At 39.9% G+C, this 72089-nt stretch overlaps 4 protein-coding genes across 18 annotated transcripts; 2 read left to right on the top strand and 2 right to left on the bottom strand.

Moving 5' to 3' along the window:
- Positions 1–18483: 18483 nt before the first annotated feature.
- On the bottom strand, positions 18484–19252 carry LOC143305335 (uncharacterized). Its single transcript, XM_076688407.1, has 2 exons — positions 19192–19252; positions 18484–19124 (listed from the first exon to the last, which is right to left on the bottom strand). Exons 1-2 carry the CDS (start codon positions 19250–19252, stop codon positions 18484–18486), a joined length of 702 nt encoding a protein of 233 aa, XP_076544522.1.
- Positions 19253–29125: 9873 nt separating this feature from the next.
- On the top strand, positions 29126–34618 carry LOC117609811 (FHIP family protein AGAP011705). 2 transcript variants are annotated; one of them, XM_076688260.1, is made up of 12 exons: positions 29126–29402; positions 29494–29730; positions 29806–30017; positions 30108–30359; positions 30437–30587; positions 30745–30990; positions 31597–31644; positions 31961–32128; positions 32201–33475; positions 33559–33757; positions 33978–34131; positions 34233–34618. In XM_076688260.1, exons 2-12 carry the CDS (start codon positions 29581–29583, stop codon positions 34393–34395), a joined length of 3018 nt encoding a protein of 1005 aa, XP_076544375.1. In that variant the 5' UTR covers positions 29126–29402; positions 29494–29580; the 3' UTR covers positions 34396–34618. The 2 variants fall into 2 exon arrangements, with proteins under 2 accessions (XP_076544375.1, XP_034192401.1); XM_034336510.2 differs by lacking the exon at positions 31597–31644 and having other exon boundaries at positions 29126–29730.
- Positions 34619–37801: 3183 nt separating this feature from the next.
- On the top strand, positions 37802–40502 carry Rilpl (Rab interacting lysosomal protein like). 5 transcript variants are annotated; one of them, XM_034336524.2, is made up of 7 exons: positions 37802–37972; positions 38420–38764; positions 38855–38996; positions 39101–39219; positions 39397–39767; positions 39845–39943; positions 40007–40502. In XM_034336524.2, the coding sequence occupies exons 2-7, from the start codon at positions 38453–38455 to the stop codon at positions 40128–40130; spliced, it is 1167 nt and encodes a 388-aa protein (XP_034192415.1). In that variant the 5' UTR covers positions 37802–37972; positions 38420–38452; the 3' UTR covers positions 40131–40502. The 5 variants fall into 5 exon arrangements, with proteins under 5 accessions (XP_034192415.1, XP_034192418.1, XP_034192413.1 ...); XM_034336527.2 differs by having other exon boundaries at positions 37803–37972; positions 38855–38975; positions 40007–40501; XM_034336522.2 differs by having other exon boundaries at positions 37804–37972; positions 39092–39219; positions 40007–40494.
- Positions 40503–41030: 528 nt separating this feature from the next.
- pasha (microprocessor complex subunit partner of drosha) lies at positions 41031–47040 on the bottom strand. Of its 10 annotated transcripts, XM_034336512.2 has the most exons (8): positions 46906–47040; positions 46490–46829; positions 45166–45595; positions 44815–44898; positions 44350–44734; positions 43999–44276; positions 43460–43896; positions 41031–43379 (listed from the first exon to the last, which is right to left on the bottom strand). In XM_034336512.2, exons 3-8 carry the CDS (start codon positions 45548–45550, stop codon positions 43047–43049), a joined length of 1902 nt encoding a protein of 633 aa, XP_034192403.1. In that variant the 5' UTR covers positions 45551–45595; positions 46490–46829; positions 46906–47040; the 3' UTR covers positions 41031–43046. The 10 variants fall into 10 exon arrangements, with proteins under 10 accessions (XP_034192403.1, XP_034192402.1, XP_034192404.1 ...); XM_034336511.2 differs by having other exon boundaries at positions 46490–47038; XM_034336513.2 differs by having other exon boundaries at positions 45166–45586; positions 46490–47038.
- Between the last annotated feature and the right edge of the window lie 25049 nt (positions 47041–72089).

Below are 72089 nucleotides of genomic sequence, written 5' to 3'. Positions count from 1 at the left end.
AATGGCCAGGCAGGAGGTCGACCTTGCGGAGATCGGCATCACCAATCTCCGGCCCAGGCGCACAGCCACCGGAGGGCTGGTTTGGCGAGTCGCCTTCAAACCGTGTTCCGGGGGTCAGAGGAGATAAGAATCGCGTGCCCCGTGAAGATGGCGGAGATCCGCCTTGTGGGGTTGGACGATTCGGTCACCCGTGAGGAAGTGGCAGCGGCGGCTGCACCGCGGCGGAGGTAAAGGTGGGGGAAATTCGCGCCCCACCCCGCGGCCTGGGCAGGGTTTGGGTGAGGTGCCCTCTCACCTCGGCCAACAAGGCGGTCGGTGCGGGGAGACTGAGGGCCGGCTGGTCCTCACCACGGGTCGAGGCTCTGGCGGCTCCGTGTTACCGCTGCCTGGAGGCTGGTCATGTCAGGCAGTGATGTTCCCGTGGAGTCGATCGTTCGGATCGCTGTTTTAACTGCGGCGGTCCGGACCATCGAGCCAGCGGCTGCACGGCCCCTCCGCGGTGCCCCCTCTGTCACTACACACTACTCAGGGCGGCCCGCGGGGCACAGGATGGGGACCAGAGGATGCACTTCGGTCTCCCGAAGAAGGGAGGGGAAAAGTCGGCGGCGACGACGGTGCACGCGAAGCAGCGCCCGGCGGGATCGTCCACTGGGGTAGCGGGCCCCAGCAACGCGGGAGCAACTGTGGAGGCAGCTGTAGATACGGCACACAAGGCACCGTTTCTAGGGTCCGTTTCTGCAGGCCAACATCAACCACTCGGCCGGGGCACAGGACCTTTTGGTCCAAACCCTAGCTGAGTGGCGGATTGAAGTAGTGGTGGGGGCGGAGCCGTACCGTGTCCTGGACCTGCCTAACTGGTTCGGCGATACGGGGGCTCCGACGCCATCGTCCTGGGGGGCCTGCACGTTCCCCCGCCCAACGATGTCTTGGCACGGGGGCGGGGTTTAGTGGCAGTAGATTGGGGAGGGAGAGTTGCGGTGGTGGGCGTGTACGCGCCGCCCAACTGGTCCCTGGCGCGGTTCGAGAAGCTCCTGGACCGGGTGGGGAGCGTCGTCGTCAGCTTCCACACCCGGCCGGCGTTGGTCCCCGGGGGTTTCAACTTCAAGGTCGGGGCCTGGGGGTCCCCGAGGTCCGAAGCGAGGGGAAGGGCGAAGCTGCTCTGGGCGGCGGGCACGGGGCTCCGGCTTCTGAACCGGGGCTTCGCCAGCACCTGCGTTCAGGCTTAGGGGGAGTCCATTGTGGATCTAAGCTGGGCATCCCCTGTGGCCGAGCGCTGGGTACGGGGCTGGAGGATGGTGGCGGGGGAGACGCTGAGCGACCATCGCCACATCAGGTTCGATGTCTCCCTCCCCGCCCCCCGCCGGCCGGCGCGCGGCTCGCCACCGCGTTGCTGAGTGCTGTGGATGCTGGACAGGGACGCAGCCCGCGCCGTGGCCTGGCCACCTTTTCGGGTCGGGGCGGTAGCGGACGTTAAAGGGGAGGCCAAGTGGCTCCGGGGGGCTATGATCGCTATATGGAAGGGCCTCCCTTGCCAGTAAGGCCTGGGTTGGAGAGGCGAAAAGGTGGTTGCGGCGTCTTTGGATTCTCCAGGGACCAGGCTGCGTGGCGGTCTGGTGCGGGTAGCGAACCCGGAGTGCCCTGGCAATTATACCGTAACCTAGTAATCCATGTTTCGCTGGAACGGAGGGCTTGCCTTCATTGGCCGACCCGCGAGGATGACAACCTTTATAAAAAATCTCTAGCCCCAAGCTGCGGTGCGCGGTAAGGAGGGCGTGCCTGGAGTAAGCACCGGGCATGGCTGATGGGTGCATCAGTCTTTAGCGGCTAACCCCGGGGTACCTGGCGACCCCCCGGGTTAACTAGCCTCACCCAGGTAAGGCGGCTCTGCCCGGGTGGACCCACGAACCGACCCACTCGTGGGACATACTATGGACGCTACTACAAACAAAAACAAGCTGGACTGGATATAACGGAAACAACCATGGTTGAGAATCAGGACGTGAGACGGGCAGTTAGCGAGGTGGACCTGGTGCTGCCCAGTACTAGTGGAGTGACGGATGCGCGCCGCCTATCCGTGCAACTCTCTAGGGTGGATGCGGAATGGCCTTCCCTGAGGTCGGGGCGAAGAAGGGCCGGGTTTTCTCCGGCGGCATCAGATGCCGCTGCAGTTCGAGACAGCGAGGACTCCGACGAGTCAGCCGCTTCGGCTGCGTCTTCGGAGAGGCGGCCGGCGAAGAGGAGGGGCCGTTCGCCGACCACCGACGTATACTCGCAGCTCGCCGTGGCGAAGCAAGGCTCCTGGAGGTACAACGCCAGGAGCTGGAACTCGTAGAGGAGAAGAGGCACTTTGCCGAGGATCCTCCCGAGCCGAGTTGGAGCAGCAGGTCTCTCCCCGACCCTGAGGACCTGGCGGAGGAGTTCAAGCATGCCCCCACGGTTGACCTGGCCGCCCAGGCCCTAGAATTCCTTCGGGATGTGGAGAGGGTAGCGGGCGTTTCCAAGGGCCTCAAGAGAACGTTTATGAGGAAATTAAGGATGGCTGCACGATATCTAAAGGCCATCCATACGCAGACAGCGGTTAGGGATGCCCCTGCCAGGCCAGAGAATGATATGGAGGAGCTCCGCCGCCAGCTGAAGCTCCGGGAGGAACAGCCGGCGGCCCAGACAACCCAGATCAGCATCCTCCAGCAAAGCCTGGCGGAGGTCACATACCGGGTCGCGGTCATGGAGAAGACGGTGATTGGCGGCCCGAAGAGGTCCGCGAAGCCCGACTCGCCATTGTCCAGTGAAGGGGCGGGCAGCAAGAGAAGAAAGGATGACGCGGACTTACTCACATCTGAAGGTCCTTCCGTTGTGGGCGAGGTGGCGGTGTGCCCGGCACCGACTGTGGCTGCACTTACAGGAAAAGAGAGGGTGGTTTCTTGAGAAGGGCCTGGCGGGACTCAGGGCGGAATTTCAGGCCGCCATAGCGGCGGTTTAGCCCCTGCCGAAGAGGGCGGAACAGCCCAAGCGGGTAGCTACGGCTGCGGTCACCCCCGCCCCGTCGAGAAAGGAGGCGGAAAGGTGGGTCCGCAACAAAACCCCGCCTACCAGGGAGCCGCAACCGGGGCCCTCCTCCGCGCCGGCGTCATTCGTGGAGAAGAGAATGGCTCGGATTCTGGAGGAACACCGCCGAACTGCGGATGACACATGGGTCACGGTGGTCGGCCGCGGTGCGAAAGCGGCCGAAAAGAAAGCGGTAGTGGCCAAGGCCCCGCCCGCACAGGGCACCAGGAAGGTGAGCCAGAAGAAGAGGGTCGCACCGCAAGGCAAGGGGAGGGCGGCTCAACCGGTCAAGCCAAAGCCATCCCGCCCCCCCTAAACTTCTGCGGTAACGATCAACCTCGCTCCCGAGGTCAAGATATGATATGCCGAGTCTATGCTTATGGCTCGGGAGAGGGTGAAGCTGGAGGATCTGGGCATCACCTCGCTGATGCCCCGAAGGATCCGGACTGGAGGACTGGTCTTAGAGATACCCGGGAAGGATCGGACGGAAAAGGTGGCCAAGTTGGCCGACACCCTCCGCCAGGTGGGACGGATGTGAGAGTTGCCCGTCCCACAAAAATGGGCGAGGTTAGGGTGACCGGTCTCCCCGAGGACAGACGCGAGAGGCAGGACGGTCGTAAATTGGGCGGCGGGACTAGGACTCCACCTGCTCAATGTGGGGTCCGTTAGAACCTGCGTGCGTGCCCAGGGGGAGTCTATAGTCGATCTGTCTTTCGCGACTCCCCTGGGCGCGCGTATGGTACAGAGATGGAGAGTGGTGGAGGAGGCGGTCACACTTAGTGACCATCTATACATCCGCCTCGATCTCTCCACCACCGCTAGCCGCCCGTATGGACCACCACCGCTACGGTGGGCGATGAGGAGGATGGACGAGGACGCGCTGATGGCTGCAGCTCTCACTTTGGCCTGGGTGCCAACTCCTGCCGGGCCGATCGGGGACATTGGGGAGGAGGTAGGATGGTTCCGGGGACCCATGAAGGCGATGTGTGACGCCGCCATTCCCCGGGCCAAGAACCTCCCCAGGCGGGCCGTCTACTGGTGGACGGGGGAAATTGATGATCTGAGGCGAGATTGTCTCGCAGCACGTCGCCAGTGGCAAAGGGCCCGTAGAAGAAGGACGTTTCACGACCCGGCGAGGGAGGAGGATCTGTATGGGCCGTACAGAGTTTTGGAAACTGCCCTGCAGACAGCCATCGGGGAGTCTAAATCCCGGGCATGGGACGAGCTCCTAGGCTCTCTCCAGGAGGACAAAACGGTGGTGGGCAAGCTTAGGCCCTGGGCGCCCCCGGTCACGGAGAGCTTCGACCCGCAGTTTTTGGGGCGGGTAGTCGACACTTTGTCTCCACGAGAAAGGGGACACACCCACCCCCCGCCGGACCACGAGGCGGCGGTTTAGTCCGACGAAACGCATGGAGGTCCGAAACACTGCCCCGGGCCCCGTCGGCGTCCCAGGCCGTGCCTGGGTGAAGGCTCTGCGCGTCCTCGGTCCGCGACTGGGACGCCTCTTCAGCGCCTGCCTGAAAGAAGGAGTGTTTCCACAACAGTGGAAGACAGAGCGGCTAGTCCTCATCCGGAAGGATGGGCGACCCGCTGACCGTCCCTCGGCCTACCGGCCCATCGTGCTGTTGGATGAGGTGGGGAAGTTGTTCGAGCTGATCCTAATGTCCCGCCTCGTCCAGCACTTGTCCCATGAAGGTCCCGACTTGGCCGAGTCGCAACATAGCTTTAGGCGGGGGCGCAGCACAATTGACGCAATCCAGTCGATGCGCTCCCGCTGCGACTCGACGACGTCCCGGGACGGGGTGGCGTTGGGCGTTAGTCTGGACATCCACAACGCCTTCAACACCCTGCTCCACGGGACGATAAGGGAGGCGATGATACGCCACAAGGCGCCCCTCTACATGAGGAGGATCATTGGCGACTACCTCCGGGATAGGAAGATAGTGTAGAGGGCCTGGGATGGCTAGTTGCACGAGAGGGACGTGGACTGTGGCGCGCCCCGGGGTTCTGCGTAAAGTTCCACAACTTGGGACCTGGGATACGACCCGGTCTTGCAGGTTGAGCTTCTGACCGGTGTGAGCCTCACGTGCTTCGCAGATGATACACACGTGTTGGCCGTCGGTCGGGGTTGAAGAGGAGTAGCCGCCTCGCCGAGACTGGCGTGGCTGCCGTTGCCGCGGCTGGGGCTTTAGCTAGCGCCCCACAAAAGCGAGCGATATGGTTTTACTCGCCTCGGCGTGGGGTTACGCCATCGCCCCAGTCTTGGGTCCGCGTGGGTGGTACGAGTGACCAGATGGGTGAGGGCTTTAAGTATCTGAGCCTCCACCTGGACAGCCACTGGTGCCTCGAAAGACATTTCGGCCGTGTGGCACCCCGATTAGAAGGGGTAGCTAACGCCCTTGGGCGAGTTCTGCCCAATATCGGGGGGCCCTGCGAGAAGGATCGCCGCCTCTACACGGGGATCGTGCGGAGTATCGCCCTGTATGGATCGCCCATATGGGCTGAGGCCACGATGGCGTCTCGCCGCAGCCAAGTTGTGCTGCGGCGAGTTGAGAGGAGGATGTCCATCAGGATCGTGAGGGAATACCGCACGGACTCCCACGCGGCGGCGATGACTCTGGCGGGGATCGTATCGTTCAAGTACGGGACGGAGGCCTGCGCCACGATTTTCTGGCGCTTGCGCGGCCTCCGCCAGGCAGGATAAGACCCGCCAGAGCCGACGACCAAAAGAGAATGAAGGCGCCAGGCCTGGCAAGATGCCCTGGACCGGTAGCGTCGCGAGATCATCGCGGGGCGGGGCGGGACTCCGCGCAACACACATTGGAGCACTGTCCAGTGTTTGCGCGGGCCTGTTAGGCCCTGCACTGTGAGATTGGCTTTGATCTCTCGTTGTAGTAGAGAGATCAGCTGTAGTAGAAAACCTGCTTGCCGGCGAGAATCAATGGCGGACGGTGATCTCGTTCTGTAAGGAGGTCATCGCCCTGGAGGAGGAAACGCCGTATATATTATTATCATACAATGTTTCTTTTATTACCGAGTAACGTAAAATGTGTTACAAACCTAACCCAAAAATCTTGAAAAGCTTTCGATATCATATATCCGGTGGTTTAAGTAAGCGCCTGTGGTTAAAAAAAGTAACATTCTCTCTTGAGGAGAAAAAATTCTGAAATACAAAGCAAGTATATTTTGTGTAAAACCGTATTGTTTACAATACTTACTTGTGAGTTCTGGATGGGATTCTTTTATGACGACAAGGCTTGAACATGGACAAGTTCTAAATATTCAAAAATAATTGTTACCAAAAAAAAAATCCGACTTCGAAATGCATTAAAAGTATAAAATAATTTCTATTTCATTTTTACCAGTATTCCACAGCTATTAATAAAATCTACTTAATCGTTCAACGGGAATCAACATACCTATTGCGAATTAACTATACTGCGAGGGACATTTTTAATAACGTGTGTGAGTCCCCTCTACAGCTTGATTCTTACTTTACGATCATATAATTTTTTTCTTTGAAAAATAATAGAAATTTCATTGTATCGTGTATCTTTACCATGTCATCATCGCTTATCAGTTATCATACGTCATATATTTCTGTACACCATTTATATGATCGGAAAGTAAGAAGCAAGCTGTAGAGGAGAATAACACACGTTATTAAAAATCTCTCTAGACCTAGTGAGTTGCGCGAGTTAAGTATGGTCTCTCGTGAACTGCAGTATAGTGTATTTTTAATTTTGCGCTGCCTCCGAAAAGGTTGAAATGTACTTACCAGGGACATTACTCAATCGACACACGCTGATTTTGATGCCCTTTGAGTATGATATAGAACTCAAAAAAATATTTTACTCGTATTTTTTTTTATCGGCAATCGTCCATGCTAAAGGGGTGAAAAAAATGACAAAAATAGATTATTTTTCAATATATTTTTTAAATAAATAAATTACTCAAAAAGGTGGCTACATAGAAAAATTTGCTGTTCAAAAACACACAAATTCCATATTGAATTTTTCGCCTACACCTAATAGTTCCTGAGATATTCAAGAAAATATGTGTTGCAACCCCAACTTTGAGGGCTATTTTCGCCCCTTCAGCATGGACGATTGCCGATAAAAAAAAATACGTGTCAAATATTTTTTTGAGTTCTATATCATACTCTATATCATATCAAAATCGGCGTGTGTCAATTGGGTAATGTCCCTTGTTAGTATCCTATTTAACGATTAAGTAGATATTATTAATAGCTATGGAATATTGGTATAAATGAAATAGAAATTATTTGACACTTTTTAGTACATTTCGAAGTCGGATTTGTTTTTTGTTACAAATTATTTTATAAATAATACACAGGACATGTAATTACAAATATTCAAAATGTTCCCTAAATTATTGATATATATAAATGAATATTTAATATACGAAAAGATGTTTTAAATGTTACTCTTGAAGAAATAAAGAAAATTTAAATATGTTGTAAAACTCGGATATACTTCCGAAAGGCCCCCCCCCCCACACACTAGGACAACCAAACTTCGGATTTATAGTAATTGAGGAACGAGAAATCGAATAAGACAAAGACCATGTGGTTCTTCGAGCCTCGGCGTGGGATAGCCCCTCCGGCCCAGCTCTGCCTCGAGACCGACGGGTGCCGGATCGAGATCGGCCGGGGCCTTCGATACCTCGGCCTGCATCTCAACAGCCACTGGCGGTTCGATGCTCACTTCGACCGCCTGGCTCCCCGATTGGATAGAGTGGCGGCCACTCTTGACCGCCTTTTGCACAACCTCGGGGGGTCCGGCGTGAGGGTTCGCCGCCTATACGCGGGAATCGTCCGGTCCGTAGCCCTATACGGGGCTCCGATATGGGCCGGCGATCTGGCAGCTAGCAGGCGCAGCTGCACTCTGCTGCAGCGGGTGGAGCGCCGGCTGGCCGTCAGGATCGTGCGGGGGTACTGCACGATCTCCTATACGGCGGCAATGGTCCTGACGGGTCTGATCCCGCTCCGGTATCAGGCGGAGGTCGAATCCAATACTTACTGGTATTCGCGAGCCCTCCGTCAGGCCGGGGAGGATCCGGCGGGGCCGACGGTCGAGAAGCATCGGAGCCAGTCCCGGCTGGTCGCGGCGGAAAGGTGGCATAGCTCCCTAGCAGAGGGGGCTGCCACCGGAAATCGCGCCGTCGGGGCGGTTCTGCCGGTGGTATCGGAGTGGCGGGACCGCGGCTACGGTAGCCTGTCGTTCCGAGTCACGCAGGTGCTCTCCTGACATGGGTGTTTCGGGGAGTTCCTGTGCCGGAGACAGAGGGAGTGGACCCCCCAGTGCTGGCATTGCGGGGCGGAGTGTCCTGTGTTTGCGGTGGCCCGGCACGCCCTGACGGTGGAGATCGGGGAGGATCTCTCGCCGGCAAGCGTCGCACAGTGGGACAAAACTGCTTTTGGCGATTAAAATTCTGTAACTTCGGTTCTATTGGAAATATTTTAATGAAATTTTGGGAAGTTTTTGCCTACATTATGATACTTCAGTTGTATTAATATAAATCATATTGAACTACAGGGTGTCAAGATATTCACGTATAAACTGTAACGCGTTCAATATCCTTCACTTGTTAGACATAGTTTATGTTATTCAACAAAAATTTGACTTAAAACTGTTAATAATTATAATGAAAACGGATATAATAATTAAACAATGACAAGACATGTGTTATTATACTATATTTATTTATATTTATAATGATCTATACCAAATCATTCGTGAAAATAGTTTCGACAATTATGAAAATTTATTATGGCATATTACAAGGCCGAAATAAAGTTTTAGATGACGAATATACACGTTGAATGCAGTTAACTGGATAATAATCGTATCTGGTACTGCTTATCCATCATCGTGCGCTGCGGCCAAGATTGGTGTAATTTATTTCAATCGCCATTTTTTTGAGCAGTGGCAGGTTGGGGCAGCCGTTTTTTTCTGATTCTGATAGAGGAAGGTTCACTCTTTACTACAGTAATAATCACACCCTGCACAAGTGTGCACATTTTTTTTAAATCAAACGCAAAGTTGACACTTTAGTTAAATGTATTTCGTTTCAATCAGATCCTATTATTTAAAAAGTTGTTAACATTTTAACTTACTTTATGCACTGAATAGAATCTATACCAATCAAGTAAACTTTATAATTCATTTGAATTTTATCTTTCCGGGTAAAATTCATTAGAATCTTACATTAAAGTTACGGGTAATATCATCAGTGTTTCGTTCTGACGAATTTCTACTGACTTTAAGTGCGGACCACGGCAAAACGGAAGCAAATATGAAAAAAGGGATTACACTACGTTAAACTACAGTTTATTCTCTATCGATATACGCAAATAGTTTTTTAATTCTCGAATTCACGAAAATCGACTTTTGATCGCCGAAAGCCGTTTTGTCCCACAGTGCGTCGTGAGGCAGATACTTGCCGGCGAGACGGAGTGGAGGACGGTTACCTCCTATTGCGAGGAGGTCATCGCGCTCAAGGAGAGGACGCGGGCGTCGGCCGCGACGCCGATGGAACCCGCTGCCGTAAGGGATACGGGGAGGCGATGGCGGCGATCGCTGTTTGCCCCCCTGGTGCGACGGATGCCGGATGGGGTAGTGGAGCGGGAGGGCCTGCGTGCCCTCCCGCTTCTGGGGAGGAATTTTTTGCGGGGGTGGTTTTTGTGGGGTTGGGAGGGGTCGCGGTGTACCCTCCCATCCTGGACGAAAGAAGCCCGGACCCCGGTCGGACCCGGGGGCAGGCGGGTGGGGAACCCGTTCCCAATCGGGGGCCCCTCTCCGTCCGTCACTGGGTGGGCGGGTGACTCCGGGCGGAGGGTGGCCGTCCCTCCCACGTGGGGAGCAGCGCTGGCCCCAGCGGGGAGTACAGCGGAGCCGATGTAGTCCCCCTGGAGGGTTGCCGGCCACGGCTCACCGCAGCCCACAGGGGGATGACTCGGCGGGCCGCAGGCGCCCCGCCAGGGCGCCATTCCACGCGGACCCGTGGTGTAGCCGGCACCGGAAGCCGGCGGAGCGGAAGGTGGCGCCCGGTCTTTCTCGCGGGCGGGCGGGGGTTTGCTCCTCCTCGTAGCCTGTGAGGAGATCGAGGCGCGGGGACTGCAGGCGTTTCGAGCTGGGGGGCCCGGCCGCTATTGCACGCAGTTTCCCCCGCGATGAAGCCGGCACCGGGTGCGACCCCCGGTGTCGGTTGGGGGAGTTCTGACTCACCCGATGAAGGGCGCTTTTAGCGCGCGGCGGGGGAGGTTCCGGAGTTATATCACACGGGTCCCGGAGCCTCTCCTGAACGCCAGAGGAGGTCGCCGTGGGGTTTTAATCAGTAGGAATCTGACACTCCTCTGCCTCCCTCCCCGAGGGGTAGGCGGGGGGTCTTATGTAAGATTTCCTTACGTTAAAAAAAAAAGATGGAGTAGCCTCTGAGAATCAATTTATGACGTCATTTGTGATAATTATCTCTAGTTACGACTAGTTTACAGGCTAACTATTAGGTACCTGTATCTCTGAAACGGTTAGAGATCCAGCTCTGTAATTGGTCTCAGTCGATTTCTCGTCCCTCAATTACTATAAATCCGAAGTTTGGTTATCCTGAGGTGGGGTGGCCTTTCGGAAGTTTGCCCTAAAACTCTTTCACTGGCGCATCGACAAGGAGTTTTGTATATTTTGTATATTTTGTAAATTTTATATATTTTGTATATTGTTGTTACTCACAGTTAATACATATCCCACTATGTCAGTATCATCCGGAGCGAGTTGCTTATTTCGAAGCAAATATACCAGACTGAGAAAGGTCTATATATATCACATCCTTCTTTTACTAAGCGATGTCACTGCTCAGTCAAGCGTGAAATTTATTACCCTAAACATCGGCTTCCCGCTTTCATGGACCTCTCATTCATTTCTCGCACCTCTCACTTTGCGGGCGACTTCAAACAAAGAAGAGGGGATAGCGAGTTGCTTATTTCGAAGCAGAGACCACTTGCTTATTTCGAGGCAATCCTGTACTTTTATCATATGTACGTACATACATATATATATAAAACTTAAATATTTAAAAAAATATCAATAAAGGAAGCAGTTCAATTCCTTTTTTTAACTGCTTCCCAAGTTAATGTATTTCATAATTATAATGTATCAAAAAATGAATTTTTATGTATTAAAAAAATGTTAATGCATTAAGAATCAGAACTGAGACCGTAGAATCGGGATTCGAACTGAATCTCCTGGTTTCTCACTTTTACCATAGTGCCATGGACGAAATTATATTATTTTATCGATTCGTCGATGCTGCTGCCACATGCTTAGGCGGCTTGAGCATCGAGCCGATAACGTAGAAATTACGAGAGCAGCCGAACGGAGAGCTCACACGGACACGTGGGACAACACGCTTGTGTTAGATGAAATAACTGAAGTAGGGGAGTCACTGCGACGTCGTGGAGAGAGTAAAAATTTGTCCCACGTCCCACGATTCTAGCATCACTGCTCTACCCGTGACCAATAAAAGAAATCAATATTTACTCACTCTGCAATTTCTAATTCCATTAAATACCATAGATACAGTAACTGTCGCTCATGCACTTGCCGAACAGTTCATCAGTAGATTTGGATGTCCACGAGTTATCTCTACCGATCAGGGAAGGAACTTCATTAGCCAAGTAATGAAGAATTTCTGTAGAATCTTTAAAATACAAAGAATAATGTCCACAGTTTTTCATCCGCAGTCGATGGGTTCACTTGAAAGGGCACACTGTACTTTCATTAATGATCTCAAGCATTATTGCACGGAGACAGATTAGGATGATTGGATACGGTTTTGCATTTTTTCATATAATATTAGGTGTACAAAAAAGTTCTGAGCGTTTTTTCGTAAAATTCAATCTTTATTCAAAAACAAACAAAAAAATATTAATCAGCGAAATATTTCCCGTTTGCATCAATGACGACCTTTTGCCACCTTTCGGATAGCTTGCGAATTCCTTGATGATAAAAGCTCACCGGCTTCGAAGCGATAAAGTCATCAATGCATTTTCTTATCTCTTCAATTCTCACGAAGTGTGTATCAGATGCTGCAGCGACCGGAATAGGTAATAATCGGAAAGCGCCATGTCTGGGCTATACGCCGCGTGCGGGAGAAGTTCCTAAAAGTTTATATCCAACAGTGCTTGCAATTCGTCCGTTTCAATCTTTTGAGGGCACACGGTTCATCTTCAAGACTTAAATCTCCTTGGCGAAATTTTTAATACCATATTTTATATGTACTGTGACTTACAGCGTTCTCTCCATATGCAGCACAAATCATTGCAGTGGCTTCAGCAGAATTTTTCTTCACATGAAACGCGAAGTGGATGGAAAATTGAATATGCTCTTTTGTTATTGCCATCGTGAACACTACTGAGTTTTGACGTTATGTGCATCAAACACCAAATCGTATGGCATTTTAGAAAGCCAAATGTCAACGCTTTAAAACCGCAAAAGGGTGGGAAGATATATAACATTTAAATTGTTATTTCAGTTGAATGAAATCTAAAGCTCAGAACTCTTTTGTACACTTTGTTATGGCGACATTGCCATGGGAATATTTATCGATAGTCTATTGTATCGATATGTCTCGAGTATCAGTCGAGGACCTTTTGTGTCGATGGTTATAAATCAAGAGCGAAATTCAAACACCATCTGCGCGTATGTACACTTATATAAATAGACAAAGCTAAATTGTAATTCCATTGACGTGGGTGACCGAGTTGAGAGAAGGCCGGAAAACCAGAGAATGGAATAGTTTCACTTCTAAAATTCCTGAACGACTAATTTATGATAGACCATAGCCAATTCGTTGTTTTCGACCAAGTCGCGAACGGTCCTTAAAAGCTACGAAGTCTTTTTCGATATCCTGTCTTTTCATGCACTCTAAGAGAGTCGTAAATTTCCTCAAGAGTTGCCTTTTGGCAAGTACAAAGTCTTGTCGTTTCCTATTTTCTCTGGGTCCCACGCTTTCTCGTAGCACATGTGCGCTGCAACGTTCTAGCGTCTTGGCGAAGCGCCTCCACTTCCATGCGCCTGAAGGTGGACCACAGCCAGAAGAAGGGGCCCACACAAGACGGGGTGGACTCCTCCACCATTGGACGAGGGATGATCCTGAGGGAGGATCCAGGATCCACGAAGGAAGGGGCATCGACGGACAACGCGCGAAGATCTCCTCCACCAAGCGCAGAACCGGCAGAATGATTTTGTCGTTTGAATCAGACAAGTTGTTCTCGAGTCGCAAATTAACGCATATTGACATCACAGTAATCAAGACAATTTAATAAAGAGTCGAATTTCAAACTATAATCAACAGTAGATAACAGTTTATCAAATTCACTTTCCGCGCCTTGCGAGCGGAGCGCCTCTGCGCTCCATGGATCACCTTACCTGCGCCTTTCAATCCCCAAAAATCCCTACTTTCCGCGAACGGACACGCAACAGTATAAAACGTATAATACCAGATTGGACCCTTTGCGGTTAAACTCAAAATAAAGAAATAATCACAGGATAGCCTTAATTTATCTAAAAAGATGTATTTATGTTACAGAATACAGAATATAGTCCCCAAAAAACGAACTCCTCTACTAATAAAAATACTTGTGTAAGTAATCGTTATTCATTATTGGAAAAATGATATTTTGAGAATATTTACTGACAGTATGTTAAATAAAATATACTTACAATTAGATTATATTTAGATATAATGAAATTTGGTAATAATAAGAGAAAATATGAAATATATGTTATTATTATTATTATTATTATTATTATGAATTTTTAATCAAGACATGTTCGCAAAAACAATAATACGCAACTGTTTTCCCTTCCTCTTGTATTGGTAGAAAATTTCCATTTTCCCAACATTTACGGCGAGGCTTGCCGCTAAAACTTTATTTTAACTAGAGGGTGAGATATAACTACGAAACTCCCTGATTTTAATAATAAATATCGTAAATAAAGATCTATGGATAACTACGTCTGTTTGGTATCTATCGTACATAACGTTATGTAGAGATGGCGCCACGTGGAGTATAATTGTAGCCGACGGTAGAGGTCTTCAACGATGGGAGAAAATAAATCAGACTGAAATCTGGCTCACATTGTTTTATTATAATTCTTATATTCGTTGCACAAGAAAACGACCAGCTACTTCAAGCAACGCACAAAAGAGAGTGAGTCGTCAGGCGTCCTTAAAAGAACGAGAGCGTCCATACAAGCTAAGCTTACCAACTACTTAACAAAAAGTAACTAACCTAAGACTAGAACTAACTACACTAACTAAACTAACTTAACCTAGATGGCGCATGAGGAGTTTTTCGAGCGCTACACGGCGCTACATTACTCCCCCCCCCCCCCCCCCCCCGAGTGAGTTGTTAAGCAACTCGCGAATTGTACTCTTTTATTAATATACGTTTTTACATTTTGATCAGTTCTTACATCGCTGGTGTTCTCGCAAAAAGCAGGTTTTAAACGTTCCACAGAAACATTAAGCGGCTTTCCGTGACAATTGAGTTTAAGGGGGGAGGGTCAAGTAAACAGCCGTTTTTTCTCGAATTTATTGTGAAGAGGGTATAAGGTTTTTTTATTAACGGTCAACGGCATGTTATTATATGGCATTTAATGAGTATATATAAATTTTTTGTTTACAAAAATGTTGAAAAATGGCGGAGCTGCAGTCGATTGAAGTTTGCTTGACACGAATGCGCCGTGCAGCCTATAGGTCGCTGTAATTGTCTAAAATCATAAAAATCGATGTATTTAGTTAAAGTATGATAATACGCTTTGCATGAACCTAAATGTAAAAAAAAATTTCAAAAATTAAAAATTCTGCGCCACTTTGAAGGAAAATCACCACATTTTGTTACATATAAATGGTTATAAACATTGCTTCTTTCAATTTAAAAACAATCCTTTAGGTTCATGCAAAGGAGAACACATTAAGGAATGTTCGTGCCAAATTTCATAAGAATCGGTTGAGAAATGGCTGAGCTACATTGCACGGCGCGCAAAATTTTGTGTTTTGAGATAAACGCGTTTAAAGTTTGCGGAAGGAAAGATAGTCTTTTACGAAACTTACAGCTTATGTGAGGTTAATCAGCGATGCCAGGGCTGTATAGTAAACCCTCTTCTTCTTGAAATTCGCTTAGCAAAGCCTGCTGTTTCTCTTTTCAAGCAGTTCTTGCCTCTTTTGTCCTCTTTCGGTTGCGGCGCTCCTGACTGCTAATACGATGTACGTCATACGTATTAGCAAACTGCTTACACTGCAGCCCGATTTGCAGTTGTAAATCGTTCATAACTTGTAAAACGAAGATGTAACCTTCATTGAACATACCGGCAGCCAAAAATGCAGCACTTTTAATAATTTTTGAGCCGCAGTTTAGATGCTGAGGGGCCAGACGCCACAGTAGCGTTAAAACTTTCGTTTGCGTTTTGCGTGTAGCCACCTAAGCATCTCTCAAGCAAATCATCGCGGCAGAAGTCGATGTATATTGGAAGAATGGACTTCTGCACGTCTGGATGTAGCAGAACAGGATATCTCTGCTCCGCACCGTTCGGAGCGCGTCACTTTAACGACGTTGTAGGTACACTTACACTTCGAATTTCGGTTTGAAACTTTCAGAGAACATTCTCCAGATAGTAAATTAATTTTCTAAGCAAGAAAAAAAAAAGGTGAAATTTTTTCATTTTACTTGACCCTCCCCCCTTAAAAACATGGTCTGTAATGCGTTCCAGAATCTCAAACGGACCCTCGTAAGGTGCTTCTAATGGTCTTTTGACTGAGTCTATGCGAACAAATACATGCGTACATGTGTACAAATCTTTGTGAATAAAATGCTTAGGTGTCCCATGATGCGAAATATTGCTTGGTTTAATCTGTCGAATATGTTGTCTAAACTTTTCTAAGAAGATCTGTGGATCTGGAGCTTCATCTTGTTCAATAAAAAATTCTCCAGGTAACCGGATTGGCTCGAATTGTGTTCCCTGATCGGTAGTTACTGTTCTTGGGGCTCCGAACCTAGCAATCCAATTTGAATAAAAACTATTTGCTACAGTGTCCGCTGTGCAATCCGAAATGGGTATGGCTTCCGGCCACCTGGCAAACCTGTCTATTATGGTTAAGCAATATCTATAATTACGCATTACTGGCAATGGCCCTACGATGTCCACATGTACGTGCTCAAATCTGCCTGCTAGAATTTCTATTTTTTCAGGTACCAGTTTGTTGTGGCGATGAATCTTGCTTTTTTGACAAGCAATGCAAGTGCGGGACCACTCGGTTATATCCCTATTCATTAGAGGCCAGACAAAACTTTTAGCTATCAACTTCCTAGTTGTCTTTCCACTAGGATGTGATAGATTGTGTACCTTATTAAAAATTCGTTTTCTTAATTCTTTTGGAACATAAGGTCTAATGCTATTTCTAACAATGTCTCCATAAATATATTGATCAGAACTGTCCAAAAATATTTTTTGGAAGTTCCACCTATTGGAATTTTCTGAAATGATTTTAGCCAGCTCTTCATCTTCCGCTTGTACCTGTATCAACTCTTCTGTTGAGATGATAACAGGTAATTCTATACTTTGCAATCTGGAAAAGGCATCAGCTACTATGTTACTCCTTTCATCGATATGTACAATATCGGTGGAAAATTGACTAATGAAATCCAATTGTTTTAATTGACGCGAACTGGCTTTGTCTGCTTTTTGTAGGAATGCGTATACTAAGGGCTTATGGTCCGTTTGCATTCGCAGTCCTCTGCCCTCCACAGAGTGCCTGAAAAACTTAAGGCTCTTGTAGATGGCCAAAAGCTCCCTGTCGTATACTCTATATTTTGTCTGGGCCTTCTCCAATTTTCTAGAGAAAAACCCGAGCGGCTCGCACTTACCATTGTTTAATTGCTCTAAAACTGCTCCAATCGCGATGTCTGAGGCGTCGGTGCGTAAAATCAATGGCGCGTTTTCCTTTGGAAAATGCAGCAAGGATGCTGCGGCTATGCGCTCTTTTGCAATACTGAAAGCTCGCTCCGACTCATCGTCCCAAATCACCGGTCTCTGATCTTTTTTGCGTGCACCAACAAGGAATCTGTTTAATGGGTCCAACCATTCTGCCGCTTTCGGCAAAAACCTGCGATAAAAACCTATCACACCGAGGAACCTACGTAAATCGGCTATAGTCTTTGGCTTGGGATATTGCCTGATCGCTTCAACCCGCTCTTCCAGCGGAGCGATTCCATCAGCGCTAACTTTATATCCTAAATATTCTATATTATTTTCCGCGAATTTGCACTTTGCCACGTTAATCGTCAGTCCATTTTCTCTTAGTCTACTAAATACTTGACGCAAATGTTTTTCATGTGACTCTATGTCAGGTGAAGCGACAATTATGTCGTCAATGTAACTTTGGCAAAAATGCAGACCTCGCAACGCGGTGTCCATCAGTCTTCGAAATATTTGGGCTGCATTACACAAGCCGAATGGCATGACTGTAAATTCGTATAAACCGAACGGGGTTATCACCGCCGTCTTCTCAATGTCTTCTGGCGCAACCGGAATTTGAAAATATGTGCGCCTCAGATCTATTTTAGAAAATATCATACAGCCATCAAACCGGTGTGCTGCATCGTGGATGTGCGGTAACCGATATCTATTTGGTACCGTCATGCCATTCAACCGCCTATAGTCCCCACATGGTCTCCATTCACCGGATTTTTTGGGGACCATGTGGAGCGGACTGGCCCATTGACTCTCCGAAGGGCGACAGATATTCTCTTTGAGCATCTGCTCAAATTCTGCCCGAGCGACTTTTAATTTTTCCGGGGGCAAACGCCTCGCTCTTTCGGCGAACGGGTGTCCTTTGGTAACAATATTGTGGCATACATTATGTTTGATATTCTTCCTAATAGAACACGGTCTCGTAATATTTATGAATTCCGCGAGTAGTGAACTAAAACGATTGCTCTTATCTATTGTAGAAATCGACGGAGAATTATCTTTCGATATTACAACATTCTTACTAACCTGAATATTACCGTCTAAAAGTCTCTTATTCCTTAAGTCTACTAATAGATTAAAAAAATGCAAAAAATCGGCGCCAATAATCGGTTTAGAAACATTCGCTATGATAAACCGCCAAGAAAACTCCCGGCGTAAACCTAAATTTAACGGCAATAGCTTCTCACCGTAAGTGTCAATAATTGCCCCGTTCGCCGCATATAATTTAAAAATAGCTACCCTTAAGTTTCTGGCCCATAGGTCCTCGGAACTACTGATACATCCGCACCGGTATCAATCAGGAACTCTGTACCGGTCCTCTTGTCCCTGATACTGAGGCGATGTTTCTTAGGGCCGTCGACAAGCGCCTCTTCCCGCGACGTCGCTACTAGTTTTCCGACTTCCTCTTGTCGGGGCCACTCCATGCGCAAGGCTGTCTACACTTCCAAGATTCGCTTCCGAATCTATGGTGGAAATAACACAGGCCATTTCGCCGCTCTGCACTTCCTGAACTGCTGCGTCTTCTATGCCAGCGGCGTTTTGCTGGGCTCCGTTGACGACATGACAACCTCGTCTCGATCCTAGAAAGCCTCTTCACAATGGCTGCCAGGTCGCTATCTTGATCTCGCCTAGCGTCATCGATGGCGTCCTTCCTGGCGGGAGGACGCTCCGCTACGGCGGCCATTTCCAGTGCTGAACGCTCCATTGTCTTATCAGCGACCTTCGCCAGATGATCCAATGCAGCATCATCTATGATAGTCAGGACCTCTTGAACTCTCGTAGGGAGCCTCTGCATCCGCAGGGTATTTAAAGCGTTTTCACCAACGCTCGCTCCAGCAAGTTGAGTCATCTCCCTCAACAGTTCCGACAGTTTTCTGTCTCCTAACTCTAATCCAGACAAGAGACACCTCAGGTTAGCCTCGTCTGATTTTGCCAGAAATTCAATAAGCGCCTGTTTAATATCCTGATATGTGCTCCTCTCAAGAGGAGCTTCAATAATATCTAAAACGATTTTCATCGTTTCTTGATCTAAATTCCGAATCACAATCTGGGTTCATCACAATCATCATAATCTGGGTTCGTCCTTCCAAAATACCTACTGGTAGCTTCACGCTTCTAAACTCGCTGGCTTGTACCTCCGTCTTGTCTTCGGTCATGGCGTTGGCGTACCTTGTTTTTTCCTTCCAAAATCGGGTTTCGGCACCAATGTAGCAGTCGGTAGAGGTCTTCAACGATGGGAGAAAATAAATCAGACTGAAATCTGGCTCACTTTTATTATAATTCTTATATTCATTGCACAAGAAAACGACCAGCTACTTCAAGCAACGCACAAAAGAGAGTGAGTCGTCAGGCGTCCTTAAAACAACGAGCGCGTCCATACAAACTAAGCTTACCAACTACTTAACAAAAAGTAACTAACCTAAGACTAGAACTAACTACACTAACTAAACTAACTTAACCTAGATGGCGCATGAGGAGTTTTTCGAGCGCGACACGGCGCTACATAATTGTGGCGGCACTCTCCCATCTATATAGAGTATAGAGTTGTAAGGTTGGCAGCAACCCAAGACGCTATACAGGGTGTCCCGTAACGTATTTTCACCCTCCCAGGTGGTGATAGGTGCGGTGGTTCTGAACAACTTTTCCCTTTGCGAAAAAGTGGTTTGAAGCTTCCTTTTTGAATTATTAAGCAACAACACTGACCAATCCGTGCGCGTATAGCGCGCGGGCTCAGGGACGGCAGCGTCGGCTAGGGAAGCGGGGCTTGACGTAGGTCGCGAACGAACGGCACGGCACCCCGTTGGCATAGTACAATAAAAAAATTGAACTGCTTGAACATTTTTGGTTGTTGTTTAAAATAAATACGGAATCTAATCTCTTGTCGCGTGTCATAATGTAAAAAAGGAAATTCTAAACATTCTAAACAACAAATAAAAATATTTGAAATGGAATAATTAATAAAAATTTAAAAACAATTTAAATGAAACTTACCCATTCGTTCCTAATTTAACCTGCTATGCTGAAAACAGATGGGTTACTGTGTCGATCTTGAACATTCGAGGAGGGAACAAATTATGAAGAACAGCTGATCTCCAGACGAGATCGTTGACCCATTCAACCACATGGTCACTATCACCTTTCACAGAATTTGCATTCAGATAAATAAACATTTTTATTCACTGTCACGTTACTATTGCATTGGACACAAATGAAAAACATGTAATATTCCGCACTACTTCGTAACGTTTTCACGACGTTATTGGTCTAAGTTGGAAAGGAAGACCAATAACGTCGTGAAAACGTTACGAAGTAGTGCAGGATATCACATGTTTTTCATTTGTGTCCAGTGCAATAGTAACGTGACAGTGAATAAAAATGTTTATTTACCTGAAAGAAAATTCTGTGAAAGGTGATAGTGACCATGTGGTTGAATGGGGCAACGATCTCGTCTGGAGATCAGCTGTTCTTCATAATTTGTTCCCTCCTCGAATGTTCACGATCGACATAGTGACCTAGTGAGAATTATCTGTTTTTAGCATAGCAGGTTGATTTAGGAACGGATGGGTAAGTTTCATTTAAATTGTTTTTAAATTTTTATTAATTATTCCATTTCAAACATTTTTATTTGTTGTTTTTAAATGTTTAGAATTTCTTTTTTTATATTATGACAGGCGACAAGAGATTAGATTCCGTATTCATTTTAAACAACAACTATAAATGTTCAACCAGTTCAATTTTTTTATTGTGCTATGCCAACGGGGTGCCGCATGCCGAGCCGTTCGTTCGCGACCTACGTCAAGCCCCGCTGTCGTAGCCGACGCTGCTGTCCCTCAGCCCGCGCGCTATACGCGCTCGGATTGGTCAGCGTTTTTGTTTAATAATTCAAAAAGGAAGCTTCAAACCACTTTTTTGCAAAGGAAAAAGTTGTTCAGCATCACCTCACCTACCACCACCTCAGAGGGTGAAAATACGTTACGGGACACCCTGTATATGCAGTTACTGACCTCAATAATATATATTCCAAAAAAAGACGAAAGTAAAATGTTTTTAACGGCTAGATAGAGGTTCGCGCTAGTCAGTCGCCGCACAAATAAAATATATATTCTTTATACTACATACTAAGACTAGTTTTTTCTATCCGAGCCAGAAACACTAACGGATGCGCTACATAATTGGTGCAGAAACCCGTGTTTTTAATAAAAAATGAAGCCGGAGGAAGCTGGATCGTCAATCGAAATCAACGCCAATGATTTTCGCAGCGCGAAACTTCCAACCTTTTGGAAGGATGACCCTAAATTGTGGTTTGTAATGCTGGAGAAAGAATTTCTGGCATATGGGGTAAAATCAGACGCAGTAAAGTGCGCGGCAGTGCTACGCTATTTAGACAGTTCTACAGTGAGAGTGGTGGCAGACATCATTTCAGCACCGGATCGCGAGGACTCTTACGTTAAAATTAAGGAGGCGTTGATTAACCGGCTAGCGTCTTCGGAAAAGACGCAATTACGGCAGTTACTGTCAGGGATAGAATTAAACGGACGGAAACCCACCGAGTTATTACGGGAGAGCTCCTGCCAGCTCCTGGCAGGGACAAAAGTGAGTGCAAATATGTTACAGACCTTATGGCTACAAAGACTGCCCACAAAGATTCAAGAAATCCTTGTAGTGATGGACGAAGTACCGCTAGAGAAGTTAGCCATCTTGGCCGATAAGACAATGGAAAGGTCATTTTGGCCAGAAGCGGCAGCCATTACCAAAATGGTAAATCCAGAAATAATAGCCCTTACCAAAAAAATGGAACAACTCGAAGCAATTGTGCGGGAAAACTTCGAAAATCGATCAAGAAATCGCAGTCGAGGGACGTTCTATAGACGTCGTAGCAGCTTACGCCGGCATAGCAGAGATCGCACTTACCGACCGCACCGGCAGGACCACTGCTATTATCATCGTAGGTTCAAAGAGAAATCGTTTAAATGTGAACAGCCTTGCAACTGGACCGAACCGGATGCAAGAGACAATCAGGGAAAATAGACGCGTCGTCGGTAATGGAGACATTTAGTGACGACGCGCAGAAACAGAATCGTCTCATCATAACGGATAAGGAAACAAGGATACCATTTTTAATAGATACCGGCGCAGACATCTCGGTAATTCCGAATAAAAACAGGCGACGCATCACTGCATCGAATTATAAGTTGTACGCAGCAAATGGGTCAATGATAAACACATATGGTAACAGGACGATAATAGTTTCCCTAGGCCTACGCAGACAATTTTCATAGAAGTTCGTTATCGCGGACGTAAGTAGAGCCATCATAGGTGCAGATTTCCTCAGATACTACAATCTGCTGGTAGATTTAGGTAGACGCAGGCTTGTTGATACAAATACCTCATTGTTCCGCACTGGCACAATAGTTCAACTAAAAACCCTAATAGTATCTACAATAGACAGTAAACATAAATTCCAAGCACTGTTAAAAGAGTTTTCAGAGATCACCCGGATACAAAATTCAACACCTGGAAAACATGAAGGAGTCTACCATTTCATTACTACCCGAGGCCCACCCATTGCTGAGAGAGCGCGTCGTTTGCCGCTGGACAAGCTAGAGGTTGCAAAAAGGGAATTCCAACAACTGTTGAAAGAAAACGTGATTCAGCCATCGAAAAGCTAATGAGCCAGCCTGATACATATGGTGCGGAAAAAGTCTGGCGAGTGGAGAATTTGCGGGAACTACCGCAGACTGAATAACGTCACCGAGTCAGATAAGTACCCCTTACCGCATATTCAAGATATTATTCAAAATTTTAAAGGAGCCGGAGTATTCTCCGTTATCGACCTCAGGAGGGCATATCATCAGATACCTGTCGCTGAAAAGGATCGACCTAAAACCGCAGTGATTACACCATTCGGGTTGTATGAATACCTGGTGATCCCCTTCGGGCTAAGCAATGCGGCGCAGACGTTCCAACGGAGGATGGATTCTATCCTTCGGGATCTGAAGTTCTGTAGGTGGTACATTGACGATATAATCGTGGCGTCAAAAAATATGGTTGAACACGAACAGCATCTTCGACTCCTTTTTAAGAGACTTTAAGATCACAGTCTGACAAAAAATTTAAATAAATGCCAGTTCGCCAAGGATACGGTAGAATATCTTGGGTGCAAGGTCAGCAGTGATGGTATAGCACCGCTGGACGAGCGAGTGAAAACCATCTGCGAATATCCCAAACCAAAAACGGTTAAGGACCTTAAACGATTCCTAGGCGTAATTAATTTTTACCGCAGATTCTTACCTAAAGCCGGTGAGGCACAGATTCCATTAAATCAACTAACTACGGGATATAAGAAAAGAGATAACAAGGCAATCAAATGGAACCCCGCAGCGGAAGATGCATTTAAGGTATGCAAGGAACAGATGGCAAAGACGACGTTACTACGTTATCCCAAACCTGGAGCACTACTGGCTCTGAAGACGGACGCATCCGACCTAGCTATAGAAGCAGTGCTGGAGCAATACAACAATGGCAGTTGGGAGCCGTTAGGATTTTTTTCCAGGAAACTGGAAAAGCTTGAAATATTTCAGGCACTGGGCAGAAGGACGGATCATAACAATCAAAACTGATCATAAGCCGCTGACATACGCTTTCCAGCAAAAAGCGGACAAAGCAACCCCAAGGCAGCAGAGACAGCTGGACTTTATAGGTCAGTACACCACTAATATTGAACATATTCAAGGAATAAAAAATGTTGTAGCAAATACGCTGTCCCGCATCGAGTCAATAGAGCTGCCAGTTCTAGTCACCACGGACGAAATCGCAAAGGAGCAGGAACAAGATCCGGAGTTAAGGGATATTTTGAAGGAACCATCCTTGCTGCACAAATGGAAGCTGCAAAGAGTGCTTATTGAAATTACAAATGTATATATCTACTGTGATAAGTATAATAATAAGATTAGACCATATATACCATTAGTTCTAAAGAAAAAGATATTCGACGCGGTGCATAATTTGGCCCATCCAAGTGGTCGTAGCACCCGGAAAACGATTTGCAAGACCTTTGTGTGGCCAAACAGGAAGAAGCAAATTGCGGAATGGGCACGTGCGTGTCTAGCATGTCAAAGGAGCAAAATCCGACGACACATCAGAAAAGAGCCAAAATCCATCAAAGTTCCGTCCGGAAGATTTGAGCACATCCACACTGACATAGTTGGACCACTCCTTTTGTCAAAAGGATTCAGATACTGCTTAACAATTATTGATCGGTTTACCCGTTGGCCCGAGGCAGTACCATTATCAGAAATCTCCGCAGGCACAATAGCAAATGCAATTTACAACAACTGGATAGCCAGATTCGGCGCACCTTGCACCATAACGACAGATCAAGGTACGCAATTCGAGTCCCAACTATTTACCTCGCTTATTAAACTTTTAGGCTATGACCGAATCACAACGACAGCGTACCACCCCGCCGCTAATGGGATGATTGAGCGGTGGCACCGTTCTCTGAAAACAGCCATAATATGTCACAATAGCCCGGAATGGGAAGAGATTCTACCCACTGTATTACTAGGATTCAGAACCAGCTTTAAAGAGGATATTAAAGTTACGGCCGCAGAGATACTGTACGGCGTTCCAATCCGGCTACCAGGAGAATTTTTCTCACCGAACGAACACGCTCAACCCGAAAATTTCATCAACAAATTCAGGGAACACATTCAACAAATCAAGCCTACACCGACTGTACATCATGGCAGAAAGAAAGTATTTGTGCACAAAACGATATACGAATGCACACACGTCTTCTTAAGGGTGGACTCGGTAAAAAGACCGTTAGAACCACCTTACGAGGGCCCATATGAGGTGATTGAGCGTTTGTCAGATGACGTTTTTTGTATTAATTATAAAGGAAAACCGCTAAATGTTACGATAGAACGATTAAAACCTGCGTTTATGGAGGCCAACGATGTACAAATCCAAGCGATACCAAAGACATATATGCGTAAAACTGTTAGATTCGCGGCTTAGAATTAAAATTAAAATTAAGAATTAGAATTAATTATTGTAAGACTCAACCGCTAGGAGGGGAGTGATGTGGCGGCACTCTCCCATCTACAGGGTGTCCCGTAACGTATTTTCACCCTCTCAGGTAGTGGTAGGTGGGATGATTCTGAACAACTTTTTCCTTTGCGAAAAAGTGGTTTGAAGCTTCCTTTTTGAATTATTAAGCAAAAACACTGACCAATCCGAGCGCGTATAGCGCGCGGGCTCAGGGACGGCAGCGTCGGCTACGACAGGTGGGCTTGACGTAGGTCGCGAACAAACGGCTCGGCGCCTCGTTAGCATAGCACAATGAAAAAATTGAACTAGTTAAACATTTTTTGTTGTTGTTCAAAAGGAATACGGAATCTAATCTCTTGTCGCCTGTCATCGCCGTAGAAACATTGCGGAAGGTGCAGCGGAAGTTGCTTCACGCACTTTAAAAAAAAAGTAGTCGTAACAGCGACCGTTTGCTAGGCAGTCAAGACGTTTGTGACGTCGCAGCTAATAGCTTCCATGTTGCGCGAAGTCGCGGCCCGGGGGAAAGCGAAAGTGAAGACAAAGAGGCCCGAGAAGAAAAAGGACATTCGGTCTTGAGCCTGAGACAGTTGAAGAAACTTTTTTGTACCACGACGTTCTTCAATAAAAAAGTTCAGCTGTACGTAAAGACAATTCAATTGAATTTAGTTATTTATGTACAATAATAATTCATAAGGTTAAGGTGCGTGAAAAGTGACAGTGATTTTGTGCGGTCATTTTAGTGAAAAAATCGACCCCTAAAAGGGCTACGTAAGTGCAATACCTAAGTGCAATAAACGAGACGAGTTCACTAGTCCGACCATGAAATCAGCTGTTCTGCATACGTGTTTCTTCGTCGAGTGATGAAGACCGACACAATAATCCAGGATAGACCCAGGTAGGAATTATCTGCTTTCAGCATAGCAGGTAAATTTACGAACGAATGGGTAAGTTTCATTGAAATTGTTTTAAAATTTGTATTCATTATTTCATTTCAAACATTTTTATTTTTTATTTAATTTCCTTTTTTACATAATGACAGGCAACAAGAGATTAGATTCCGTATTCCTTTTGAACAACAACAAAAAATGTTTAACTAGTTTAATTTTTTCATTGTGCTATGCTAACGAGGCGCCGAGCCGTTTGTTCGCGACCTACGTCAAGCCCCGCTGTAGTAGCCGACGCTGCCGTCCCTGAGCTCGCGCGCTGTACGCGCTCGGATTGGTCAGTGTTTTTGCTTAATAATTCAAAAAGGAAGCTTCAAACCACTTTTTCGCAAAGGAAAAAGTTGTTCAGAATCACCCCACCTACCACCACCCGAGAGGGTGAAAATACGTTACGGGACACCCACAGCCGACTCTAGTACTACCCGTGCTGAAGTAAAAATGGCAACACCGCGGCAGTCCGGTCTGAATATATCAACACCTACCCTACCCTATCTGCCTCCCGGACTCCCAGACCCTCAGCCAATCAACGTCGTCAGACTCCCGACTACTCTCTGGACTTCACATAACCTCTTTGGTTTCGTTCCAATAATTTCGCTTGTTTCAAGGTTTTTGTAAACTTATATACACGTTCATCAATTCTTAAATGTTTCAATTTGATCCAAAGGTGGTTTCATTTTGCTTCATACCTAAATTTTCTTGAAACCACTGTAAATATTTCAAATATCATGCTTCACAACACCAAACTACTTCGAGAGTACACAAAATATATATCACATTTATAACAATTTTATACTACCACATCACTTCTATTTGCCATAGTTGCAACGTTTATATATTGTTTATACATAATTAACACAAAATAGTGTATATTACTACAGCTTTTAATTAAAAAAGACGTTAATTACAATTCCAAGCACAGGACTCTGTTTTTGAAAATAGGACTCCCGATTGTCACGTGAGCGGTGTTGCCACGTTGTTCAGCATGGCTAGTACTAGAGTCGGCTGTGGGGACACCCTGTATATATAGTATAGAGTTGTAAGGTTGGCAGCAACCCAAGACGCTATATATGCAGTTACTGATCTCAATAATATATATTCCAAAAAAAGACGAAAGTAAAATGTTTTTAACGGCTAGATAGAGGTTCGCGCTAGCCAGTCGCCGCATAAATAAAATATATATTCTTTATACTACATACTAAGACTAGTTTTTTCTATCCGAGCCAGAAACACTAACGAATCCGCTACATAATGCATATAAAACTAAGTAGCGTAATATACTGTAGAATACCATTGTAACGCTATCGCGAAATTTCATCGACACGCCACCTCGCGAAATAGCCCCGAATTATCCACGGCTCGCGATTCGAATATGTTAATGTTACGCGAACAAACATCGCGAAAACTTTATCCCGTTAAACTCTAATAAAACAATCCTAAACTATGTTAATTTCAAAGGAACTTTACCACCGTAAACGTTTATGACCTCCGTTTTTCGAACTCCAGGCCATCCGCGACGAGCGATAATTTAAATTCACCAACTTCCTTTCAAGTCACAGTTTTCCCCGTGTTTATTACCGATAATAGGTTTCTTTATTCACCGTCGCCCTAAGGTACAGTTGTTGCCGTCAACTTTATTGCTTTGCCGCGGCTAATGGTCCCGAACGGGAAACATCGACGCCGATCAGCCGAAGGTAGAAGACCCTTGGAAAACCTCGGGGTTTTCCCCAAAAAATCGCTACGTCACAAGCGGGCGGCCACCTCGAACTCCCCGCTACAAATTCGGCCAACCAAAACAACCATTCTTGTTACCGCCCTCCACCAATCATGTAAAACAACCCCCACGCTACGTCTCCGCGAATTTACCTTGTAACGCGTTTTTGAAATACAGAGCAGAACAACTCTTGACTCCGTTCAATCTTGACGTTTTATTAAAACCTATCATTCGAAGTAAGAAGTTTTTGTTTTGGCGCGCACCAAGCAGAGTGTTTCTACACTCCACGGGCAGCCAACTCACGCTCTGGAACCTTTTCCCCAGAATCTCCCTGAAACCGCTACGGGAAACGTAACACCATATATAATACATTGTATTGTTACGTTTTCCCGTAGCGGTTTTAGGGAGATTCTGGGGAAAAGGTTCCAGAGCGTGAGTTGGCTGCCCGTGGAGTGTAGAAACACACTGCTTGGTGCGCGCCAAAACAAAAACTTCTTACTTCGAATGATAGGTTTTAATAAAACGTCAAGATTGAACGGAGTCAAGAGTTGTTCTGCTCTGTATTTCAAAAACGCGTTACAAGGTAAATTCGCGGAGACGTAGCGTGGGGGTTGTTTTACATGATTGGTGGAGGGCGGTAACAAGAATGGTTGTTTTGGTTGGCCGAATTTGTAGCGGGGAGTTCGAGGTGGCCGCCCGCTTGTGACGTAGCGATTTTTTGGGGAAAACCCCGAGGTTTTCCAAGGGTCTTCTACCTTCGGCTGGTCGGCGTCGATGTTTCCCGTTCGGGACCGTTAGCCGCGGCAAAGCAATAAAGTTGACGGCAACAACTGTACCTTAGGGCGACGGTGAATAAAGCAATCTATTATCGGTAATAAACACGGGGACAACTGCGATTCGAAAGGAAGTTCGTGAATTTAAATTATCGCTCGTCGCGGATGGCCTGGAGTTCGAAAAACGGAGGTCATAAACGTTTACGGTGGTGAAGTTCCTTTGAAATTAACATAGTTTAGGGTTGTTTTATTAGAGTCTAACGGGATAAGGTTTACGCGATGTGTGTTCGCGTAACATTAACATATTCGAATCGCGAGCCGTGGATAATTCGGGGCTATTTCGCGAGGTGGCATGTCGATGAAATTTCGCGATAGCGTTACAGTATAATATCTCACGTATAATACGTACCCAACCCTGGTTCTAGCCATCACTAGAGCAGATTCTGCTCAGCAGAGTGCTTCAGCGCTCCACGGGCACCTTACTCACGTCTCAGAAATCCCTATAATTCCCTAAACCTCAAGGAGGACACGCAACACTGCAATGCCATTTTCACTAGAGAACTGTTCTTTGCTCGATGCATACGTAAAAAAAATCAACAGAATTAGTGTTTCAGCTTATCTAAATCTCAGTACAATGAAAATGGCGATTTCATAATGGGTTGACATGTTAACAAAAAAGTAATCAATTTTCAAAGTATACGAAATAATACTTGCAAAATATTCGCTTCACGCATTAAAGTATTCGTAATGCGCAAGTCGCCTAATAAATATGCGATTTGTGTTATCACTGTCCTTGCCTTGTAGGTAGGCTATTATCATAATTGTAAGTAGGACAGGTTTTGACAAGAAAATTTGGTTAACTTTTATCGTGAAAAACATAAGAATGATTTGCTTATATGACTGTTAACATGAAGATAATGTGAAATACTCCAAGAAGGAAAAATGTGTAAAATCAGATGTTTGATAAATGCGAAAATAGATAACATATAAATTTAAAAAAAATGAGCTGGTTACGAAGTAGTCCACTGAGAACTAGTTTTAGTAAACAGCGTTCAAGAGACTCTCCACCAAAGGACGCTGATCCATCAGCATGTTATGACAGCTTTTGTAAACATTGGCAACAAGCTTACGAAATTATTTTGCATACATCTGTGAGTCTTTTATGAAAAAGTTATAAAAATATGTAGTATAATAAATTACACGCACATATTGTTATAATTCTGTAGCCACCTAACGGGATACCTAATCAGGATGATGTTCTTGGAGTGGTTAATCATATAGATCAAATGGTAACTCTATTACTATTAGAGTTACGAGACTCTAATTTTTATAATAACTATCGACAATCTACAACTGCAACACATTCTCCTTGCCTGGAATATTTATTAAGTGAAAATCTTCTTGTTAAACTTTATGATTGGAGCATACACACTGGAAGGTATAAAAATTTAATAGAAATGAGTTTTAATATTTAATATAAATATTGTATTGATAATTATATTTTATTATGAAACATATAATGTTATAGGTTTAATAATGCTGTGCGTTTGGAACAGTTGAAACTGTATGAACTTTTAGTATCACATAGTGGTACTCTTCTTGCCCATGAACCAGTTGCGAGACCATTGTTAAGATTACTTGAAAATTGTGCAAACGATATTATGCCATTAGAAGTAGAAAAAAAATTAGTAGTGTTACTAAATCAATTATGTGTTGCTTTAATGCAAAACATGGCATTACTAGACTTGTTTTTTCATCCAACAGCAGTAGGGGAAAGCAAGTTGGTAGAATATACATATTTTATATGCTATTTGTAACAAATATACAATCAAATTTACTAACTTAAAATATTTTCAGGTTTATTATTTTTACATTACTAATACCACATGTACATAGAGAAGGAGGAGTAGGACAACAAGCACGTGATTCTATGTTACTTTGTATGTCTCTTTCAAAAAAAAATGATGAGGTTGGGATATATATTGCTGAGCATTCTAATATATGCCCTGTATGTAGCTTTTGTAACAAAAAGTTAAATTTTTATGAAAATCAAATATATCGTGTTTCATTAAAGTTATTTTTTCAACATGAGGATCAATTATTACATATTAAGCTGTTTATATTATTGTTTTCTAATAATCTTAATATAATTTTTATTTGTTCAGGTATTGGCTACGGGTTTAAGTGGACTGTATTCATTATTGCCCAGAAAACTAGATATTGAGACAGATGATTGGCATAGATTAACTCCAGATGATGTTAATGATTTACCAGCATTGATGCATCTTATGAATTCATTAGAATTTTGTAATGCAGTTGCACAAGTTGCACATCCTTTGGTACAAAAACAGTTACTAGAATTTTTGTATCATGGTTTTTTGGTGCCTGTGATGGGACCAGCCTTATTGCAGGTGAGTATCAAATACACATATCTCATATTGCAAAGTCTTCAAAATAAATTAATATTTTCGAAAACATTTTACAAGTTTATAAATTTTTCTCTCTATATATTTTATTAAATTAAATAATTATACATTTTATATTTTACAATAATATTTTTATTCTGCGTGTACATGTGGTGAAAGAAGGTATTTGAAATTTATTTATTTAAAGCATTAGTAAAATAATTATTGTGTATGTAGAGAGTTTAAAAAAGCAGTCTTAAACGTTAAGGGTTAATTTCAACAGTTTGATTGATACTTTGAATTATCTCATTCTGTTCTACTTCTTTTTTTCCTCTATTTATTCAAAGTATCAAATTTATAATATAATTAATATAGTAAATTAAAAAACTAGCTTTTAAATTATTTCTACATTGTAGACCACTATATAGGTATATATTTAATTAAGATACACACATGTTAATTAAATGCATATAACATTGTTGATATGCTAACAGTAAAGCTGCATATTGATACCTACTGCTAATTACTAATAATAGAGATAACAAGATTCATATCATTTATGTTATGACATGGTTATTGGTGGCTATCTGGTGACATTTTTATGATGCTCAGGATTCTCTTGGTTTGAGCATAGAACAGCTAGATGCACACGAACACGGGGTTAGTACAAACACTATACTTTGAGCAACAAGCTTGATCATTGCCTACAACTATATTTAACATTATATATATTAATATATGTGTAAAATATTAATATTAGATGTAGTGTATGCTTATCTTTTACTAAATTCATAACATTAATATGCTTGCCTCTGAATACTAATATCCTTCTTTTACCACAAATTAAACATTTAATACAAAATGTAATTAACTATTGAAGAATCCTAAATAAAAGTTCCACTATTTTATTAACAATTAATATATAGAAATAAAAAACATTACTTTTATTCAAGTAACCAGTTTTCTAACATTACAGACAACTGTGGATGAATTAGTTGCAGCAACCGCTTACTTTGATTTATTTCTTCGTTCGGTAACTGAACCTGGCCTTTTGCGTTCGCTTGTTAGATTTTTACTTGAAGATAATTATGACGAATGCAGAATATTGGACAGTCTTATCCAGAGGATATCTTCTAGATCACGAGTACACTTTTAATGTTTATTAGTTTCTATATAAAAATGATATCAATACCGACTGTTAATTTATCTGTTTTAGCTATGTATAGTGACATTGGCCCTCTTTGAAACTTTGGTCAATTTAAATTGCGAAGACATTATGTTAGAACTATGTCTAGGTGCATTGAGCCCATGTTCCCACGTAATGCTTTCTCAACGTAGAAGGTTAAGAGATATAGATCCGTTTGGACGTGCAGCTGAAAAGTTTCTTTCACTGACACCAAGTTGTTGCACGCCTTTTGCATTTGTAAATTCCCAATTTAATTCATTACCAAATAATGCAACAAACGAAAAGCATTTAAATACCACATCTGAATACTTAAAATCTTTGCCTACATCTATAAATTATGGTGCTCGATTATCAGATAGTTTGTACGGAAATTACCATGCATATTTGTGCGATGCTCGGCAAAAAATAAGAGCTTGTCGAATCGCATGTTCTAATTGGTCGTATCAATACAATGGAGAGTTACCTAAAGATAGTACTACCAGCAGTGCGGCAACTTTGATAGATGATAATACATTGTCAGATCAATCTCAAAAGAAAATTGAAAGCAAAGCCTTGTCATTAGAAACGTTAAAACATTCAGCTGCTTTCAATGAAATCAATGAAAATTCCTCAGCAACTAATGCACTAGTTAATATTCAATCTCTGTTGGATAAGAAAGACTTAAACGTAACAGAGAAAGATGTAAAACCAGAATCTCTAAAAACAGCAGGAATAGAATTATCATTAGAAGAGCAAGCAAAACTAGATGCAGATATTGCTGAATTGTTAAGCGAAAATATTGGAATATCAGAATTGGCTAAGGAAACATTATTAATAGATAAAAAAGAATTTGATAGTGGCATTGATGATTCAAATACTGCTATGAACTCTCTTTTATCATTAGGAGAAAGTAGCGGCTATGAAAGCTTTGCATTTAAAGGTTCTTCAGAGTCTACACCAGACAATGAACCTAGTGAAGATCGAATAAGTGAACACGAAGAAATAGAAGCCGAATCAAATAAAGAACAAGGTATATTTCTTCATAGCATTATAGAATCAAGTTCAGTGACGCCAGAAGAATTAACAGCGAATAAACAAACTAAAGAGAACTATCGTCAGGATGTATTTAATAGACAACCAAACGTCGGTATATTTTTGGATGTTCTTTTACGAAAGTTGGAATGTATGACAAGTAACAATTTATACGTTAATCTACATTTAACTGGTCTTATCAGTAGACTAGCGATATATCCTCAGCCATTGTTACAGTCGTTTCTCTTGAATCATTCTTTGGTGTTTCAACCTAGTATTAGATCACTTTTTCAGGTTTGTAATTATACAAATATGCTGATTATAAAAGTATCTTGTAAAGTATTAGAAATTTTATAATAAAATATCCTTTTATGTAGGTACTTGCGTCATTGAAACATAAAATAGACCAGTTTCTGTCACAGTATAATAACGTAGATGTATTAGTAGAGCAAGCTCGTCAGTTTTTGATTAATCGTGAAGATAAATTAGTGAATGCAAGAAAAAATGCATTAGAAGCTGCTGCTCATTCTGCACCTCTTAAAAGAAATTCTTTGAGCAGTGAACCATTCTCAAGAGGTATGATTATCTTAGCATTATTCAGAATATGTTTCTTCCTTTTTATATTTATACCTCACTGTCTCTATAATTACATAAGTTAATATTCTATTACTTTTAACAACTATCATGCACTCTGGAAGTATTTAAACGATGTAGGTACAGACATCTAAGATTTTTTGCCATAAATAATAATGACTGGTACACTCTAAAATTATATTTAATGAATTGTGTTTCATAGGCGAAAACAAAAGATGGAGTTTAACGTCCTCCTTTACACAAATGCTTAGAAAATCAAGTGGTAGTTCCGGTCCAAGTAGTTTAATTAATGTAAATCAATCGCCTAGTGTATCAGAAAATCAATTAGAAGCTATTGGTCATAGCTCCGGATATCGGTAAATATTTTCTAGTTACACTACTAATTTTATATCTGAGAAAAGTAAAAACATTATGAATTCTCGTTTGATTAAAGTAAAAATAACTCTTAACTCTTTAGGTATTATACGAAAACGTCCTGGGAATCTCCAAATGAAATAAGTCCAGCACAAAATGTGGTCTTATGTGCAGTTATATTAGACGAATGGCTGAAAGAACTAGCTGCTATTACACAGGAACATGCCATTATATCTCTTACAAGTAATTTAGAGTTTCAAGTTTAGCATGTAAGACTAACTAAAATTCACAAATTAACCTTCAATTAATGATAAAACAATATTATCCAGAATATTTTCTTCCTTTTACAGGATTTTAATAAATATGTGATATAATATTAGACTTTCATATAATAAACTATAGAATTATACTGTTCATTTCAAGTCATATCTAACAAAATGTAAAAACAATATAGAGTGTATTGCTGCAACACACACACACACACACACACACAAATAATAATAACGCTATTTTATTTGATAACTGTAAATATGACAAATTAAGAAACTAGCCTTTAAGGCTGTAGATTTATATGTTTCCGTTGATGTTATCGATTTTAAATATTAATCACGTTACGTTGACACGTGTTAACAAAAGAATATATATAAAAATATATTTATTTATTAAGCGCTTTTAAAGTACTAATTTAATTTATAGTATTTAAATGATATCGGCTGAATATTGTTACGAAGACTGACATTTAGAGCAATTTCCTATATAATGTGCACATATTATTAACAATTTTATGAAATATTTTAAAAATTGAATGAGTTTGTTTCAAACTGTAATCGATCATACACAACAATTCAATACTATAAATAACAAGTTATAAATAAACAGGAAAACGTGCCAAGTTATTCGTGTAATGCGCTACTGTATACTAACATTTTGGAAATTGTTCCAAATGCTTTTTACAACTTAATTATAAAATAATTTCCATGATGAATTAATTTAAATTAATTCATTAATTCATCTGTAGGCAGCAGCTATTCAGAGTTTAAGAAATTTAGGGAAGAAATATTCACCATCAGCCTTGATAACTTAGTAGTTGCAATAGTTATCCAACAAATTAAAAAAGAAAAACAGTCTAATTAGTTGAATAATCTTCACCCTAAACTTTTTAAACCACAAATAGTTTCCGTCTATATAGAAATAAATATGAATACCGTATATAGGTATGTAAAGTTTACAATTCTTATACGTTAAATTGCAATACATAATACATATATGATAAATACGTAGCTCCTCTTCATTGTACTTAATTTAATGTATGAGCGATGTTACGTAATTACCAGCTAATATACAAGATGAAATATTTATAAAAGTTTCACGGAGTCATAATATGTCAGTGATAATCTTTTTCATCCATAGAAAGGTATTAGAAATTTCAGAATCATTTTCTTTGAAACCGTTCAAACAAATGTTGCTCTACCCAGGATAAAAAAGTATGAGTTTGAAATTTTTTATGTTTTCAACTGCAAAAAAGTTATTATTGGTATCCATAATTCTTGATACTGTATGCTTTTATAAATATAATAACTTTTGTATCTCTAGGTGAACAAAGTTATTACACAATTGGCAAGGAATAACTCATATAAAAAAATAAGTCGAAAATGCGAGATAATTTTTTTTACACAAAATTTAATTTTACAAACATCAGTTTTGTAATTTTACTAAATGATGTTGTTATTAAATTTATAAATATTGTCCATACGACTATTATGAATAATAACTTTCAAGAGATAATATCTAAATCTTATTAATTATTCGAAGAGCTATCGGAATGATATTATTATGAAATCATATTAATTAAATTTCATTTATAAAACTATAGTAACTAAACTGTATACAAAAAGTAATTAAAATGTTAGTGTTGATAATTAAAGATTTGATAAATAAATATTTGGTAGATAATAGCAAATTAATGTATGCTTAATTTGATCATATAGTCTTAAAGAATAAAGTTTTGTTCGCATTTTATTTGTCTAACAATAAGTGATATTGTAAAACTTGTACTTTGCACTTTCGACTTATTTTTACTTGAAAAACTACTTTCCAATGATACCAGAAATATACTATTAACATAGTAGCACAAAATATTATATAGGTATAATGATAGCAAATCAATTTTTTAATAACTTTGACAAGAAATGAAAGTATCAGCTGACAGAAATTAATGTAGGATACGTTTCATGATATTTTCCTTTCATATTCTTAATTTTACTGTTGCTATATTACATATAATTGGAAAACAACAAATATGTTATTGTATAATTTGGTTCCAATGAAACGTGTCGGCACTCCAATTTATTTTGCAATATTTAATATGTTTAACATAAAACATAAGGTTTACGACGTTTAAAGTAAAACATTAGCTCTACTATTTACATTATAATTTTGTTACAAACTCAACAAAAGTCAATACTTGCCAATACTAAAATATTATTGTACAATTACAAAATATTTGTCTATTATACGTGTAAATAACATATCAAAGCATAATAATCAGTGCATGAAATGTTTCAGCTCAATTTTTGTTAATAAACACTGAAATAAGTGTTAACAAATCAGTGCAATTTTTAATATATTGTGCTAATTAAAAAAGGTGAATGAATAATAGTAAAAGTGCAAAGTATATGTCACAAAATATTGTAACCATGTATTGCGTTTATCTTTGTACAACAACATATTTTTTGATCACTTTAAAAATTTCTATTAACGTAAAACTACTTGCCACAATGTGATATTAAACTAGGCTCTCACCAAGTTGTCTTTATTATTTGAAGTTATGACAGTTAAAACTTTGCTTCTGTTTTAAACATATTAAATTATATCATATTTAATTAAAAGCTGTCAAAATTTTGTATCAGCATAATAAGAATATTTTACCTCTATCTACACAAATATGAATTTTCAATATTTTAGAAAATTTCACCGTTTAACATATTTTATTAAACACATGTAATATTTTCAAACAGGACTATTGCTTGGTATTTTATTGAAGATAACATTATTTAATATTTATTATTATTCTAACAACACTTTTATTTTACTTTACCATTAATTGAAGTTACCTATATACGTTTATGTTTATTTAAAGGTATGCTCTATTTTGTTATAAAATAACGTTGCAATATATTATAGTAAAGTACATAATTTACAAATTTATTTTAATTACTAAATAAGTTTTCATTTATTAACATTGATTTCGTTATTAGGGACTTATTATTATAAAAATTGTATTATATAAAATTTTATGTGTATATAAATTAAAGTACATCAAAAATGTAATATAAAATAGAATGTATATTATTATGTTACATAGAAGATGTTTTAATAAAAGCAATACATAAACATTTAATTGCTGTAGTTTTTAACAGAAAAAAATTTTAAATAAATGTTATATCCTTATATGTGTAAATTTTATACTTTTTATTTAAAAAAAGAAATTATTATTGTATCAAAGTTAACAATTTCTATTTAATTCAATTACTTTATGTTGTAGTTTTTAATCTAGTTTCTTACCAAAAAGTCATCTTAGCTATTATTACAAATGTTAATCATTAATAAAAAGAATAAATTTAAATTCGTTCGATCGGAAAGATCCAATCACCGTGCTCCTTCCATCAACATTTGACAAAAGCTGCAGTTTATGAAAATTGCAGTAGTAGAAAAAAGGGACTAGTCTTAACCAAGAGTCACTAGCTTGTCAATTGTTAAACTGTTTTTATATTTAATTTTAGTCCGTCTACTAGTATTTAGTGCACATGACAAAAGTAATCGTCTGTACATATACATAAGAACGTATGTTAAATGCAAAATTTGGTATTTGCGATATTATGTAGTATATGCTAGATTAACATAAGCACTGTAACCGTGATTAATCGACGTGATCTCATACTTTCAAATATGTTAATTGTATCAGTGTATACTTTTTTATTGTTAATATTTCTGTTATTTATTAAATAATGCCACATCTAGATTAATTAGAAAAAGTACTTTAACCACGTATTATATTAATACCATTTGACTTGAAATATTTAAATTTTTGTAATTATATATTATGAGTAAACTTACATCTTTCTTTATATTTGATTTGGCTTTATATAATTTTATTACTGCTTTATATACTGTATATAACACATTAAATCTTTCATTCAATTGAACTTAAAATACTTTATGTATTAAAATTAATCAAATATATTGATGAATGAATTATAAGATAAATAATATAATTATTATTGTTAACAGGTTCATATGCAAACTCCAATATAAGAAATATTCATGCCTTTTTGTTTGGGAAGTTATTCAACCCAAAATATGGAGGAATATGCTGTAGTATCAGACATATCGGTTGTAGATGTTTATGACATTGCCTCAGAAATAGGAAAGGAATGCGAAAAATTAATAGACTTATATGGAGTAGAATCTGTAACTAATCTTATGCCAAAAGTGATACATGCATTAGAATTACTAGAAAATTTAGCAACTAAAAATGAACGTGAAAATACAACAGTTCAAGAGTTACGAGCAAAAATTTCCCAATTGGAAAATGATAAAATTGGGAAAGCTGAAGACAGACAAAGATTTGAAAAGGTATTTCATTTTAAACAGTTACATACAAGTTCAATTGACACTTAAATTATAAATCTTTCTTTTATTTAGTAATATTAACTTATTGCATAGGAACTGGAACAAATTGAAGAACATTGGCGTCAGGAATCTCGAGATTTAGTGGGAATGGTTACAAGATTGCAGGAAGAAAATAGGAGATTAGCAGAAGCTCTGCAAGAATCGCGTAGTGACAGTCAGTACAGCAGTAAACAAAGTACTAACACCCTGTCTTTTACCTACTAACACAATGCCAAAGAATATTGCATTATATATGTTTATACATCGTTAGTTACAGTAATATATTTTTAGCTTTTACAGCTAGTCAAGAAGTTGATGTAGCAGTATTACAACACCTAAGATCTATGATAGATAAACAAAGAGATCAAATTCGTGCAAGAGATAAAGAGCTGCTACAAAAAAATATGGAGATAGAAAATGTAAATTGGTACCTATGTTCGTATGTAATTTGTGGAAATATAAATTGTGATCAAATATTGCTTATGTAACACGATTTAATACATTATTACTAGTTTCTATTTTCATAACATTTATTTTGTTACATATGAGCAATGGTAATATACATTTTATTCTAATTTCGTTTTATATTTATACAGCTGACGACACAAGTTGAAAAATTTGGAGTCGTCGGCCGAGAATTAAAGCGAAAGCAACGTCAAGCGCAAATGCAAGCACGAGGCTTGGTAGAAGAAAGAGCAGACTTTTTGGCGCAATTACAAGATCAGAATCGTGAACTGATCAATCTTCGAGCTCGTCTTGGTTTAGCAAGAAAAGAAAATGAAGATTTAAGTAAATTGCAGGGTTATCCAGATTTAACGAACAAAGCCGTTTATGATTTGGACGATCCTGATAGACCAAGATTTACCACTGCTGAATTGAAAGAAATTTTACATGAACGAAATGAACTGAAAGCCAGAGTTTCAGATTTGGAAGATGAACTAGAGTTGTATCGACCAAAACCTGAAACGTATGTATCTTCCTTGTAAAATAATATTTTCATCCATGTATTTTGTTGAATAATATTTTTTAAATGTGATCTTCTAGGGTAGAAGATTACAAAGATGCACCAGTTCAAGGCCCTCTTCCTTATGAACCAGATGATGCACCCTGGAAAAAGGCATCTGAATCTGGAATTCGTAAATTGTAAGTTGTTCAAGTAGAGAATATTACAGGTTTCAATGTTTAATAATAACGTTTAATTTCCAGTTTCCGGAAAATTTTCTCGGAGCCTAGCAGTAGTTTTTTAGTTGGTAGTAGTCCGCGTAGAAGTCTCTCTAGTCTATCAAAAATGGCCCTGTCTGGAAATAGTACATGCGACGAGTCTGTATAATGACTTTTTTAACAAACAACCAAATCACTTTCAGAATCTTATAAAAATACCTTGAGTATAATGTTATTATATTTATTCAATAGCATTCGGTTTCTTGATAATAATATGTAGTAAGTTATTTTTAAATAATTCCTTATTTTAAAAACAGTTATTAATTAGAATAAAATAAGTTGCTAATATAAATATAGACATTTGACAAACACAAAATATTCACATGTGTACAAAATTAACATATATCTACTTAAAGAGTCTAAAATAATTAAATACATATACATCTTTTTATGTTGAAAATTGTATTGACGTGCCTGAAAAGTTAAAAAGTATTGATAATAGTACATGTAGTAATATCTCTTTACTTTCGTACATTTTTTGCATGATTGTTATAAATTAATATAATTTGTACCGTAAAAATAATGACATTAAAGGAAGTTACAGAACTTCCTTAGTTTTCAAATTAATTATGCTTTTTTAATAGATATTTTTTATATTTTGATTTTGCATTTATTTTATAATAAGTGTATGAATTAAGTGTCTTTTATAATGTACTAATAAATAATGTGTTGAATTTAATTACTCAATGTTATAACAAAATACATAACAAATTATAACATACAAAATACACAACATAATAAATATTTCATTGGCTTATGAAATATTTATATTTCAATATTTTTATTCTTATTTTTATTTTTATGCTGACAACTTTAACTATATTTTAATATAATTCGAATTAGTGTATATATAAATTGTTTTTTTAATTAAAATTTAAATGTATTTAAATGATACGTTTTTTTATCTTTCGCAACAAATTTCAGTATCACAAACATTTAATTTTTAAATAATTGTATTATTCTTTAATAATTTTACTTTTATACGTTGTGGCATTGAATGATAGTGTGAAAAGTAAATATTGTATTTATATAAACTGTATATAATATTCAAAAATTACAAATCCAGATGTATGCAACATAGCAATGTATTAAAGATACTCAAAAAAAGAAATGCTAATTTACACATATATACAATATAACAAACGATGATAGTAATGTTAACATGAAAATTGCATAATACTAAAAAAGATCATATCCAATTAACAAACCACATTGATAGTAGTAATTTATCATATTACTTCATGAACTAAAATGATGAAAATTTTCAAACAATTTTATCATCAACATTGACACTTGCATAGATGATAATTACTAATAGAAAAGAATGTTATAACTTGAGTTAATTATTGGTAGGTTATATTTTGTTAAAATTATAATTCTGGTCCTATTAAAATGTGCCTACTAAATAAACTCATTCATCTTGTATTAAACTAATGAATTTTTTTAAAAGAAATCAGTAAAAAAAAGAAGTATCAACATTGCCTAAGATACAACACAGTTATAAATTATCAGTAAAATTTAAACACATGTGAAGTATTTAATAATCGTTAGGTTTATTTAGAGCTTTTATATAATTCCAGAATGTAATGATCTTTAAAATATAAGAAAGATAAAATCAAATATAGTTTCTGTATTCCATACATTTAAACACATTATTATTATGTATAGTATAAGTGAATAATTTATAATATTAAATGCATTTATATAAAAACATTTATCATGTAACATACTATTAAACAAATGATAGTTTAACTTAGATATAATATGTGCTGTATTGAGAGCACGAGATCTACAGTTTAGAGTACATAAATGATGAACATCAATGTTTGTATTTTTTACTGAAACATCACGTAATCGGTATAAAGTAATAAGAAACCACTTTCAATTACCTTAAAAGTATATACAATGTTATCTTTTTGAACAGATATCAAAGATCAAGCTTTAAAAAAGTATAATTCAATATTTGTATTAATCCTGTTTTTACATTGTTGAATATTAGTAATTAGCAAAATATCATAAATAGTAATATCACGAAAAAATTGTATACCAGTGCCAAAGAAAGTGAGAACACATGGTTAATTAAACAATTTAATATGAAACAATTAGTTTATGTATAACCGAACAATTTATGTATATTCTATTAAGTCTATTAGTAATTTTATTAGAATTGTAATACTTCCCCGATATATTATAATTGTTGATAATATGCAAGTTTTATGCCTTAATATTTATGAAACTGTAATTAATTGTTTGGAAATAAACGATTATGTTCTATAAATTACTATTTGTTCAATAATCATATATAAAATGTTTCGTATATAATAATTAGTAACTGTTGAAATGTACTATTAATGTCTTCTTTATTTTTAAGAATATGTACAGGGTGTTCGGCTAGGGGTGAGCATTCTTTAAGGGGGCGGTAGTTCGGGTGATTCTGAGCAATTTTTTGTTTTACCAAAATGCTCATTAAGGCTTAATTTTTTAATTATTAATTAAAAACACTGAGCAATCAGAACGTGCATAGTGCGCAGAGCAGGGGTGGCCGCGGGAGCGTCGGTTACCAATCCAGTTTGACGAGATGCCCAATAGTTTGTGCACTATGCGCACTCTGATTGGTTGGGGTTTTTTATTAATAATTCAAAAACTAAATCTTAATGAGTACTTTAGTAAAGGAAAGAATTGTTCAGAATGACCCAAACTACCACCTTCTCAAAGGATACACACCCGTAACCGAACATCCTACAAGTACACGGTCTCATTTGCAAATATTGTATAACTCATGTTCAGATAAATTTCAATTTTTTTCAATTTACAGCTCAAAGAATTAATTTCCATTTATTTCGCACCAGCATCAGATTAGATCATTAATAACTGCTTATACAACATTCATTTTAAAAGTATTAAAATATTAAAAGAGTAATAGTACAAGAATCAGCATGATTTAAGAATTATTTTTCTCTTTACTGTAACAAATGATCAAAGTATAGTTTCTGTTTAAAAATAAAATGTACAGCCGACTAGTATGTTATAAATCCACGTTGTTTAAGTTAGCTGCAGATCCAGTTGGTAAATCTGGTGGTACAAACTTACCAATAGGTTGTATTGCTTGTCTTTGTTCAGCTAATTTTCGCATTTCTTGTCTAAGTTTACTTAAAATGGCATGATTTGGCTGGTTTACCGCAGCTTTACCTTGTAACAACGTTATTTCTTGTTCCAGTTGTTTCTTTTCTTTGAAAGACTTTACGCTTCGAGATCCGTACAGTCTCAGTAAGGAACCCCAAGATTGAATATGAGGATGCATAAGTTGCAAAATAGCTTGTGCCGCTCGTTGTTTGCCGTCTTTTTTATTACGACATACCTAAAATTATAATTTTTTCTAAATGTATCATTCTTATAAATAAACTTAGAAGTAAACACAGAAGTTATAATTCTACTTACAACAGTAGCTTCATGTTTCCCAACACGCATTGTGAATTCATTACGTTGATGTTTTAATGTATTCACCGAATAATTAATATGCATGTCACCGAGACCATAATTTCGTTGAAGACAAGTTATTAAAATAGCATGCGGCGATGGTTCGGTTGTTTTTGCGCAAAATTCTGCTACTCGAGGATCGGTAATGGATATTTCATCAAAGAATGATAAATCTGCATCAGAATTAGCTCTGGATGCTTTGATCATACGACTGTTATTACCGGAAGCTGTATCTCCACCGTTATCACCAGAAATCTTATCTCTCATTTGAGGAATTAATATTTCAAGGGTTTTTCGTGCAGCATTTGCTTTAGCTTGTTTCTTGCTGCTACCAAAACCACTTCCATACTCCATATCATTAATACAAACAACAGCAGAATATGGTGTTGCAGCATTTTCTGAAATTAATCATTCAATTTCATGAACATCTCTTTATCTTAACACGTTGATTACTATAGTGAAAATTTACCTTTGTTGTCATATTCTTTTATCTAACTTACCTAATTCTTTAAATTTATAAGTTGGCTGTTTCTTAAGAGCATGTTGTACATATTCATGAAGTATACAAACATAACTTTTACCCGAGGGATTCATTATCCAATGCTTTGGTGGTCTTTGTCCGCTATTGTCATCTCCAGTTGCACTGCCACTACTTCCTGCTAGATTAGAACTACTAACTGGAAACGTTATTAATTTAGTTCCATCAGGTAAAGTGGGTCTTTCCAATTGCTTACGATGTTTTTTATTTTTTGTAAATTTTCTTCTGGCTGACCATGATCTAAATAATAAATCACACTAACTAATACTTTAAAAAATTAACGTGTATTTAATATTATTTGATGTGTACTTACTGAAACCTCATTACTTTGATAGCTTTGAAACGGAAAAGTGATTGACAATAATTTCGCAGTTGCTCACTGTCTAACGAATGAGCTGCTCGATTTTCTTGAATTGTTTCTATTTTTGCACTAGGAAGACTACAAACTTCTGCATTTGGATCTCGTTCCTTCTGCTTTTTCCTTTCTTCCTCTTCCTCGTGAAGAGCTCTTTTATATTGAAGGCAAGGTATCGCGCTAACAGGCACTTCATGTTTTCTTACACTCCCAGGTCCAAGAAAATATGGTTTTGCAAGAGTACAAACTCTGCTTTGTTTATGCAAATACAAAGGCATTCCACTGTTATGAGTTACCTGTACCCAACCTTCTGGGAGTACGTCAAAATGATTGTGTCCAATTTCTAAAAAAAATCACATTATACATTTGATATCTTTGTGTCTATAATAATGTAATTAACATTTAAATAATTTAAATACTTACCATCCAAGACCAATTTTTCTTTTTCTTCATATGGTACACTATCCTTTTTGTCTTTTCTTTTGCCTTTAAATTCTTCTGGTAAACCTAACAGTAGCATACAATACTTAACTAAAAAAAGTGCTCAGCAGCTGCATGATCTATATGAGAAGTACAAAAAGAGAAAAAACAAGTAATCTTATGTCTTTTTACATTATTTAACCCTTTATGTGAAAGTTTCATACCAATTTATTTGAAACCTTAAATACATTCTTATAAATTTTTATCATATTAATTCAACTGTACTTGATTGTTATATTTTATACTTTACATAAAAGCATAAATAAATGAACATTTTTTAACATTAAAATTTACCTTCTTCAAGCATGGCTTCGATTTCTTCATCAGGTACATCAGAATCCATACTTTCATTTGTATCCGAATCCATATCAGAGCAATTTTGATCCGGATGTCGTTCTAAATCATCCAGAACATCAAACTGTCTTAAATCATCTGTAGCTGCGATACTATCTGCATTTGACTCCGTAATGCAATCTTCGGTGGTAGAACCATTATATATATTTGTATCATCTGCAGATACGATATCTTCTTCCGTCATGTCGCTACAATGACTTTTATTAGATGTTTTACTATGGTTATCAATATTTACTTCCAATATGCTCTGTTGATCATTCAAAACAGTTGTAACTTGGGACATCATGCTTGATTCAGGCATTTCTTCAGGAACTTCTTTATCCATGTCCACTATACGTACAACAAGGTATCTGCTAAAATACTGTATGATCTAACAGTTAAAATATATAATATTTAAATTATAACAAATGTTTTATACTGTAATTGTTATATTTGATAAAATCTTTAATGCATTCATGTATAACAGTGGATAATTAATTTTTTTAATATTGTTATGACAGAAGTTATAGTTTAAACTTGAACGCAATCTTCATATGCAATAACTCATGGATTAAATAATATCAAGCGCGTCGTATGGCCACACCACTTTCACCAATGAGGCCAAAGTCCAATCAATTTGAAACCACTTTGAAAATGGCAACGAAAATTGGACATTTGCATTAGTGTTAGCAGTTTGGGGCCTATTATATATCCATGAGTACGTATTGTATAATATTTTATATTGTCAGAATATACTGTAGAAGAGAGTTGACACAGTTCACTGTATAGTTTAGCTGGTTGGCTCCGAAATTAGACAGGAACAACATTGAAAAATTGAACCTGTTACTAGTTCGGATTATGGCCTGATGATAACAAAAATAAATATATTACATTAATATCTAAGATATTTGTGATATCAAGATAATATAAATGTAGATTTTTTAATTAATGTGTATTAATAATATTAGAAGAAAGATATATAAGAATGTTAAATATGCAATACAAAACAAAAGATCTTTCATAGCCACAAGAGATAAAACTGAAGTCCCAAAGCCCAAATTTTGGCTGTCTTTGCTACACATTATAAAAAATGGACTTATTACATTATTACTCCAGATAGTTATATTAAAATTATTATAAATTTGTATAACAACAACAAATTATGAAGAAGATTGTAAAGTATATAAAATTGCTTTTTATAAAACGTATAATTTGTATACTATGTAAGTACATGACACAAATCAATACTCTCATACATTATTAATAATTTCATACATAATAGTACCTTTATATATACCGCAATAGTGTATATTTCTGAAAATTATAAACACTTCCAACGATTAAAGATGTTAGGTTAAGTGCAAGTTATCTTTAAATTTTCCTGTCTATTGAAGTTCTTAATAATCATAGCCATAAAAAATTACAAAATTCTGTATCAGTTATATTAAGAATACATAATCACGAGTACTATTTAATTAGGTAAAAATAGTTAAATTCATTACAAGTTCAGCTAAATTTCACGCAACACAATAAAATAGTAACTTCCATAGTGGTCGATACCAATGACTACAGATCCAATCCGACAAGACTAGACATGCCCTTTGTTTTCGAGGGGTCTTGAATTTCTGTTGTGGAAGAACGTTCAGGAGGTATATAAAGTAAACCCGTGTTTGCACTTTTAATTAAACTTTATTTTTATACCTTACTCGTCGCATGCGATTACTCTTTATGTTGTATGCAATTACATTAAGTTGCATTGAACTTGTCGCAGTGAACTTGGCCATGCATTCCAGGCTCTCCAAACTGCTCCAAACTCCCGTATTAGTTCACCCCCGGAATTCTAGGCAGCGCTGGTGTCGCTACAAACACATACAAATGATATCAGTGAGATACGCACACAAGCATATGCTCCCTATATACGTGTGTATAATCTTACCTATTCAAAACTTTGAAAAATAAAAATAATGAAAGGGAAAAAATTATAACAATATATGTGGAGTAATTTCCATAATACATTTCCATATATTAAACTTTTACTACAATATAATAAATATATATATATCAATAATAATATACAATTAATCACAATCATACATATGTACAATAAAACACACGTACCAAATGTCTCGAAAATCAGGTTCTCCACTCCCCTGGTGGTCAGGTTTAACTATAAGAACAAAATTATATAATATTATACATACACTTCATGCTAGAAGTATTATCTTCTTTTTCTTCTTTTCATTTGCATCCAGATGTCTTGTTGCTGTATTTTAATAAAGGCAGCCTCAGTCACTGTAATAAATATTTTCATTAACAATTATTTCCATATGCTATAAAAATTATATAAGAGTTATTACCAAGTAAGTTCAGTGCGGGAACTGCTGATGTTGTTAATCTTTTTCTCGCGAAGTATTTTTCTTCAAAATAGCTGTTACAGGTCATCCGGAAATTCTGTTTTCAAGTGGAAGCACTGACTTTGGGTTGCCACATACTTCCACCCACTGCACCATCCTCTTCTTATCCTTTCTCTCTTGAGTTTAGGAGAACATCCTGCTGTTTTCATTAGTACTTTTCATTAGCTCTTTCTTTAAAGATACATTTTAATAATTAAAATTAAATACATATATTACTAAAACACCAATGTAAACAGTTACTGTTTTCAGTAACAATTTTAAACAATTCTGTACTTACTTAATTTCTATCTTCTTCTGCTGTTGCTGCATCTCATTAGTAGAAGTTATTAAAAACCTAAAAACCTAGAAAAAACTTAAAAAATATCTTTTTAAATAATAATAATAGTCATAATAATAATAACAGTAATTATTATAATAATGGAATTCACGAACCTGGAAATTCAGTCACCCACGCTGCCACCATGTGCAACCATGTGCGCCATAATTCTTTTGTCTCTTTAAATTTTGAAACAATTGAAAAAGCGGCGACAAATTTCGCGGGAACATGACGTCACGATATCTTTAGTTGTGTATGTTAAAATCAGTGATACAAGCTATTGTAAGAAAATTACGAGAATGCGAGGGATAGGATCGTATTGCAAAATGTGGGCGTATTAAATCAACACTGGAACTCGGATTTCGTTCTAATACTTGTACTTTAATCAGCGATGTGGACACGTCCACGATCAAGACAAGAGTGTCCTGTAGACAAAACGTTAGCCGTGAGGACGCCTACGTCACCATGGCCCTTTTCCTACCTAGTTTATGACGCTTTGTCCTTACGGGGAAAACCCGTGACGTAGTAACCGTGAAATACCGTTGCCGAGGTGCGCACGGTCCGCTCTAACAGTTGTATTTTTAAAATTTCTAACACTATGCATGTAGAGAAGCGACATCAGCGCCGCCTGGAAGTCCGGGGGTGAGTTAACATTTGCATCAAATTCACAAGAGTGGAGCTTCGAGGGCCTGATGCATTCACTCACCGACACCGATGCCAGTGACTACAGATCCAAGAAGACTAAACATGCCTATGTTACCGATGGGGCGTCATTATTGGAGTACCCGGTACCCCAAGGTGAGGTTGGGTTTCCACAGTTGGTATAACAGTTGTATCTGTTTTATCAATTCTTCTCTTACCATACCTCCCTGGAGCATGCATGACACAACTACCTTATCGACTACACCAAGGTGAAGAAACGTATACATGTATAGTACGTTTGCAGTGTTGCCACATCTGTTTCCATATGCATGGCAATTGGTGTTCGCAGTTCACACAATCATATATCTGCTTTCATCCGTGTACGCTGCCGCTTCGGTGCTTTCCACCAACAATTCACGTATTCTGACGCGAGTCCCGAGTAATCTGACAGTCACAACCAGAAGATCGAGTTCGAATCCCACGGGGACAATTTTATTTTTTATTCTTAATCAATTCGTAATTTTACTTTGGAAATGTTTAGATGTTATAAAATTCAGTGAACCTGCATTACAATTACCTCCTCTTCGATTTAGATGAGTTTTGGATATGTTATAGAAATCGATATTTTGAACAACTTTTCCTTGGACATATAAACGGCGGCTCTGCTTAGTTAGTTTCCGAGATATTCGTGAAAAACTTTCGATAGTAACACATTGAATTCTGCGACAGCACATTTCTGTTTAGAAACGAGAGTCTAGGAAACGTAATGGCTCTGTTTACAGCTGCACATACGAGACTCCAAAAAATGTCTATTAAAACTCAATTAAAAATGAATATTATTGATATATTAGGTTAGGATTAGGTTATATATTTAAATCCGGGCGCTGTAAGGCGGCCGGCAACACTTTCGTGACAATGATAAATTAATTACAAAAGTAATTATAAATTTATTAAGTAATTCTAAGAAATGAACAAAAGCAATTAAAAATAGGTATTATACATTATGTGTCTGAAAAAAAGCGATATTTTTGGACGAAATTACTACTTTTTACTTCTTTGACGAGTTTCTAGTACAGTTAATTCTGCTTATATGCGTCTGTAGCAACAAGTGCGACGGCCGCTTGCTTACTGTTTCTGCAAACAGCGGCACTGGACCCATCAACCCCTTATATGTATATGAACTTAAAACTCAAACTTTACACATTTCAATATGTTGTAGTGTTTAGTTGAATTCGAAGAAAAATAAAGTTTATTCAAAAGTATAATGCACCAGATAAGGCCGACACATCATTCGCCTGGTCGCTATTCTCTCTCATTCTCTCACTCATTCCTTCTCGCTCTCTCCTCGTCCAACCTATCACTCGCTTCATTTCAAATGCATTCACTCGCCCATTCGTCATTTCATACTCTCGCCATTTCTCTCTTTCGTTCAATCCCTCTCTCTCTCTGTCACAGTCACTACTCCTGTACAAATTGAAATCTTAATACTTAAATCTTATAAATCTTTTACCAGGATATTTGTAACATTTTTCTGATTAAAATGACATCAAACGCGATATAATTTGGACTATATTTACAAGTTGACGATAATAAGTATCGAACACGGGGAAGGATGGCTAATGAAAAAGAAAGAGAATCCGCGATCGTAACAATCCGCAGTCCTTTTTCCATTCGATGTCCTTTTCTAACCATGTAAGAAGTTTATGTTTATTTGTTTCTAGCGTTACGTTCTTCCAGTTCACGTCAGTCTAAAGAACTTATGCAAGCGGTGCAAACGTGTGATATACAAATTTGTAACCGCTTTCAGTGTTCAAAAAATGGTATTTCGTGATACGCGCGCTAGATATAAAAAATGTGTTTATCGCGGTTGTGGTGTTACGTCACGTAACAGAACAACTGAGACATTACATTCATTCCCAGTTGCAGACAATGATCGGTTGATACAGTGGATCGTGAATAGTGGAAACGACGATTTCGCGGATTTAACCGATCTGCAATTGAAACACCGGTATATTTGTTCAAGGCATTTTGCCGAAAAAGACAAGGTGGTGCAACTGAAATTGAAGAAGGATGCCGTACTGGTTTTGTACGATTTGGGTGAGGATAATGAAGAGCCTACGTGTAACAGTCGTAAGCATTCACCCAAATTCCTTTGTAGATCAAAGAAAAAAGAAATTGATCAATTGAAATCAGCAACGCAGAAATTGCGTAAACTGCTTGCTAGAAAAAATAAACAAATATTAGCATTAAAACGTAAAATAGAGTCGTACGAAATGACGGAGTCAGATTTCGTTCGAAATATAAAAGACAAAGTTTCGAACGAAGTAAAGACGTTCATGTTAATGCAATTGTATCCGCAACCCGTATATTCTGCGGACGAGCAACATATTTGTCTATCAATGCACTATTCGTCACCGAGTTTATTCCGAAAACTTCGTGACGATTTCGGTTTCCGTTTACCATGTGCTATGACAATTAGTAGATGGTTTGGAAGCATTGAAATGTGGCCGGGCATTTGTACGACCTTTTTTACGCAGTTACATAGTAAGGTATCGTGGATGGATAGTTCTGAACGAAATTGCGTATTACTGTTCGACGAAATGACAATAAAAAAGTCCTTTGATTTTCATTCAAAAAAACAAAAAATTGAAGGCTTCCAAGATTATGGTGCTTTTGGGTCTGAAATGAAACCAGGCACGCAAGCCTTAGTTTTCATGCTTCGCGGTTTATTTTATAATTGGAAGCAACCCATTGCTTATTTCATAAGTAGCAGCAACATGTCAACTGTAAACTTGTTGAATGTGCTTGATGCGGTAATTGCTGCTGTCTGTAGCGCTGGTTTACGCGTACGTGCAATTGTTTGCGATCAAGGTTCTGGTAACAGATCGGTAGTAGATCGAAAAGTATCTCTTGAGAAACCATATATAATACATGAAGGAAATAAAATTTATTTTCTTCATGATTATTTGCATATATTTAAAAACATTTGCAACAATTTATTGCAGTATGATTTGATGATTAACGATTCTGTAGTTTCATGGTCAGATATATCATCTCTATGGGACCTTGAACGAAAGAAAGGCACTAAGGCAGCTGTAAAATTGTCAGAAAAGCATATTCGACCGAATGTATTCGAACGAATGAATTGTAGGCTCGCTTTGCAAGTGTTTAGTCGAACAGTTTCGGCAGCTTTGTTAACGGCCAGCACGCAGGGACAGATCCAAAGCGATACTGTTGTGAATACTGCATGTTTTGTTCGACTGTTGAATGATTTATTCGATAATTGAAACAGTCGAACCGCGCATGATGCTAATCCGCAGAAGTGTGCCTTATCAAATAAAAATCCTCAAGTAGAAGAGAATTTGATAAGACAGGCAACAGCATGTACAAATTGGTTTGTGATTCAAAAGGGTCGGCAGGTACGTCCTCCGTGCTTCAGAGGCTTGCAGCTGTCAATTAATGCGACGATACAATTGTGGCATGACATTCGCGATGAAGGTACGTCATATTTAATGACGTCGCGATTACAGCAAGATCCAATAGAAAATTTGTTTTCTATGATCAGACATAACGCGGGTAATTATGAACAAAATCCATCCGCGAAAACATTTAGATTAAATTTGCAGAAAAATATGATGTTAAATTTAATGAAGCCGTCGCAATCTGCAAATTGTTTAGATGATGAAGATCTTAATCTTTTGAAGTTACCACAATCTTCGGAAAATGTTCCGTCAATTAGTACCGGCGATTCGTCAGATTTTGTTAATTATGACAGCAGTAACTCCAGATTCATCAGAGATTCTGGAGTCACCCGTAAAAGCCCACAAGCAGAGGATGCAAGTGATACTATCATCGCTGATATCTTGCAAGAAGTATCTGAAACTGCCCACACTTTAGAATCGTGTGCCATTGAATATTTTGCGGGATATGTCGCTATGAAAAACATTAGAAAAACTAACTGCGACATATGCAAGGCAGAATTATTAGATAGTACAACAGTTCTTTCACGAAATGAACAGATTTTAATCTTTCTTCGTGCCTACAAGAAAAAAAATAATGATTCCGATTTTGGAAGTCTTATAGCCCCTAGTAAGAAATTTTCTTTTGCATTCTGGATATTTAATGCTATTTTTAATAAAATATATCCTACCTTACGGGCTGAAGAGGGTATTCTTGATAAAATATTTCCTTATTTTATACAAGGTGTTAACAATTCACCTGAGCTTCATGGTTGGTTTGATAGTAATACGTGTAACGAACATCGGAAAAAAATAGCATACTTTATGATGAAAGTAAAAATTCATAAGGATACGGTCTGGCTCGGTCAAGAATTACGACGCCCTAAAAATTTTTCTCACAAGCCAACCGCAAAGGTGCGAAAATTGTGAAAGACTGTTTTCATTTTCAGAATATCTGCCTTTCTACTTGTCTAGTTATAACAAATACAGTCAGAGGCGATCTAACGTGGGCTGACAATTTATAACAAATACAGTCAGAGGCGATCTAACGTGGGCTGACAATTTATAACAAATACAGTCAGAGGCGATCTAACGTGGGCTGACAATTTATGAAGTGGTATAATAGGGCTCCAGGCGAAGATCCACTATAAAAAAATCTAACGCGCCATTAGTGGAACCTCAAAGGTGGTGTGGAAGACCACTATTAATTAATATTCATTATAAATGCGGTATTTTCTATGTGCGTCGGTGACTTGCGACTATATTCTTTTAAACCGCGTGCATTCAGTCGAAAAAGTCGGACAAGCTAGTCCGTCGGACACCGCCGCATGCGATCGACGCACATAGGAAGTTCTGCCTTTAGGAAACTAGCGAGTGTGAAGTGGAGGGAATGAGACAAGTGTGAATGCGTGAGAGAGAGAGCCTGCGCATATTACTGTTTCAGTCTCACTTGACCGATTCATTTGACATCTTCGTCAAGCGATTCGACCAATTACGAAAAAACTATCGGGTAGTGGAGCATAGATACCCACTTTCACCTTCACCCATGCCATCTTCTCGTAGACGCATGGTGCAGATGAAGATCAGCAGCGCAAGGCGAAGGCGAAAGCGAAGCATCGACGTCGTTATACAGATCAGCAGCACAAGGCGAAGGCGAAGCATCGACGTCGTTATACAAAACGTAAGAATTAAACTTGTATTCAGTTCAGCAAATGTGATTGTAATTAAAACGAACTGTGAGTTTGGGATTCTAATAATCCTATTTTAATTTATAACTTTCATTTTACAGATATTCAAAATGGTCGACAATAATGCGGCGGCGGGGGCACCGGCGGCGGAGGCACCGGCGGCGGAGGCACCGAGAGCGGAGGTACCGGTGGCGGAGGCACCGAGGGCGGAGGTACCGGCGGAAATAAAGGTACCATTATTGTTAAATATATATAACTGTAGTGACGAGTGTATGTACTATGTACTTCTCTCGATATGCGTCGAAATAGATTTCGTGTGTGCGTGTGCGTGTGTATGTGTATAATACGTGAATATGAATATATTTCGTAATAAACCTTTCTCTGGCTTATGTATATGTATTTTATTAATCGCGTAATTTTAAATGAATTTCAGAAAATCAGGGAGATGGCCAGGCGGGAAATGAACAAAACATTACGAAAAGTACGAAAATTAACATTGAAAAGACGCCCACCACCACCAGCCGCATACCCGGGGGGGTATACATACCCTCCCCCACCGCAGTACTATCCCCCCAGAATATACACTCCTCAGCCGGCACCGATCTACGCTCCCCCGCCGGCAGTAGTATACGCTCCCCCGCCGGCACCGATATACGCCGCTCTTAATTATTGTTTCCCACAATATTTTCAGTAAATAAAAATATTATAAACATACATTTCTCTTCTTTCCGCAACCTATCCCTTATTATATTTAAAAAATATAATTAGTTATTACTACATGCATAAATTTCATCTTTCCGCATATGTACGTACTATTTACCAACTTCGCATGATATTAAAATTATTAGTAATTATTGAGATTAGGTTACACCTCACGGATTTTGATGAAATTTAAACATGTAAAATTAGACATTTTGAACAAGTTTTTCCTATACACATAACCGCCGCTCGGCCTTAGTTTTCGAGATATTTCCGAAAAACTGTTGAAACTAACACATTGAATTCTGGCCATACGTGTGTGTCCGTGACAACGTACGCATTAATATGGGATCGCCGCTTTTCTACTGTTTTCGCAGGCAGCAACACGGCGACCGACATCAATATATATATATACATATATTACAGGTGGGCTTAAAAATTAAATTTAACTAATTTTCATAATTTTGAATTGTCAGTATGTGTGTCTGGTCGCCTCACGGCGACCAGAATATCACTTTACCTTTAATTCACTGATTAGGTAGAGTAGATTGGGTTAGGTTTGGCTATATTAAATTCCCAGTTGCCATCATAGCTACGATACATTGAAATCATGAATGCAGAAGTACACAAGGTATGTATTGGTCATCGGTCCCCGTGCTGTTGCCTGCAGAAACAGTAGAAAAGCAGCGATCCCATACTAATGCGTACGTTGTCACGGATACACACGGATGGAAAATTCAATGTGTTAGTTTCGACAGTTTGTCGAAAATATCTCGAAAACTAAGGCCGAGCGGCGGTTATATGTGTAGGAAAAAGTTGTTCAAAATGTTGAGTTTTACGATATATTTAAATTTCATCAAACTCGGTGAGGTGTAAACTAATCTCAATAATTACCAAATTATTTTTTGAACAGAAAAAGATTATCTGAATAGACCTGCCTTAACACAATTCAAGTAAAAAATTACAGTGAAAACTACATCCGCATCCGTTGACTCCAACACGACAAAGTAAAAGATCAAGCAGCATCCCTTAAACATATTCCATCTCATTTTATCTCGTTACGCGTATTCTCTTTCTTGCTCTTCAGAGATATGGCAACACTGAGTAAAGAGATATAGCTGTTGGTATTGAAGCAATTTTCCGTTATCGTCAACGTGTCGTAGACTGTTGCAGTGCGAAGTGTTTCATATTCTTGTACTAGGATAGAGCAGATGGCGTTCGTTCTCGAGGCACAAATTCACGACCCTTCCAGAACAAAGGCATGTTTAGTCTTGTTAGATCTGTAGTCACTGCCGATGCGGCGTGAATGCGTAGTGAATTTGTAGCCAACTTCATTGCGACAAGTTCAATAACGTGAATTGTTATTACGTGAATATGTCTAGAGTGGTATGGCGACATTGACATGGGAATATTTATCGATAGTCTATTGTATCGATGTGTCTCGAATGTTCTTCGAGGACCTTTTGTATCGATGGTTATAAATTAAGAGCGGAGTTTAAACCATCTGCGTGTACAATATCAATCATAGTGTCCGTTCGTCTAGTGAAAAAGCACTAAAGGGGAAGGTGCCCCTACCACCGGGTCACGCGCGAGCGCGCAGCCATTATGCCTCATTCGCATGAGAAACACCTTTGTATTTCAGGAGAAAAGAAATTTTTTCAAATAAATGCTTAATCGGAGAAGTGAGGCGGTTCATTCCTCAACGAGTAAAATATATAATCAGCACCATTAAAAACTCGGTTGTCGAAATAATTAATTGCGTCGAGCCTCGGACGGCGAAGGTGGCTCCCTCCGCCCTATAGGATGGAGCACGAAAGTGCGAACGCAGACCGTGATTCCATACCGAACCGGAAGCTGCATAAGAGCCTCTCTCTCGCACTGTAACTTCTGTCCTTGTTTAGCCCCATTTCACTCCGACTCCAGGCTCGTCGAATGCCATCCTTGTCGTTTCGCTTACGTCGAGATAGCGCGAAACTGCCCCTCGTTTGAATGCCTCGATTACTTCTTAGCCACTTAAAAATTGTTTAAACTATTACAAAAAGTTGTAAACGAAAAACTTTAAACACTTGAAAATGAAACTAGAAAATGGTCTGTTGTTTAAGACACTGCAACGTGTTACGAAATATAACGGTACGGTCTGTTTTTGGGACAATTATTGTTGTTGTTAATTCCATTTATCGTTTTCTTTAATTAAAAGCTCATATTTATTAACCCGATCAAATATTATTATAAACAATTACTCTTTACATTATATTCTTTTAACATTTGTATCTAAAATAGTCATTCACGTTAATTAAGATTGATTACTATTGAATACAAATGATTTTCAAAATTATCTGTTACCTACAAGTAGAGAAAGTGGAGAGGAACGAAGGGAACTGGGTATGAAAAATTGAAGATTTTTATTATAGAGCTGCATCCACGTTCAAGAGTTTGATGGCTCTGAAAATAGCCGTATCTTTGCTAGTTTCGTGACTCTCTCGTGACTGGAAATCCAGTTTGGTGATTTCGTGTCACGGATTCGTCACAAGGACGCGGGGTGGATCTCTGTGGAGCACTACACCGAGCGTACTTCGCCCATCAAAATAATATCGTCATTGCTGAAACAGACAGAAACGGAATTTATTAGGCACAAAACGTAACAAAAATTAAGAGTGCGAATTACAAGAATTTATAGCCGTCTTAACATTTCTGAGGTCACTGCCCCGCATGTATCCACATGAAATCGTGCTCGGTGACCTGTCGAACCTTTAACGTGATCGATAAGGATCGTTCAGATTCGGTGGGAGTATAATTGGCAAAGGGAATTCTTCCCCTTGCCAGTTATACTCCCGCCGAGTCTGAACGATCTCTATATCTAATATTTGGTCCAATACCCTTTATTCTCCACAACTTGCGTCAGTCGATCAGGGATGGACTTACGCAAGTTGGAGAAGAAGTGCGGGTTGATCCGGAGTTCCTCCCAGACGCGCACAGCGTGACTGACCAAGGAGATCCGCGTCCTCTCATGGCCAGGAAGCCACCTTCTCTCAATCTCACTCCAAACATTTTCAATGAGATTGAGGTCCGGTGACTTCGCCGGCCAATCGAGGACAATGATCTCCGGATGTTGGTCGAACCAGTGCTGCACGATGCGGGAGGTGTGCACCGCACTCTTGTCTTGGACGAATCGAAAGGTGGGCATGTCCTCCTCGGAATACATCGCGCGAAGACTCGGGAGGAAAAAGTCTTCAAAAATTTCAATGTATTCCTCAGAGTTCGTTTTGGACGACACCTCGATCAATTCTCCAAGCGAGTTTGAGGTGATCCACCCCCACATCGCGCACTTGACTCGACCTTGTCGATCGCTGTGGACGACATACTCCGGATCAAGCCGCTGGTTTGGCGGTCGCCATCCGTGGACTCGACGATCAGGTGCCGAGGAGAACACCTTCTCGTCGGTCCAAATTGTGCGATCCCATTCTTCCGGCGACGTCGTCAACTCTTGCAACGCGAAGCCCACACGGGCTTCGCGGAGCTGTTGTGTTAAAGCCATTTTTCGCGCCGACCGATAGCACCTTGAACCTGCTTTGTGGAGGCGGCGTCTAGCGGTCGACGCGGAAATCGGCAAACCAAGATTATTCCTGGCTTCTGTCGCCGGAAGAAAGGGATCTTCAGCAATTTGGCCGACGAGTGCTGTGTCCTGTTCGGCGGTAGTCCTCTTCGACACCTGTCGTGGTCCATAGCGACTTTCAAGCCCTTCTTCTCCTTCTTCCTGCCATCTCCTAATCCACCGACGCACAGTTGTGGAGCTACACCCCACCCTCTCAGCTATTTGCTGAATAGTCCACCCCGCGTCCGAGTATAATGTAACTATTCGTACTCGCTGCGTATGAGATAATTTTAGATCCATATTCAACAGATCGATTGATTGATTACTCTGCACCCTCCCGTTAATATAGCTTCTGTTTCCGCGGTAGTGGGGTGGTGGTGGTGGCGAAGGGGGAGGGGGGGGGTCCAAGAAACAGAGAATTTTCGCGAGTCAATGGCACTCGCGCATTGTCTGCGTTTTATTTTTTTTATGCTACGCAGTTACACATTTACTGGTCATCGAACGAGCGACATGTGCAAACACCAAACATCTCGAACGATTTTGCTTGCGGTATCATGTTTTGTTTGTTTGACACTGTTCTTCTAGGTTCCAGTCCTTCGATTGCATACTAATTGTGTTTTGGAAGTTATTAATTTTTTATCAAACGTAGGAACTCTTTTATTAGATACACAAGCAAAAAACGAAAAAGGAAAGGAGTGTATGTAAATCATTCGTGACAGATGGAAAATGTTTCCCACCACCGCCGAATAATTTGTTGTTACACCGATCTGATAAAAGTGAATGAAATCGTAGCGTAGGCCTGAGCAACAGGTTGTTATGAATGCTCGTCGCTCGTTTACTCGCGTAATTCTCCCTCGCGAAACATTGCTGATTCGCGAGTCATGAAATTAGCAAACAAACGGCTCTTTTCAGAGCCATCAAACTCTTGAACGTGGATGCAGCTCTATAATAAAAATCTTCAATTTTTCATACCCAGTTCCCTTTGTTCCTCTCCACTTTCTCTACTTGTAGGTAACAGATAATTTTGAAAATCATTTGTATTCAATAGTAATCAATCTTAATTAACGTGAATGACTATTTTAGATACAAATGTTAAAAGAATATAATGTAAAGAGTAATTGTTTATAATAATATTTGATCGGGTTAATAAATATGAGCTTTTAATTAAAGAAAACGATAAATGGAATTAACAACAACAATAATTGTCCCAAAAACAGACCGTACCGTTATATTTCGTAACACGTTGCAGTGTCTTAAACAACAGACCATTTTCTAGTTTCATTTTCAAGTGTTTAAAGTTTTTCGTTTACAACTTTTTGTAATAGTTTAAACAATTTTTAAGTGGCTAAGAAGTAATCGAGGCATTCAAACGAGGGGCAGTTTCGCGCTATCTCGACGTAAGCGAAACGACAAGGATGGCATTCGACGAGCCTGGAGTCGGAGTGAAATGGGGCTAAACAAGGACAGAAGTTACAGTGCGAGAGAGAGGCTCTTATGCAGCTTCCGGTTCGGTATGGAATCACGGTCTGCGTTCGCACTTTCGTGCACCATCCTATAGGGAGGAGGGAGCCACCTTCGCCGTCCGAGGCTCGACGCAATTAATTATTTCGACAACCGAGTTTTTAATGGTGCTGATTATATATTTTACTCGTTGAGGAATGAACCGGCTCACTTCTCCGATTAAGCATTTATTTGAAAAAATTTCTTTTCTCCTGAAATACAAAGGTGTTTCTTATGCGAACGGGGGATAATGGCTGCGCGCACGCGCGTGACCCGATGGTAGGGGCACCTTCCCTTTTAGTGCTTTTTCACTAGACGAACGGACACTATGATTGATATTGTACACTCATATATAAAATAAACAAAGCCTAAATTGTAAACCCATCGACGTGGGTGATCTAGCTGAGAGAAGGCCGGAAATCCAAAGAATGGAAGAGTTTCACTTCTAAATTCCTAAAAGACTAATTTATGATAGACCATAACAAATTCGTTGTTTTCGACCAAGTCACGAACGGTCCTTAAAAGCTACGAAGTCTTTTTCGATATCCGGTCTTTTCATGCACTCTAAGAGGGTCGCAAATTTCCTCAAGAGTTGCCTTTTGGCAAGTACAAGGTCTTGTCGTTTCCTATTTTCTCTGGGTCCCACGCTTTCTCGTAGCACATGTGCCCTGCAACGTTTTAGCGTCTTGGCGGAGCGTCTCCACTTCCACGCGCCTGAGGGTGGACCACAGCCAGGAGAAGGGGCTCACACAAGACGGAGGTGGACTCCTCCACCATTGGACGAGGGATGATCCTGAGGGAGGATCCAGGATCCACGAAGGAAGGGGCATCGACGGACAACGTGCGAAAATCTCCTCCGCCAAGCGCAGAACCGGCAGAATGACTTTGTCAGCTAAATTAGACGGAGCTTTCTCACTAGCAATTATAACGTATCTTGAAATCAGAGTCTTCAAGTCTGTTCAAATAAAGAGTTTAAGTATCAAATCATAGTCAACAGAGAACAATAGTTTGATTATTTCATTTTTCCGCGCCTTGCGAGCAGAGCGCCTCCGCGCTCCACGGATTATCATACCTGCGCCTTTAAAACCGCAGAAATCCCTATTGTCCGCGAACGGACACGTAACAGGATCATCCGAGTGTTTTCTAGGGTTTTTTACATTTTACAGTATTTTACGGTAAGATACGATAAGGCGATGCGAGCGTCGAAAACTTTACCGACAGTCCCTAGAAAAATCCCTAGACGCGAGTTTTCGGTTTTCGTCGTCATTTCTAAACAGATTGCAAAAAAATTTGAGGGATGTATCCAGAAGGCCCTAAAGAATGGCGCTCTGGTCCTTATTTTACCCAAATCGTCAAAAAGTTATAAAATATTGAACTTGGTGTTTGTCCACAGTCAAGAAAATGGCGGATCGGACTCACCTGCATTAATTTATTTGTAATATAAACATTTTTGCGAAACGAATGTCCAAATAGAGACTAGAGCGCCATTCTTTGGGTCGGATAGAGCAAAACGAGCACCCAGGGGATGGTGTACAAGCTTTCGTTTAGACGAAAACCGAAAATTACGATTTCGTTGATTTTTCACTCGCGAAAGACGTCAAAAAGGTAAAACAGACCACAAATTTAGTTCCTCGTTTTTTCTGTACGGCGCAGTTTCTTCGTTTTCTGTGCTCGACCGCGCGCTCATTCGCAGCTCGTATATGTGAACATGTGTGCGTCGACCGAACCGTCGACGGCGATACAATGTATCGTGGAGAATGGGACGTTCGAGCCTGGAAGAGGCGATGAACTCCGACGCTTGAATTTCTTTTCCACGCGACGTTCTATCGATAGTGAAACTACGATAGCGATTTTCAACCCATGTGTCACGAGATGTATTATCATTATTTCTTGTTGCTATTATTATTCTTTTTTTTGCTGAAACTACAGAACAAATACTCCTTCCCGATTTCGATGATTTTTGGATATATTATAAGAATCGATATTTTGAACAACTTTTTCTTATACATATAAGGGGCGGTCTCACTTAGTTTCCGAGATATTCGCAAAAAGCTACCGATACAGATGCATTGAATTCTGTCTATAGTTGTTGATCTGTGACAGCATACATACATATGCGTCAGATTGGTTTCCACTTATCTTCTGTTACAGGAGAATGGTGAAATGCTGATTACTTAAGAAAAGCACCCCGAAAATAAATCTGTTGCCAGATTTATTAAAATTTTTTTAGATAGATAAGTTAGTATATTTTTTCAGCATAGAATGTGATATTATGCTGGACTCTCCTGATTTTGCGTTACGCCCAAATATTGGATGAATAAATAACGAAAATGTGATGCTGGAAGAACAACACGGCTGGAGCGAGTTCTTCAATGCTGGCGAACGTAGAAAAGGACAAATAGCGAAAGAGGAAAAGGTCCGAGAATTAAAGGGCCCGAGAAAAAACATTTGAGTGAAACAATATTAATTCAACAATAACTTTTTTATTTTTCATTTTTGCTAAATGAAACTTTTACTAATATAATTGTAGGGTTCTTCTGATTAAAATAAGACCAAACACCATATAATTGGATGAAGTTCCGAATACGACCGGTCGCCGATCAAGATGAAATTTTGAGGGTAAGGGGGGAGGGAGGAGGCGACCCCAAATATAAAGTGGTACAGTAAAACCTGGATAAATTCAACGAAAGAATGCTTGGATAAATGAAACATCGCTATCCCCTCCACTTGGGGGGATCCCCCTAGGCGAACCGAGCCGCTCGACGAGGAAACCGTGTATGTATCTTCGGCTTCGTATTAGTTTCCGAGATATTAATTAAAAGCTTTCGTACAATACATAGAATTTTTCCTATACAGACGTAACTAACACAACCATCTTCGTTGTAGTAAGCTGACCCCGCCAAGTGTCGAACAGCCGTTGACACAGCGGGGGTTCCAACCTGACTATCTATAGGGCGTCCTATTCAAAACTTTGGAGATACGACGATTGTTATAGCGTTGCCGGCCGCCGGAAATTTATTTCGCCTAATGTAACCTAACGACTTTTGTTGTGTTGGTTGGTCTCAGTTAGCTTGGTCATCATACGACAAAGAAAGGAAAAAGTTATAAAAAGATAAAAAAAATATGGATTTTACATGGGATACCCTATAGAAACGGAAGCCGATATCGCTATGGTGTGAACGGCTGTTCAACACTTTACGATGACGGTTGCTACAGCGAAGATGGTAGTGTTAATTGCGTCTGTATAGGAAAAATTCTATGTATTGTACGAAAGTTTTTAATTAATATCTCGGAAACTAATAGGAAGCCGAAGATACCACTTTATATTTGGGGTCCCCTCTCCCCTCCCCCTTCCCTTCAAAATTTCATCTTGATCGGCGACCGGTCGTATTCGGAACTATAGCCATATAATTTGCATTACTTTTACTTATTTAGATATAAATAAGTAAATAAATAATTATAATTCATATTATGTCATGTTTGATCTTGTTTTAATCAGAAAAATCTCACAAATACGTTAGTAACATTTTCATTAAAAAAAATTCAAAAATAAAAAGGTTTTAATCTTAAATTTTGATTGCGTTAGTATTGTCTCACACGTACACGGGTATTTAAACTTGTTTTTTTCCCTGTACGCTGCGTCGATTCTCGGCTGTCACCACATCAAAGGCGAGCCGAACTCGCTCGAGAAACTGTGGTTTCTCCGGCGACACGTAAAAATTGGTCTAATTCATCGTACATGATGCATATAGCTATCGTAGCATTCGTGTGTCATTTAGGTGTATGTGAAAAGTGACGTAGAATAGCATGCCGATAGTTGGATGCAATAACTGAAATGGCGCTGAAATCAGTTTCTGATCAGTTTCTGACAGACAGTGGAGGAGAGAGAGAGAGGTCTAATGATCAAAGGAAAGAGCCGAAACGTATCGGTGTGACTAATGCTAATTCAATTATAAAACTTTTTTATTTTTGACTTTTTTTTACTGAAACTTTTACTAGCGCATTGGTGAAATTTTTCTGATTAAAATGATACCAAACACGATATAGTTTGAATGGGGCGAGGTTATGGGGCGCTGTGAAAAATCCAGACGGGCCGCAGTCAAAACTTCATACGGATTGTAGTGCGTCTCACTCAGCGTTCGGGCGATGTTGCCTTTTTCGCTTGCCTTCGCAGCACAGTTCGAGTGACGTAATCAAGCTAACGCTTGATTCTGACTACGATTCCAAATCGGCAGCCTTTCTACTTAGACGCCACCTTATAACTACTAGCTGAACTAAATTTGTCACGTGACTTGCTCTGTATTATCCAAATAATGGCGGAACTCGTCTGTGAGAATGCAATCGCGATTTTTCGCTTTTCGTCCTTATATGAGAATACTTGAGGCTGGGTGAGGGCTCATTCGAAAGAGAAAGGTTCAGTGCAGCGCGTTCTGGTCATCGTTTGAGTCACAAAACTCTTTTAGTGACCTAAAAATACCTTGGATTCTGCGGATGTGTTTTCTCGACTTTTCTCTACTTTGGATACTCATATTATTAGATATTAATAAAATCTCGTTCAATCATGACCAGAGCGTGCTGCATTGAACCTTCCTCTTTCGAATGAGCCCTCACCCAGCCTCAAATATTATCATATAAAGACGAAAAGCGAAAAATCCCGGACCCCTTTTTAGGCCCATTTTTGCCGGTAATGTCACCTCGCTGCATTATCCGTGTCTACCCCATTAAATCTCACACTCTTTCTGTACTTTTAAGTCCACTCATCTTTATCCGCTTATTTTTTTATTGCCAACAGCACACGGTAACCCATCTTTTGGCGAAACCGTGCCTACTTAGCTTGACTTCGGTGATTTTACGGGTACCGATGTGGCCTAAGTGGATAAGCCCGTTGACTAAAATATGATTACTTTTAATTTTTCTTAGTGTATTTCGTTTGTAAATCGTTTGTAATTGATTGTGAGTCTATTTTTAACGTTTGTGACAAATTAATTCTTTTGTAATTACCAATTTTATTTCAGTGATGATGTGATTCGGAACTTTTTAGTAATTTTTATAATAAACAGATTTTGTGACAACTAATAACTGTAATTGATTAGAAATCGTTTGTGATTTACAAATATATCATATTCATTGTTTGTGAGTGAATAATTTCGTAATTATCTACAAGTTTGTTTTATAATGTTGCGTGCACCGTTCCAGATTATAAGGATTTTGGGACGTGAGTAAGGTGCCCGTGGAGCGTTGAAGCGCTCTCCTCGCGGCGCGGCTTTTAATAAAACAAAACACCTTTGCGTAACAAATAAAAATTATATGACTTTATTTTCTGATTATATCTTTGACAAGAATGTATGCAGGCGGCTTGAGGCTTGAAATCGATCTGAGCCTGGCGGTGAAGATCTTCGATCGATGTTGGCTGTCATCCCCTCCTCGCTAGATCCTGAATCCTCCCTCAGGATCATCCCTGGTCCAATGGTGGAGGAGTCCATCTCTGTCCGGAAGCGGTCCCTCTCCCTGGCTTCGGTCCACCCTTGAGCGAGTGGAAGGTTGGTGGTGCTCCGCCAAGACTCGAGAACGATTCTGTGCACACGCGCTAGCGAGCCGAGGCAACCCTTGAGAGAATTTTCAATCCTCTGTAAATAAGCAGGATGTCGAAGAGATTTCGACAGTTTCAAGAACCAACATGATTTTCGTTTAGAGTAACGAATTAGATACGGCCCGCAATAAATTAGTTTCTTAGAAATTTCAAGTGTGACAGACTTATTTCTCCGGATTTCCAACTCTCTCCCAGCACGATCACCCGTGTTGAAAGTTTTACAATGTCTTATCTATTGCTTGTTTATTCTTTTGAATTTTGGCTCATAATTTATGAGCATTGATATAACATAACGCAGAAATGCTGCAGTCATACTCTTATGGCATCGTCGCCATATTACATTTCATTCAATACTTGCGATTACAAGCTTGCAGCTAAATTCACTCGAAGCGTTGGTCGATGTCTCGTAAAATGAAGTTATATTTTTTGTTCACACGACGTGTATATTCTTTGGTGACAGGAGGCTTCAGAATAAAGGCCGAGTAGGTAGGCCTAGAAGTTTAGGCGAGCAACCGGCTAACCAAAAACCTACATTGGTGACCCCGACGTGATTACATTGGTGACCCCGTACGACTCAGTACTCATGCCATTACTACGCCGCATTAAGGAGGCGAGTTGGCGTGCTTGAACGTCGCTGTACCAGTTCTGAGATACATTCCGGACTTTTCCGGACGATCGTTGTATCAACAAAATTCCGACGCCGTCAGAGCAACGCTGTTCGTCGAAACCACAAGAAACCGCAGACATTTGTCGTCGATGGATTGCGTGAAGCCAACGACACCGGAGCCTTTCTTCGTGGCGTAAAGAAGCCGCAGACATTCTTTGTCGAGGGATTGCGCGAAGCCAACGACACCGGAGCCTTTCTTCGTGGCGTAACCAGCATTTCCCGGAAAGCAGCAGCGGCCGCATTACCTGTTAAGGGGGTAGACACGGGTAATGCAGCGAGGTGACATTACCGGCAAAAATGGGCCTAAAAAGGGGTCCGGGATTTTTCGTTTTTCGTCCTTATATGAGAATATTTGAGGCTGGGTGAGGGCTCATTCGAAAGAGGAAGGTTCAGTGCAGCGCGCTCTGGTCATGATTGAACGAGATTTTGTTATTATCTAATAATATGACTGTCCAAAGTAGAGGAAAAATCGAAAAAATACATTCGCAGAATCCAAGGTATTTTTAGGTCACTAAAAGAGTTTTGTGACTCAAACGATGACCAGAGTGCGCTGCACTGAACCTTCCTCTTTCGAATGAGCTCTCACCCAGCCTTAAATATTCTCAAATAAGGACGAAAAACGAAAAATCGCGATTGCATTCTCACAGACGAGTTCCGCCATTATCTGGATAATACAGTGGAGGGGTCGGAAACTCCCCTCTACAAAAAGTCTAGCATTGACAGTAGCGCCACCTACCAACCGTCACGAGTGTACTAAAATCAGACATATATATATACAGGGTGTTCGACAACAGGTGGGCAATATTTTAAGGGGTGATTCTAGGGATCAAAATAAGACGAAAATCAGGAATAACGAAATAGCGTTTACGGCTTTGTTTTCCAGTTATTAACGTTTAAAAATTCGAGTAAAAAGCGCCAGAAACCTGCAATCCGCTCAGCACCGACGAGCGAACGTCACGTCAGCAGGGGTCGGTACAGTCATAACCAAGAATCGTTGAATAGTAGAAACTTACTTCGTGCTATTCTCCTACTTTTTTATTTTTTTTTATTTTATCTATCTCGGAGGAGGGGAAATGCTGTTACGCACACCGAAACAAAATCCGGCAGTGTGGGACACTCCGTTTCCGATATACCCACTAAAACCCCTCCTCCTGCACCACACAATCACCAGATTTAAAAATAAAAAATTTAATTCTTCATTACTGTATTCCATTATGTATTACAATAATCAGATACTTTACTGACACTTCACAGACACTTCACAGACACTTCCTTGCAGTGTATCTGAGGACTGTCAATTCGAATCAGCTGTTTTCGCATAGTGTTAGGGTATACGTTAAATTTCTGCGTGGAGGGGTATAAATACGAAAAGAATTTCATGGCTAAAATATTTGGGTAGGTAGTAATTATAAAAGAGTCTAAAGTGAGTGAGAGAGTTACTTCAGGTAAAGGACAAATTTTGGTGCGTTGGAACGAAACAATAAATGACCCTGATATTATTGCAGGTACGCGAAGCCGAGTTGAGCGCCGGCTATCATAAAATAATAGTTATTCTAGATTCTTCCTAATTTACTTAATCCGTTTGACGTTTCGTGTTCGAAATTTTTATTTTTATGGTGGGTACGGTAATTTCTTTCACGTGTACCCAATTATTATTCTTAAGCTGGTATCGGGAATTTCCACAAGTATACTAAAAAATATTAAAATAATTTGTTTCTTTTATCTGTTACGTCGCGAGCGAGATACGGCGCGCGACGTACAAAATATAAAAAAAAATTAATTAATTATTGATACTATTAATTTTGAAAGGTATTAGCGCTGCCACCAGTCCTAACCACTTATGACGATCACTTGCGCGATCGTCCTCTATGATTAGAACAATTAAAAAAGTCAGTAAAATTCGATGTTAGATTTACTGCTGGGTTCGTCAATGCCCTGGTCCCATATGGGCCCCTCGTGTGAAATTGTGCGAAGCTGGTAGGCTTGATATTACAGGAAATGAAAAGGTGTTTGAACGTAATTTATTAGAAACTGAATATAGGTAACAAGTGTATAATTTCGAGAAAAAGAATTACAATGAAAAATGGTTTAGTTAACAAAATGTCCGAGCTGTATGAAATACATAGGAAAGATTAAGTATGTATGAAGCAGTGAAAAACGGATATTCAAAGATAAGTGCAGTGAACGTTTATAACAGGAAAAAACGACAGAAAAGGCGGTGATATTATTTGAAATAATGATTCGAACTACGGTGTTGCGATTTATAATAATACAAAACGATAGAAAAAGAAACGGTCCCAGGGGGATACCTCCAAGACAAACAATCTCGTGGAACGTCTCTACCTTGTGCGTAATTGGAAATTTCAATGATTAGAATTCTTTTCTTGATACCTCGAACTTTGTGTTGAAACGGAACGATCTAGTGGGATACTTCCACGACAAACAGTCTCGTAGACCGCCCGTTTTGCCTCACTCGATACCAGATTCGTTGTGTTAAAGATAGAATAAGCGACTCACTAATTCGATGTAAAATAATAATGTACTTAGATATATATATATATATAGTTTTCTCTAAATTGCTGGTGATAGTCTGGAAATCTGGAAAAGCAATGAAACGATGAAAACTTGTCACACGCACTACGCGTTCACGATTGAGCCTTTGTTACGGTGTTACGGATACGATATACGATTTACGAAACAACGCGGCGCGGAAAAAGAAAATATTAATTAAGCGATCGATTTAAAATAAAAGAGAAAAGATAGATAATTGAAAAGTATGAAAAGAATTTAACGTATTCGTTTGAGTCCTTGACACGAAGAACGCGAATCAAAAGCACTCTCGACACTCTGCCTTGTTACACGAAGGAACTTTGCCGAGCAATCTAATTACGCGATTTCGTAGACAACTATGTCTCCACGCGAACACGGGCTCCCCGTCACGTAGCTTACAATTTTTCGACGAAGAGTGATTTGCCTCAGTCAAGCGATCGTGTCTCAGGGTTTGACCCGCGATCGGTACCCCAAAGTGGGGACATCATTTGGTAAATCAGGGTACGTGTCGAAGGGGAAAGCCCGCACGCATTGGTTTTGTCTAGGCGCGTTTCCCGAGTTCTCATCCCTCTTTGACCTTTCTTGCCGACTCTGTCTAATGTCGGCTATCCTTTTCTACCCCTTCAACGCTACATGAATTTCGTGCGTCGCAGTTTCTATGCTTTCTAGAATGTTCGAAATGGATTGTATTTAATTCTATCCGTTTTTCAATAAATAACGAGGCTCTTATAGACGATATTCTGGTATCGATTAAACATTTCATTAACGCTATTCCTTGCTTGTTAGTTTGTTCAACGCATTCCGTGATCGATGTTTAATTTACTATACGCGTTTTACGGCTTACGTGATGAGGGATACCATAATCGATGTTTTACTTTTGATTAATTATGGGAGCATTTCGTTCGCGTTTTAACGCAAATTCACGTATATTAAATATATATTAACATTCTATGAATTTATTCTAGAATATTTCCTGTAGACGCTTGGCAGATTTTATTGCCTATTCGCAACAACACGTGTTTATTATCCGCGTCGACCGTTGTCGCGAACGTTTTTGAACGTTGGTCGACGTTTTCAAACTCCCAGTGGTTGTCACGCAAACCTCGCTTTCCATCCTCATTCAGATCGTTTTATATCATTCAGAACAAATCACTTTTATACTTTATTGCACTCATTCTCCCGTGGAAGGACCGGCTGACGCATGTTTTACGGGTATGAGAGGTATTTCGCCCATGAAGTAAAACAAAAATCGCATTTTCTTTGTTCTGTGCAGTTAAGCTGGGATACTTCCAAGTGCGTCGCACTGCTTAACCGCGCGGCGAAGGATGTTTATGATACCTCTCCTTAACCTAAACGGTTTCGAATTTCTATACATTTCCAATACATAGTTTCAACGGCAATCGTCCCAAGGAAGGTTAACTTGTATTATTTGAAAGAACTAAATATAGCCTCCTTTGTGTTCCTCGCCTGGGATTAACTCCAAGTGCGACGCACCGGCGAGGCACACAAATTCGGTATATTAGACGGTAAACTGTTGAAAATAAAAAAAAAGGAAAAGAAAAGGTTATTTTAAATCTCAAACTCCTTTCTCGTGTTCCCGTGAGGAATACCTTCAAGTGCACACGCACTCGACGAAGAAGCACGAGACCGAAGGAGCGCGAATGAAAACGGAAAATTAAGGAAAATGAGGCCCTTCCTTGCGCTCTGCATGTGGAATACCTTCAAGTGTTGCGCACCGATGAGGAGCGCAAGGCCGGGTTAATGAAAAATTAGCCCGGACGTAACATATCTCGAAAACGTCAGAAAGTGGATTTTAATTATAAAGTTTGTAAATACTGCTAGGTACTGTAACGACCCAATGATAGGTACGTCACTGCACCGACGTATAGGGAGAGCGGTTCCCCAAGAAGGCGACTCGTATGAACGAAAATTGGGATTATAGGTTCGTGTGGTGTGCGGTTAAGGAGTGACATCCAACATTAATGTATCAAACTAAAATTATTTTTTATTCAAGTAAGTACACTAACTATGATTGTTCTGAGTATAACAATAGGTGTGGCTAGAATATGAAATACAATAAGAAATTATAATAGGTACGCTCTAGATAGTGAAATACAGTAGAAATGTATGATTAGTAGTTAGTAAGTAATAATAACGCGACTTAATCTTCGAATACAGCCAACACTACAATTTGCCAAATTACACTAAGTACTGGAAACTATATTCCAGTGGCTTGTACGATACCTTCAGTCACGAGCGGACTTTACCTACAGGTCGCAATCGGTTTCTGGTCTAGCCAGAGCTATGCTAATACAGGCCTGCTCAAGGAGCTCCGCTCCTCGCTAGCTCTTTACACTTGAGTATGTGTCTCAGTATTAGCACGTGTTCAACACGTTGCGTACCATGAGTAGGGTGTCCACAGATCCGAACTCTCGTACGTCACCACTGAAAGAGAAGGACAAAGCTAATCTCGCGCTCTATAGTTGCCTAAGCAATTCAGCGCAAACTTTCCTTTACTTCCAGAGTGCTGTCTGCATCTGACCGAAGTCAGGGAAGATCTAATCTGACTCTGCGTGGAACGCCTCTATTTATAGTCAGATTCTGCTGACTTAGCGCTTTTTTTCATTATAGGGTTCCTCTAGATTTCTGGAATTCTCCATCACGTGACGACCGAGCACCCCTGCTCCTTAATCTACGCGATCACCCTACTCTAGAATTTCACCCCACCGCGAGATCATCGGGGTTGCGCTGACGCGTATGCATTTGTTTGTCGATCATTTATCGATAATCGACTTACCGACCGACTTACCGACTAAACGCTTATCGACTTATTCAATTAGACTATATTATCGATTAATGAAAATTATTTATTATAAGAAATATAATATAATACAAATTAAACTAAATACTAAATATTAATAACGAAAATTAAATTAAATATCTTATACAAAACTCAAACTGAAAATTGATTACAATAACGAAAAAAAAAGGTGCTGGGTGTTGCTAGCGGGACGTTACAGCTTCCCCCATGCGTTTGTCTCTTGTCCTCAAGAGACTGTGATTGCATCTTCTGAGGACGCAAAGGGCGCAGCGGCATTTTTCTTCGCTGTTCCTTGGGATGCTGCTAGGATTCCAAAGTAGCTAATAACTTTTCCTTGTTTCCTTCTAGGGTCCTCTTTTTGTAAACGTCTATACGCTTGCCAGTCGAATTCTGGTATGTCGATCACGACTAACCTCCATCGTGGTGGTGGTGATGGTGGTTGCGGTGGTTTTATTTCTTCTTTTATATTATCTCGTGTTGGCATCTTTGAAATTTTATACGAAACAAATAATTAGTAAATGAAATAAATTATTAAAAGTATAATTCTACCTCTGTGAATTGTTTTAATGCTCTTCTCAATCTTTTAAATCTTTCTCGGCGTCCTGCCTTTCGTACCATTTTAGCACCTTGTAAATTGAATATAGCGGTGCGTGCGTAGCGTTTCTTTCTATAGCTTTCTTTGTCGCTCTTTGTTTCTATCTCTTTCTATCTTTTTTTATGTTAACATGGCGGACTTGCGATTTTGCGCATTAATAGATCGAAGGAAATGAAAATAATTCGTAGGATTCGAAATAAATGAATTCGTTTGTTTGAAAAAAAAAATAAGAATGATTACATATTTTTTTAAATTATTAACATTACAACAAATTTGAATTAATGAGATTTATTCAAAAATTTTATTTAGACAGAATACCTCCGGGTCATGTGCCGGAATTAGGTAGCCTTCGT

The sequence above is a fragment of the Osmia lignaria genome, chromosome 5 (genome assembly GCF_051020975.1).
Source record: "Osmia lignaria lignaria isolate PbOS001 chromosome 5, iyOsmLign1, whole genome shotgun sequence".
NCBI lineage: Eukaryota > Metazoa > Arthropoda > Insecta > Hymenoptera > Megachilidae > Osmia > Osmia lignaria.
The sequence above is the reverse complement of the archived record's forward strand: the minus strand, read 5'-3'. Positions and strand labels throughout refer to the sequence as shown.

Bases quoted from the DNA above. Each gene is read 5' to 3' on its own strand.
- LOC143305335 (XM_076688407.1), bottom strand. From the start codon at position 19,252: ATGACCGAAGACAAGACGGAGGTACAAGCCAGCGAGTTTAGAAGCGTG. The intron at 19,125-19,191 runs GTATTTTGGAAG...TTCGGAATTTAG, and splicing joins AAGCGTGAAGCTACCAGTAG to ATCAAGAAACGATGAAAATC.
- LOC117609811 (XM_076688260.1), top strand. From the start codon at position 29,581: ATGAGCTGGTTACGAAGTAGTCCACTGAGAACTAGTTTTAGTAAACAG. The intron at 30,018-30,107 runs GTATAAAAATTT...ATAATGTTATAG, and splicing joins TGGAGCATACACACTGGAAG to GTTTAATAATGCTGTGCGTT. The intron at 32,129-32,200 runs GTACACTTTTAA...TATCTGTTTTAG, and splicing joins GGATATCTTCTAGATCACGA to CTATGTATAGTGACATTGGC.
- Rilpl (XM_034336523.2), top strand. From the start codon at position 38,453: ATGCCTTTTTGTTTGGGAAGTTATTCAACCCAAAATATGGAGGAATAT. The intron at 38,997-39,091 runs GTACTAACACCC...ATATATTTTTAG, and splicing joins TCAGTACAGCAGTAAACAAA to CTTTTACAGCTAGTCAAGAA. The intron at 39,768-39,844 runs GTATGTATCTTC...GTGATCTTCTAG, and splicing joins TATCGACCAAAACCTGAAAC to GGTAGAAGATTACAAAGATG.
- pasha (XM_034336512.2), bottom strand. From the start codon at position 45,550: ATGGATAAAGAAGTTCCTGAAGAAATGCCTGAATCAAGCATGATGTCC. The intron at 44,735-44,814 runs GTAAGTATTTAA...GATTTTTTTTAG, and splicing joins AGAAAAATTGGTCTTGGATG to AAATTGGACACAATCATTTT. The intron at 43,380-43,459 runs GTAAGTAGAATT...TTATAATTTTAG, and splicing joins GGAAACATGAAGCTACTGTT to GTATGTCGTAATAAAAAAGA.